This window comes from Nansenia antarctica, assembly GCF_963989245.1.
Source record: "Nansenia antarctica genome assembly, chromosome: 2".
Taxonomy (NCBI): Eukaryota; Metazoa; Chordata; class Actinopteri; order Argentiniformes; family Microstomatidae; genus Nansenia; species Nansenia antarctica.
In genome coordinates, this window is record NC_137675.1 from 82,079,646 (window position 1) to 82,151,734 (window position 72,089).

At 42.4% G+C, this 72,089-nt stretch overlaps 3 protein-coding genes and 2 pseudogenes across 5 annotated transcripts; 4 read left to right on the top strand and 1 right to left on the bottom strand.

Annotated features, from left to right (window-relative positions):
* Positions 1–2,159: 2,159 nt before the first annotated feature.
* Positions 2,160–2,780, top strand: LOC308150744 (protein BTG1-like; the record flags this gene model as incomplete). Its single annotated transcript, XM_080523544.1, is given in 3 exon segments — positions 2,160–2,564; positions 2,566–2,653; positions 2,656–2,780. Coding segments are annotated over 3 exon segments (618 nt in total).
* A 22,063-nt stretch (positions 2,781–24,843) lies between these two features.
* On the bottom strand, positions 24,844–33,549 carry LOC308150746 (beta-1,4 N-acetylgalactosaminyltransferase 2-like; annotated as a pseudogene). Its single transcript has 8 exons — positions 33,410–33,549; positions 33,098–33,176; positions 32,292–32,469; positions 31,306–31,392; positions 28,049–28,230; positions 27,127–27,270; positions 25,414–25,642; positions 24,844–25,031 (listed from the first exon to the last, which is right to left on the bottom strand). The product of its transcript is annotated as a beta-1,4 N-acetylgalactosaminyltransferase 2-like (transcript).
* A 19,041-nt stretch (positions 33,550–52,590) lies between these two features.
* LOC308150747 (protein BTG2-like) lies at positions 52,591–53,176 on the top strand (annotated as a pseudogene). The gene has a single exon. The product of its transcript is annotated as a protein BTG2-like (transcript).
* Positions 53,177–55,581: 2,405 nt separating this feature from the next.
* Positions 55,582–60,377, top strand: LOC308150748 (beta-1,4 N-acetylgalactosaminyltransferase 2-like; the record flags this gene model as incomplete). Its single annotated transcript, XM_080523546.1, has 5 exons — positions 55,582–55,591; positions 56,984–57,165; positions 57,944–58,087; positions 59,578–59,806; positions 60,193–60,377. The coding sequence occupies 5 exons, from the start codon at positions 55,582–55,584 to the stop codon at positions 60,375–60,377; spliced, it is 750 nt and encodes a 249-aa protein (XP_080379672.1).
* Positions 60,378–69,275: 8,898 nt separating this feature from the next.
* Positions 69,276–69,861, top strand: LOC308150749 (protein BTG1-like; the record flags this gene model as incomplete). Its single annotated transcript, XM_080523547.1, is given in 2 exon segments — positions 69,276–69,680; positions 69,682–69,861. Coding segments are annotated over 2 exon segments (585 nt in total).
* Positions 69,862–72,089: the final 2,228 nt, after the last annotated feature.

Genomic DNA, 72,089 nt, shown 5'->3' on the forward strand with positions numbered 1-72,089 from the left:
ATCTGTGATCTACGAGTTCTTTAACATCTTGACAGTGATGTTCACACAGTGATGTAGTAGATGTAGATGTAGTAGTGATGTAGTAGACTAGCAATCTAGAGTCTGTGGTGCCCTCAGATTGTCAGGGAGGGCATTCAAAAGGCGGGGGCAGCTGAGCAAAAGGCCCAGTCTCCCATAGAGTGGAGCTTCCTGGGGGTATGAAGAAGCAGGCTGTTTCCAGATCAAAGATTGCAGGAGGGGTTTAGTGGAGTGAGTGAGCAGTTCTCTAAGGTAGGGAGGTGCATTACCATGGGTGCAATAAAGTTAGGAAAAGGGTTTTGAATTCAGTCCTGTAGGAGACAGGGAGCCAGTGTAAAGATGCCAGGATAGGGGGGGTGATATGGGTATATTTCCGCACTCTCATCAGGACCCTGGCAGCACTGTTCTGGATGTACTATTAGAACAGAAACATATGAGAAATGACAACACACCCACAACTTCAGCTAGCAATAACACATCCCATACACCTGAATGCTTTGTATCCCAATAGCAACAACATACAGTGCTCCTTTAAAAGGAGCCCTTATCATGACCCCATACCCTCCTACAATGGAACTGGGTCACTGTGTATGTGCAGAGAGAGAGAAAAAAAAAGGGGGGGGGGGTTGCTTTATCAGGACTATGTTTGTGTCACTGTTACACCAGTGTTGTTTGTGCATGTGTACTAAGACACAGTCTATTAATAAGCCAAAGGATCTTTTAATAGACCATTGACCACGCTCTACAAGAGACAAGTGACAGAATACATTTGACTTTTTTTTGTTTTTATTTAGTTGAGGTAGATTGTAGAAGTGGGGTATGCAAGTTATTGTGTATGGGTGTGTATATTTGTGTGTGTCTGCATGTGTGCATGTGTTATAATGTGAGCATTATACCTAGGATGTATATTGAGATGCAATATCTATGTTTTCCCACCAGGGGGGAGTTATATTATTTCTAGGACTACAGAGATGAAGACAGGAGGTGTTTCCGTATCCGGTATTCAGATTAGCATAACAGGTGCGCAGTGTAAGACGCACAGACATGTATGTATGACTCCATGCTCCCGTTTCTATATAAAGTACAAACCGAAAGGACATCAAGCGTCATGTGGCTTTATTACGTTTAAAGGTTACCACAGCATGTGTGTGTGTGTGTGTGGTCAGACGATGGGGTGGATGATAGCAGAGAGGTGGAGATCAGAGGTCAGATGTGTATAGCGAGACAACATCTCCTCTAGCTGTTCCTCTTTCTCCTGGGTCTCATCCTGCACAGAGTAGATCCTAACCTTGGACACATCATCATCATCATCGTCATCATCATCATCATCGTCATCATCGTCATCATCATGATCGTCATCATCATGATCATCATCATCATCATCATCAACATCATCAACATCATGATCATCATCATCATCATCATCATCATCATCCTCATCATCATCCTCATCAGTATTTGTGTGTGTGTCTCACTCTGATGATATTGAGGTTGCTCCTCTTCTCCAGTCTATGAAGCAGTAGCTTCTCCACAGTGCTGATGTCCAGGAACGCCCACACCTTCAAGTACTGCAGACACACACACATTTGCACCAGAGTTTACATTCGTGAGAAAGTGGTGTGAGAAATATATCTATTGCACCAGGGGAATCTGACAGAATCCCAGAGTCGTTTTTTGTTTACACTTAAATACAGCCCAGGCTTTGAGGTTAGTGTGCAAGAATCACAGGACAGACACGCACTCCATACTTAAGAGTCCCAGCAGTGCAAAGAAAGCCTTAAGTTATGGGCTGGTAGTCAAACAATGTTAAAAAATGTTAACCCAACAGAAACAATGGTCTATAACAAATACCAGTGCTTTTTTGAACTCACTTAAATAAGTAATGGGAAGTTAATTTAATAGAAAAGAGGGGAATTGCTGAGGAAGAGAGAAAAAAAAAAAAGGAGAATCACTGTGGTGGTCGACGGACTTCACAGAACCAGGAAGACTTTGCAGAATTCCATTCGTAGCGCATAGCAACGTAGCGCATAGCAACGCTTCCTGGTAGACTTCCCATCGAATTCTCAAAGCAATCCTGTCGTAAAGAAACTAATTTAACGTTTCAGCGAGTGGGAGATAATAATAATATTATTTAGGACAATATGAACCAAGGATACTCAGCTAGAGCTGAAATGGCCCCAGAAGTAACGGCCGCGGCGACGTTAGTCTCCTGGCTTCTGAGAACCAGAGGCTTCCTCAGCGAACACCAACTCCAGGTGTTCAGAGATTGTTTGCAACAGTCACTCACAGAGCGCTACCAGGACCACTGGTTCCCCGACCGACCACAGAAGGGCTCCGGCTTCCGTTGCATCCGGATTAATCATGAAATGGACCCTCTCATCGGCAGAGCCGCTTGTCGTATCGGACTTACCAGCGAAGAGCTCTTCTGGCTGTTGCCCCCGGAGCTGACGCTGTGGGTAGACCCCTACGAGGTGTCCTACCGCATCGGGGAGGACGGTTCCATCTGCGTGTTGTACGAGGCCGAGGCCCCGGCGCCCCCCAGCTCCCCCCAGCTCCACCGTGTCGCCCACAGCCTCCCCCATCGAGCCTTCACTGAACTGCAAGAATGGTTTTCTGATCGGTGGTCGCACCAGCCCCAGAAGAACTACCTGATGACCATCCATGTCGAGCTAGTGCGGGAGACGAAGCTGACTCGACTCGGATGGGGCACTGCAGCGACTCACCATGCCTGGTTCTGTGAAGTCCGTCGATCACCACAGTGATTCTCCTTTTTTTCTTTTTTTCTTCCTCAGCAATTCCCCTCTTTTCTATTAAATTAACTTCCCATTACTTATTTAAGTGAGTTCAAAAAAGCACTGGTATTTGTTATAGACCATTGTTTCTGTTGGGTTAACATTTTTGAACATTGTTTGACTGTTTGTTTTGACTATCATAGTCGGAATTATAAAATAAAACAATTTATTAAACTGAACCAAACTAAGGTTGACTTTCTTAAAGCAGTACGTTATATGGATCGTTATCATACTTTATATCTCTTGAGCTCTGTACGATACACTGCCACCCGCTGTGCGATTCAAAACTTAATCAGATCCACCATTCCCTGGTGAACACACATAATGATCTCCTATATAAAGCCATCTACCAGGTGCCTCCTCACAGTAATTAGCTCAATATCAGGTAGGTGATCAATCCTTAAAGGTACATACATCCAACGTCAAAAAGGTAAACAAAACATTTCATAAAGATATTTCATAATTTTCAACACACAATAAACACAAAATATCTTATTAGTAGATTTTCTTAACTGAACTCAAAAGGCCCTAATATGGCTCCAACATACCGGCCCCTAATTGTTGACGCCATAGCAAAAACAATTACAACAAAATATTAAATGGAGCCAGAATAACTAATGTGAAACAAATCTATGAGATATATCAAATACGCTAAATCACATGTCATTGCATTACATCACATCATATTCATCAATATTTCAATATACATTTATCATCTCATATCAATATCATGAGTCCACATAAATCATAATAAGTCCATGCTGTATAAGTGTCCAATTTGTCACAGTTTGTCACCATCTATGGTTCCAGCTATTATTATTATTATTATTATTATTATTATTATTTTCATTCTTCTGCACTTTATTTGCCCTGTTGCACATGGCTGCCTCGTAACAGATCAGTCAGGGTACAATGTTAGATCACGTTTGATCACACGAGATTGGGGGATGAGACTATACTGATGCTTACAATACTACCTCTGCACGTACTGTATATTACATCGTTACCTATCACTACCTCTTGTTCTATTTATATCATGCCCTTATCACAATTTGCACTTCTGATTGGATGTTAAACTGCATTTCGTTGTATTGTACTTGTACTCTGTTCTGACAATAAAGTTGAATCTAATCTAATCTAATCTAACCAAGGTCTAACTCAGATCTAACTCAGGCCTAACCTAGGGCTATACCAGGACTAACCCAGGTCTATCCCAGGTCTATCCCAGTTCTAACCCAGGTCTAATCCAGTTCTAACCTAGGTCTTACCCAGGTCTCCAGTGTGTACGCGGTACACAGTGCTGGTGTAGGTGAGTTGTTCCAGGAGGTTGTTGAGGTCAGCGAGGCTGGGGGATTGGAGAGTGATCCGACCCTGACCCTGACCCTGACCCTCCACCTGGCCAGGCTCAGGGTACTCTACAGCCAGGACACCGCTGGACACACGAACACTCACCTGCAGGTACAGAACAGGGCTCACACCATAGGCTTATATTCCCTGGGTGAGACCCACCATAGATATCTTATACTTCCTGGATGAGACCCACCATAGACAGTAAAAGTGAAGCACTGTACTATAAGGGTCAATCATAATGAATGAGTTGCAGATCTTAACATGAATAAACAGGTTTGAAGAGTACTGCAGCCATCCTTATGGGACATTGATAGTGATTTTTGCTGCACATAGGCATAATTTCAGTAAAGGCATTGATCATTCATTGATCATTCATTGATCATTCATTCATTCAGTGTATTTTCAATATCCATGTTGAAAAACCTTTACTGAAACCAGGTTTGAAAACCATCACCAACTAACGTTTTGTTTTTACACCTGGTAGCGACGAAGACCCTTGAAGACCCTTGAGTTTCCAACCAACCTGGTAATTTGTTGTTGTTGTTTTTGTTGCATGCAGAGCTAAACCTGAAATGATGTTGAAAATAAAGTTACCTGAATAACAAGTTTGTTCATTTCCACAAATGCCATTGATAACTAGTTTAGGAAGTAACAATGACTAGTGGTGTGTGTGTGTGTGTGTGTGTGTGTGTGTGTGTGTGTGTGTGACCTGGTATGAGGCTCTTCTGGAGAGGGACCACAGTAAATCCCTGGATGGGGTACTGTAAAGGGGAGTTAGACGGAGCGAAGAGCAGCCTGTTCAGACTGGACTTGGTCCTACAAGAGACAGACATGTATATTTAGTAGATTTTAATTCAAATATTTGTACACACACACACTCATGTAAACACACACGTGTAAACACCCACACACACACGTACATGCACACACAATAATAAATGCCATCCTGCCCTCATAACAAGCCTACAGTTAGAGACAGGAATGTTCTGTGACACTCTAAATGCCATCTCTCCCACCTGAGGAGGTGTTTCCTGTACTCCTCTGCTCTCCGTTGGACGAGGTCCTCATACTGGCCTTTGGGAAGGTGATCTCTCAGTGTGAACGACCCTGCTGGACAGGAGCACGGGGACGGTGGTGTGGAGCTGGTGGATGGCATGGCGCTGGAAATACACAGGTATGAGCTAAACAGCATGACATAGATTTACCTTCACAGTATTCAGTAGCTAGTAAAGTAGTACTACGTTTTGCTCAAGAACTCCTCTATATGCAGTTCTACCTAGAACCAAAATGAGATGTACTGACATGCTTGGTTTTCCTATGTGACGTGGCTGTATACAAGGGCTTCTCACTCGCACTGTTTTTACTGGTCGACGAAAAGATCGCTTTGGACGTTTAGAACGGAATCTAATGAATCGTTTGCGACATTGATGAACATTATTGATAAAGGTAAGCTCTTTATATGTTATATTAAACATAGACCCGATTCTCGGGTAACCGGTGGGGCGGTGGATAAGAAGAGGTTTTAAGGATTATGTAAACACAGACACTCATATTGACATGATCCCTTAAGGATCCTTTAAGGCGCCTTAAGGAGTTGCATCTACGAAAGGCTGATCAAATGTTAACTCAGTGGACCCAGATGCAACCCCAACGGATATTTTAGGGACAGACAATTTACCCTTTAGTATGCCCCTATTAATTAATGTATTCTGTAAAGCCTCTACTACGTCCTGTTTATTTGCTCGGCCTTTCACCACCTCAAGCTTAACCTCATAATGTTCAACAACCTTCCACAGTTTTTCCTTTGTTAACTGTAACAACCCATCGACCGACGGAGCTGCCACAAACTCCTCAAAAACATCCATAACTCAATATAATCAAATAACCAATATCAATCAACCCTAACAAACGGGAATCTCCTCTCCCATCTGGAACGAAGAGAGAAGGTCGACAGGACAACAAATGTAATAGCGCCCACTATAGGTCCAAGTGTGGATCGTCACAGGGGGGGTGCATAAAACTCAGTTTTAGTTAGTTAATCCTCATTGTGACAATACACTGTGCTTCAATGGAACTACCTGGTGTCCATTAATCATGTAAGATGATAATGGATAGAAATCAGTCAAGTCATTGATGTTCAGACATTGTATCGTATTACTCTGTTTTTTCAGAGAATACAGATGGTATTCAGGAAGGAACTCTGCTATGTATACTCTCATCAAAAAATGAATGGCGACGTCATTTTTGATTAAAATGAGCAGCAGTTCACCAAACTCCATAGACTCCACATTCCTTGTGACAAGAAATTGGCCTTTCTTGTATGATGTTCCTTTATATTCTATCTCTACAGAGACCCTGGTATTTGTCTCAGTGAAGCCAGTCTGACTGCATTCTTAATTGCTTCACTGTAAAGCTCAGAGTAAAACAGAGAGCTATCTTTCACTTGTAAGAGTTGATACACTGGCCCGGCTAAGAGATAGGCCTGAAGCATTTGATGCCTTTCAGTGAAGGTAAAGCAGATGTTCTTAAAATTCTTTAAATGCCTAGCACATCTCTTGAAGTAACGGTGTTTACTTTCAAATCGCATAGTCCATACCCTGATCAGGGGGCCAAATTGTAAAATCAATGCTGGGTAATGGCGTAAATAATGATGCTTTGGTTTCAGGGTGTTCTCTGGAAATAAGGACTTTCTGGAATCTAAATATTCTTGAATGAGAACATCAAGATAAGCTACCTGAGATACAGAGATTTTCTGAGCACAAATAATGTCGACAATGTCTTTCAGTTGGAGAATTAATTGCCAAACATTATCTTCTGGATCTTGCACTTTGTCACCAATTATCAGAGGCAGCAACCTTAAAAAATTCCAGTTCTGGACAGCCTGGCCTGAAAGCTTAAATCCTTGAGAACTGACCTCGCATGGCTTTGTAAAAGCATCAGATGCACTGTATTTAAACTGCTTAATGCGCCGATTCAGAATTGAAAGGGTGAACCACTTCTTTTTTAATATAAGGTACACGAGGTAAAGTGCAACATCATAGGACAGAACACCCTCAAAAATGTCATGGCCTAAACAAGGCGGCAAACCAGGCTGGCAAACATGAAAGTACTTCAAAGAATTGAATACTGACTTGAACTTTATTCCTTCTACCTGTTGTGTATCTTCAGTCTGTAAACAATCAATAGCAGAATTATAGCATTCAATGGTGCGTTGTGGACCACATACATTTGGGTCACCTTGAAATTATTTTCTCGTAATTGTGCGGTACCTACAGAGATACTCAGAGCGACTGAAATTTTCTGTGAAGCCACCAATACAGTGTGATCCCAAGTTATCGCCAGCAATACAATAAAGGGCTCCTTTAACTATTTCATCTGACACAGTTATTCCATTTTCCTCCAACTCTTGCAAATCCACTAGTAATTCAGAGAAAACCTTAGCATGGCCAAAGTCTTTAAAGTCCTTCTCTTTACACAGCAAAACAAGTAACATGTGATCTGTATTTGACCACATATGAAGTGGTAAATTAGCCAGAGACAAATAGACAGCTAGGACTTTGTGCTTCTTTTTTGCAGAACCTAAAGGGTTTACAACTTCAAAAGCGTCTTGGTATAGAACTAACTTCAGACATGATGACCATCACTGATATCACAGAGAACATCTGAGTTATACTGATTTGGTTGCTGTGCCGACACACAGTTCTGCCATAGATCAGACTCTAACAAGGATTTCAAAGTCTCTCTCACAGGTACATAATAGGCAAACCTCTCAGACATGTTTTCATCTCTTCCTAAAAACACCTTTTTAGGCTCTACATATTGGAACATATTTTTAAATGTCTCATTTCTGGAATATGCTGTTCTCATTGGTCCCTGATGACAAGCAGAGAATAAGTCACATTCCTTGACAGTATCACAGATTTTGGCAATATCCTCATCTGTTAGTGACAAGTCATTTTTCAGAAGAAAACATAGTTTACCCAAAGTGTATGTATTCCCCAACTCATGTATATTTTCCATCTCTTCAACAATATTCTGTATAGTCGAAGATGGAAGCAGAAACTGTCCTTGCAATTTCAAGTAGAATAGGCATACATTTCTAAGAAACTGTGAACTTTTGAGAAATATCCATATTGCCTTCATCGGTTAATGCCTCATTAGAAACATCTAGGCCAGTCCCCGCAGGTTCATTTATGACAGAAGAGGAGGATTGAGGAGTTTGCTCCCTATACAAGTCATTGATCATATCCACTGGACAATCTCTATGGTTCCTGGACATGTGTGCGCTAAATGAAGATCTGACACTGAAAGCACGTTTGCATCCTCTCACGGGACAATTCACAGCTCGTCCTTCCGCTATATGCCCCTTCAAGTGATCTACGAGTTCTTTAACATCTTGACAGTGATGTTCACACAGTGATGTAGTAGATGTAGTAGTGATGTAGTAGACTAGCAATCTAGAGTCTGTGGTGCCCTCAGATTGTCAGGGAGGGCATTCAAAAGGCGGGGGCAGCTGAGCAAAAGGCCCAGTCTCCCATAGAGTGGAGCTTCCTGGGGGTATGAAGAAGCAGGCTGTTTCCAGATCAAAGATTGCAGGAGGGGTTTAGTGGAGTGAGTGAGCAGTTCTCTAAGGTAGGGAGGTGCATTACCATGGGTGCAATAAAGTTAGGAAAAGGGTTTTGAATTCAGTCCTGTAGGAGACAGGGAGCCAGTGTAAAGATGCCAGGATAGGGGGGGTGATATGGGTATATTTCCGCACTCTCATCAGGACCCTGGCAGCACTGTTCTGGATGTACTAGAGTAGAACAGAAACATATGAGAAATGACAACACACCCACAACTTCAGCTAGCAATAACACATTCCATACACCTGAATGCTTTGTATCCCAATAGCAACAACATACAGTGCTCCTTTAAAAGGAGCGTTTATCATGACCCCATACCCTCCTACAATGGAACTGGGTCACTGTGTATGTGCAGAGAGAGAGAAAAAAAGGGCGGGGGGTTGCTTTATCAGGACTATGTTTGTATCACTGTTACACCAGTGTTGTTTGTGCATGTACACATGCTTTTAGCATATATGCTCCTAGATTGTGGAACACCCTACCTGAGGGCCTGAGGTTGTCTAAAACTCAGGACATTTTTAAGCGTGACCTCAAAACCTACTTATTCAATGTCGCCTTTTGATACTAAGGGAGACATTGGACATTATAGAACTAGGATCACTAGGCCATTACACCATACTCGTGTTTTGAGATTTGTATTGACAGGAAAATCGACCCGGGTGCTGATGAGGCACTGTCAGCTCCAAATAGCACCTAGAGCAGTACTGGAACCGGTACAAGGGTGTACCAGGACCACCATCAGGTTGTATTGCTGTCATCTTTATTGTCTCTATTGTGTTGTTGCATCATAACTGTGCTTAAGATTCTCTTTTGGCAGGACCTGTGACCATACTGGATGCAGAACGATGCAAATATAACACTACATTTATGGACAGTGTGTACGCCGATAATATGCAAGGAATTTTTCCTGGATACATGGTGTACAGGTTTTTGCCCTTGCTTGCTTGGTGCCGGTGGTCCTTGGCCTCCCCTGGGGGACCGCTGGGTACTGGTAAGCAAACTGGCTAGTAGTCGCTCTATTGGTAGAGGGCTGCAAGGGAATTTTTCCTGGCTACATAGTATACAGGTTTTTTACTTTTGCCTGCTCGCGGCTCTGTCAGTATTGATTGATTGATTGATTGACTGATTGACTGAACATTTTCATTGTGTGAAGCGCATTGAGTTGCATCTTGTAAGAAATGCGCTATACAAATAAAATTTGATTTGATTTGATTTGATGTGTACTAAGACACAGTCTATTAATAAGCCAAAGGATCTTTTAATAGACCATTGACCACGCTCTACAAGAGACAAGTGACAGAATACATTTGACTTTTTTTTGTTTTTATTGAGGTAGATTGTAGAAGTGGGGTATGCAAGTTATTGTGTATGGGTGTGTATATTTGTGTGTGTCTGTATGTGTGCATGTGTGTGTGTGTGTGGTCAGACGATGGGGTGGATGATAGCAGAGAGGTGGAGATCAGAGGTCAGGTGTGTATAGCAAGACAACATCTCCTCTAGCTGTTCCTCTTTCTCCTGGGTCTCATCCTGCACAGAGTAGATCCTAACCTTGGACACATCATCATCATCATCATCGTCATCGTCATCATCGTCATCGTCATCATCGTCATCATCGTCATCATCATGATCGTCATCATCATGATCATCATCATCATCATCATCATCATCATCAACATCATGATCATCATCATCATCATTTTCGTCATCATCATCATCATCATCATCATCATCATCATCCTCATCCTCATCAGTATTTGTGTGTGTGTCTCACTCTGATGATATTGAGGTTGCTCCTCTTCTCCAGTCTATGAAGCAGTAGCTTCTCCACAGTGCTGATGTCCAGGAACGCCCACACCTTCAAGTACTGCAGACACACACACATTTGCACCAGAGTTTACATTCGTGAGAAAGTGGTGTGAGAAATATATCTATTGCACCAGGAGAATCTGACAGAATCCCAGAGTCGTTTTTTGTTTACACTTAAATACAGCCGAGGCTTTGAGGTTAGTGTGCAAGAATCACAGGACAGACACGCACTCCATACTTAAGAGTCCCAGCAGTGCAAAGAAAGCCTTAAGTTATGGGCTGGTAGTCAAACAATGTTCAAAAATGTTAACCCAACAGAAACAATGGTCTATAACAAATACCAGTGCTTTTTTGAACTCACTTAAATAAGTAATGGGAAGTTAATTTAATAGAAAAGAGGGGAATTGCTGAGGAAGAGAGAGAAAAAAAAAAAAGGAGAATCACTGTGGTGGTCGACGGACTTCACAGAACCAGGAAGACTTTGCAGAATTCCATTCGTAGCGCATAGCAACGTAGCGCATAGCAACGCTTCCTGGTAGACTTCCCATCGAATTCTCAAAGCAATCCTGTCGTAAAGAAACTAATTTAACGTTTCAGCGAGTGGGAGATAATAATAATATTATTTAGGACAATATGAACCAAGGATACTCAGCTAGAGCTGAAATGGCCCCAGAAGTAACGGCCGCGGCGACGTTAATCGCCAGGCTTCTGAGAACCAGAGGCTTCCTCAGCGAACACCAACTCCAGGTGTTCAGAGATTGTTTGCAACAGTCACTCACAGAGCGCTACCAGGACCACTGGTTCCCCGACCGACCACAGAAGGGCTCCGGCTTCCGTTGCATCCGGATTAATCATGAAATGGACCCTCTCATCGGCAGAGCCGCTTGTCGTATCGGACTTACCAGCGAAGAGCTCTTCTGGCTGTTGCCCCCGGAGCTGACGCTGTGGGTAGACCCCTACGAGGTGTCCTACCGCATCGGGGAGGACGGTTCCATCTGCGTGTTGTACGAGGCCGAGGCCCCGGCGCCCCCCAGCTCCCCCCAGCTCCACCGTGTCGCAAAAAAAAAAGCACTGGTATTTGTTATAGACCATTGTTTCTGTTGGGTTAACATTTTTGAACATTGTTTGACTGTTTGTTTTGACTATCATAGTCGGAATTATAAAATAAAACAATTTATTAAACTGAACCAAACTAAGGTTGACTTTCTTAAAGCAGTACGTTATATGGATCGTTATCATACTTTATATCTCTTGAGCTCTGTACGATACACTGCCACCCGCTGTGCGATTCAAAACTTAATCAGATCCACCATTCCCTGGTGAACACACATAATGATCTCCTATATAAAGCCATCTACCAGGTGCCTCCTCACAGTAATTAGCTCAATATCAGGTAGGTGATCAATCCTTAAAGGTACATACATCCAACGTCAAAAAGGTAAACAAAACATTTCAAAAAGATATTTCATAATTTTCAACACACAATAAACACAAAATATCTTATTAGTAGATTTTCTTAACTGAACTCAAAAGGCCCTAATATGGCTCCAACATACCGGCCCCTAATTGTTGACGCCATAGCAAAAACAATTACAACAAAATATTAAATGGAGCCAGAATAACTAATGTGAAACAAATCTATGAGATATATCAAATACGCTAAATCACATGTCATTGCATTACATCACATCATATTCATCAATATTTCAATATACATTTATCATCTCATATCAATATCATGAGTCCACATAAATCATAATAAGTCCATGCTGTATAAGTGTCCAATTTGTCACAGTTTGTCACCATCTATGGTTCCAGCTATTATTATTATTATTATTATTATTATTTTCATTCTTCTGCACTTTATTTGCCCTGTTGCACATGGCTGCCTCGTAACAGATCAGTCAGGGTACAATGTTAGATCACGTTTGATCACACGAGATTGGGGGATGAGACTATACTGATGCTTACAATACTACCTCTGCACGTACTGTATATTACATCGTTACCTATCACTACCTCTTGTTCTATTTATATCATGCCCTTATCACAATTTGCACTTCTGATTGGATGTTAAACTGCATTTCGTTGTATTGTACTTGTACTCTGTTCTGACAATAAAGTTGAATCTAATCTAATCTAATCTAACCAAGGTCTAACTCAGATCTAACTCAGGCCTAACCTAGGGCTATACCAGGACTAACCCAGGTCTATCCCAGGTCTATCCCAGTTCTAACCCAGGTCTAACCCAGTTCTAACCTAGGTCTTACCCAGGTCTCCAGTGTGTACGCGGTACACAGTGCTGGTGTAGGTGAGTCGTTCCAGGAGGTTGTTGAGGTCAGCGAGGCTGGGGGATTGGAGAGTGATCCGACCCTGACCCTGACCCTGACCCTCCACCTGGCCAGGCTCAGGGTACTCTACAGCCAGGACACCGCTGGACACACGAACACTCACCTGCAGGTACAGAACAGGGCTCACACCATAGGCTTATATTCCCTGGGTGAGACCCACCATAGATGTCTTATACTTCCTGGATGAGACCCACCATAGACAGTAAAAGTGAAGCACTGTACTATAAGGGTCAATCATAATGAATGAGTTGCAGATCTTAACATGAATAAACAGGTTTGAAGAGTACTGCAGCCATCCTTATGGGACATTGATAGTGATTTTTGCTGCACATAGGCATAATTTCAGTAAAGGCATTGATCATTCATTGATCATTCATTCATTCAGTGTATTTTCAATATCCATGTTGAACAACCTTTACTGAAACCAGGTTTGAAAACCATCACCAACTAACGTTTTGTTTTTACACCTGGTAGCGACGAAGACCCTTGAAGACCCTTGAGTTTCCAACCAACCTGGTAATTTGTTGTTGTTGTTTTTGTTGCATGCAGAGCTAAACCTGAAATGATGTTGAAAATAAAGTTACCTGAATAACAAGTTTGTTCATTTCCACAAATGCCATTGATAACTAGTTTAGGAAGTAACAATGACTAGTGGTGTGTGTGTGTGTGTGTGTGTGTGTGTGTGTGTGTGTGTGTGTGTGTGTGTGTGTGACCTGGTATGAGGCTCTTCTGGAGAGGGACCACAGTGAATCCCTGGATGGGGTACTGTAAAGGGGAGTTAGACGGAGCGAAGAGCAGCCTGTTCAGACTGGACTTGGTCCTACAAGAGACAGACATGTATATTTAGTAGATTTTAATTCAAATATTTGTACACACACACACTCATGTAAACACACACGTGTAAACACCCACACACACACGTACATGCACACACAATAATAAATGCCATCCTGCCCTCATAACAAGCGTAAAATTAGAGGCAGGAATGTTCTGTGACACTATAAACGCCATCTCTCCCACCTGAGGAGGTGTTTCCTGTACTCCTCTGCTCTCCGTTGGACGAGGTCCTCATACTGGCCTTTGGGAAGGTGATCTCTCAGTGTGAACGACCCTGCTGGACAGGAGCACGGGGACGGTGGTGTGGAGCTGGTGGATGGCATGGCGCTGGAAATACACAGGTATGAGCTAAACAGCATGACATAGATTTACCTTCACAGTATTCAGTAGCTAGTAAAGTAGTACTACGTTTTGCTCAAGAACTCCTCTATATGCAGTTCTACCTAGAACCAAAATGAGATGTACTGACATGCTTGGTTTTCCTATGTGACGTGGCTGTATACAAGGGCTTCTCACTCGCACAGTTTTTACCGGTCGACGAAAAGATCGCTTTGGACGTTTAGAATGGAATCTAATGAATCGTTTGCGACATTGATGAACATTATTGATAAAGGTAAGCTCTTTATATGTTATATTAAACATAGACCCGATTCTCGGGTAACCGGTGGGGCGGTGGATAAGAAGAGGTTTTAAGGATTATGTAAACACAGACACTCATATTGACATGATCCCTTAAGGATCCTTTAAGGCGCTTTGAGTTGCATCTACGAAAGGCGCTATATAAATAGTTTCACTTCACTTCACTTCACTTCACTTATGTAAACACACTCATATTGACATGCTCCCTTAAGGATTATGTAAACACACTCATATTGACATTATCCACCTGAGACGATGAGTAACTGATGTGTCCTCCTCTGTCTTCCTTTGGGGGAACACCTGACTTGTGTAATACATCCAGTAGTACATCATCCCCAGTGGTGAGAGAAGACACAGGAGAAGGACCACCAGCCTGCTGCGTCGATCCATCTGTCAGGAACGAAGAGGTTTGAGATAACTCCGCTCTCCACTGGCAAGACGGCTGTCTGTAGCTGCAAGCACATATGCATGTATGTCGTTAATTATCCAGGAAATACAATGAACCGCCTATACTCATAAAAACAGATTATTTTCTAAGTTGTTGGAATTAATTTCAGTTCCCCAATACAGTGTTAAACTAAACACAAAATGCCATTCTGGTTAACCTTTTTGTGTTTCTAATTCGACCATAGCCTAGTCTTGACTCATTTGAATATATTAAGCCTGAAAATGCGCCTCTCTCTCCCGTTGCGCGCGTGACCTTGTCTTGGTGTATTAAATTCATTGCATGAAAACGTTGCTTCTCGGTCTGTCAGTCTCGATAGGAGAACCGGATCAAGTTCATTCAAGGCTGGTTATCTCACCCATTTCCATACGGTCACTGAGGTGTGTCGCCCCCCCCCCCCCCCCCCGCCCCCCAATTGTTTCCAGCGGAGAAAAACTTTAGACGGGATACTGCCATTTGCCTACCTTATTATTACCAGGCAGTGACAGTCTATGGCTGCAAAAGGCACGGTCGCCCATTGTGTGAATGATACTGGCTACACTTACAACACCTTGCCCTCCAAAGCAGTTTCATGTTGACTAATTACAATTGGTGTTGAATTGACAAATTGCGATAACATCAATTAGCCCTTGAAAACAATGAAGGAAGCTTGGAATGCAATTATAATGTTTTGCTTTAGCTCCCTCTTAACACCAAAAGCTTTGTTTGCTATACAAAGGGCTTAGTTGCATTAAGGGAACATTCATTAGCACGTTGTTGGGCAGTGAATGAATGTGTTAGGATTCTGGCGTATTTTTAAGTCCGTTATCCGAAAAAACCGTTACGCACATAGACCTTGCTTACTGACCTCCGATGCATTTTATTAGAGTCCGATGCATTTTTTGTTATATTGACTTTGCGAAATTTCGTAATATGCAGAATGGAGTCATCAAGCTGTGAGGATGATTTTGTGCTCCTGTCACTACTTGAGAATAGAAAAAGAAACACATGACAGTCCCCATTATTTAAATGTGCAGTAGCTAAATGGAGCAGCTTTAGCCTACATGGTTAATTTCCAGCTGTAGCCCCGGAAAATTGTCAGCCGGCACCCTAAAATGCATTACTTAAAAGTAGAAGAAAAATACATTACATTTATAATTACAGCAATCTTAAGCAAATTGGAGGAAGACATATCGCACACAGTTGGAGCAAGCAGAAACAAGCAGGCACAGATAAACATCAATGTATTTCATGCAATAAAAACAATACAAAGGGGACAAGGGAAAATAAGTAGTATTTCTAGTATTTGTGACACACCTCGCTGTAACCAGATGACCTGTACACGTTTCCTCCCGCTAATGAAGTTCCTGGAAGAGCAATAGCTACAACAATGTATGATTGTTTAAGGTAAGATTCACATCAATATCACGCTGTTACCAATATATTTCGTCAATCAAATGTATTTATAGGCCTTTTACAAATAGTTTATATACAAAAACAGTTTTGTCACAAAGTAGCCTACTTCAAAATAAATCGGCACGAATCAAAGAAGCAAAATAGCTTTTAGCTTTTTTTACACTGCAAGGTTTGTTGCAGGTAAATGAAAAATACATAAATACGTAAATCCAATCGAATAAAAAAAAGCACGAATGAATCAATTCATTTCTATATAGCTATACGGCAACCAGGCTTTTTCCCAAGAGCGCGCGTGTCACGTTGCACTGTCAGATGGAAAACGATATTTAGAGGCTCATATCAGTTTACAAAACATGACTAAACATGACTGATAGCTTTCAGACTATTGGAGGGTTATACCCTAACCCTGCGTTATACCTGCTTTCCCTAGTTGTGACAATGTCCATTTAATTAAGACGTAATAGGCAACTGTAGATTCTTACTACGATACGAGTCTTTATGAGAGACAGGATGGACGGGACAAGAGGAAAACATGCTTAATGGTAGCCAGGGCATCAGAAACAGATGGGCTATTTGATGGGCTATTTTGAAAAAGCAAAAGCAAAATAATAATAATTTGTATTATAGGCTATAGGCCTACACACACAGTATATCCTATTGTAAAAATGGAGATTGAAAGCGATTTCAGTTTTGGTCCGGATGATGACCAATGTATGTCATCAAATTTGAGAAATATGTTATAACACTGGTTTCGTCATTTCCATGCATTTTAGATCGCCTGTTTGAATATAAAGAATAACATGTGATTCATTTGGATTTTGTTACTTTGACGAATTGTGATAAGTAGACATGTAATGTTCAGAATTAAATAGAATATTCGTGTTAGTGAATGTTAGTATTATTATTCTTACGTGAATATTCTTAAAAATGCGACGTCAGTAAGCCACAATAACGTTTTGCTTTAGAATACCTCTTATCACCAAATGCTTACGGGTTGATTTTCATAAATGTCAAATGTAATATTTAACGCCTCTATTATAAATAACAATCGTTGTATTTCTTATTCACAGTTGCTGAAAATCTCCTCGGATGAAAATCCAATTGGTGGCTACTCCGGCTACCGCTACCCTAAAGTAAAAATACACGTACAAAATGATTTTCTTTAACCAAAGAAAAAGCAGGGTCCTCGTGCTTCTACTTTGCACAAGCACTATCATTATTTTTTGTTCTTTGATTGGTCAGAAGTCTTCTAACCAATTTTGGGATATTTTTAAATATGCCCACCAACTGCTGGACAAGATGTCTGCCCAGTTCACTCCTTCTTGTGCCGGTCACAAATGTATGACAGGGCCAGGGGATGATCCCTGGTTTGTGCAACGTTTCAGACAATCTCTTAATCCATTTCTCACAAGAGCAAACAAGGAACTTCCTGAGGGTACCATCAGGTGGTGGAAGGTAAATACTTTGTGTTTTATTGAAGATTAGTTTTTGTGATTGTGATTGAGAATGTTTATTTTGGTCCCTTATACAATTCATAATACAGATATAAAAAATGTACACAGTCACAATGCGTAACACCAGGACCAAAAAGGTGTGGGCTGAAGCCATGGCTTATTGTAAACAAAATTTCACTTACGCATCTTAACAGAAAACTCAAAAGTACCAAACAAAAAAACTATATTAATGCGCCTACCCTTTTTACATTAGTGGTTTTCCCCTTATGAGTGCATAATCAAGACATAGAAACATTTATAAACAACATTTTACTTACGCATGTTAACAAAAAGTTCAAAAATACCAAACAAAAACTATATTTATACCTCTGTTTTATACTTGTTCCCTACACACAATCCAACTGTCAACACTGTCACTGCACTTAACTTTAACTGTCAACACTGTCACTGCACTTAACTTTTTAACTTTACTTACTTCTGCTCATGAGGGTTTGTCATCATCAGGCATTGCAGGGTGATAGAGGAAACTTCGGCAAAGTGGCGGAGGAGCTATTTCAGGTCATCCCTGACAAGGAGCTGTACATAGATGCAGGACCTGACCGCTGTAGGACCTGTGCTGTGGTGGGGAACTCTGGGAATCTCAAGCGGTCCCACTACGGAGCCCTCATTGACCTTAATGACGTCATCATAAGGTACTGATGCGTGTTGTGCATCAGTCTGTTTTCAGAGAGGTTTATTGAGTACACAAAGACATTTGCTTATGAAGAGTAAACATCTCTCTATTCCACGTGTCACCCAGAATTAACAAGGCACCTACCAAAGGCTATGAAGGGCATGTGGGGACCAGAACCACTCACCACATCATGTACCCAGAGAGTGCTGTGGACCTGGACAACACCACTCATCTGGTTTTGTTCCCTTTCAAGACTCTGGACCTCAAGTGGCTCCTCGGTGCCATAACCACTGGTGAAACAGTCAAGCGGTGAGTGTTCTTCCAGGTTTTCTTTTGACTAGTTTGGAAGTAGTGTATCTACTAACAGCCTGTTAATAACATGTTTTATGTCGTGTTTTGAGTGCTCTTTTAGAACATCACCGTTCTTCGTCACGTTTTTTGACACCAAAAGCCATAATCACACAAAATGATCAACTGGTGTGTTTTTTATTTATTTATTCATCAGCACATATGTACGAGTTAAAGAAAGGATCAAAGCCAACAAAGACTTGGTGAGTCAATAAGAAACATGAGCTACTGTCGTAACATATGTAGCGTTTCTCTACTCGGGTTGAAGATGTTGATGCTGTGCACATAACCACATAACCGCCTTTCAGGATATACAGTATATACTGCTCTGGAAAAAATTAAGAGACTACTGCAAAATTATCCGATTTTTGTCTGCTGCTTGACCTTGTTCTGGAAGGATGGAAGCAACCTGACGCTCACTGTATCCCTCCGCCAGACAGAATTGAACCCTTCATTTGAGAACTCCCCTTTATTACCTGGGTGGCTGAAGCTGGAAACCTCCTCTTCTAGCCCTGCGTCACTGACAGCTCTTGCACATGCACCTTTAAACTTCTCCTCTACTCTATACGCAAAAAATACTATTGTTAAATCAACACTCAGGATCTGGAATCAGTTTAGGAGACATTTTGGTTTAAAATAATTTTCTTTATTAGCCCCAATTGCGGCTAATCCTGTCTTTCCCCCCTCCTTGATGGATAGAGGTTTTCTATCCTGGTCCACTCTTGGTATTACAACATTCAGGGATTTATATATAGAAAACACATTTGCATCATTTGAACAACTGTTTGAGAAATATTCACTCCAGAGACTACATTTCTTTAGATACTTGCAAATACGTAGCTTTATCCATAATATCAATCCCCAATTTCCCAATCTCCCAGTTGCCACCCCCATTGACCCCTTTTTGAAACCTGTACCTAATACAAAGGGCATTATATCTGTTATTTACAACTTTATTTTTACATTGCGCCCTTCCTCATTGCAAGATATTAAAAGGAGATGGGAGGAGGACCTAGGTGGAGAAATTACAGAAGACCTGTGGGAGAAAATTCTACGTAGGGTCCACTCTTCATCAATCTGCGCTAGGCATGGGCTGATTCAGTGCAAAGTTGTCCATCGCACACATTTTACTAAGGTTAGACCAGCTAAGATGTATGATGATGTCGAGCCCACCTGTGACAGATGCCATCAGGCCCCTGCCACACACGGTCACATGTTTTGGTCCTGCCCCTCCCTACATAATTTTTGGTCTGACATTTTCCAAACCATTTCAAAATGTATTGAAACTCCGATCTGGCCCACGGCCCTAACAGCTTGTTTTGGTGTGCTCCCTGCCAATCTCTCACTACCATCATATAAAGCTGGCCTGGTCGCCTTTACAACGCTTCTGGACAGACGTCTGATTTTACTGCAGTGGAAATCCACCAATCCTCCATCTCACTGTGTGTGGCTTAGGGACATTTTATACTTTATTAAAATGGAGAAAATAAGATGTGTCAGGGGGGGGATCAACACTTAGATTTGATAAAACATGGGGTTCTTTCCTTAACTATATTAGGGCCCTACACCTGCCAGATGCTCCATAAGGAGTAGGCCATCTGGTAGACCTACCCAAAATTACTCAATTGGGACAGCTGGGTTAGGTTGAATGTGTGTGATTAACTAGTGGAACCATACGGACCCCATATATTTCTGACTCTTGACCACTATACATTAGGCTACTGCTTATTTGTTTTAGGGTATACAGACAATGTATTTGAATATCTGGACCTCCAAGCTATGTGTGTTTGTTATGTGTGGTTTCTCTTTTTCTCTTTTACTTTATTTTATTTTATTTCATTTATTTTTTACGTCCTTTTTGTTGTTGTTGTTGTTGTTGTTGTTGTTGTATGCGTCTGTGGGTATATATGGATGTTGTATCATTTGATTACCTCTCTGGCTGCTCATGTATTTGTATGACCCACTACTTTATGTTATGGAAAATCATCAATAAACAAATATTAAAATAAAATTAAAAAATAATTGAACCCTTCACTCAAAACCTTTCTTTTCAACTCTTTTGGCAAGGTCAATAGTATAAAAAATGTATTCCCATTACTTTTGAGGTACTACTAGCACTGTTTTTTCCCTCCAGCCTATTGCAAGAGGATAGTGATTTTATACTTTTCCTTGCTAAATAAGATTCGGTTCAGGTGATCACCTAATCAGTACCTCACTCAGTAGATTGAGGTGTGCCTGTGTTAGAATTCAAAACACACTGGAATGGAATGGCTACCATTCATGTAGAGATGCTGATTTAAGAAATATTTGAAGTGGTCTCTTAATTTTTTCCAGAGATGTAGCTTATGTGACATAACTACACTGATTAAGAGAGCTATGTAATTCATAATTCATGCAGGTAATGGTCCTGCATCCTACTTTCATGACATATGTTTATGAGATTTGGCTTGATAAACATGGTCGATATCCATCCACGGGAATAATGGCTCTGATATATGCCATACACATGTGATGAGGTAAGCCTTCCTTTCTATAACAGTAACAATGTTCTGCCAATATATATAGGGGAAATAAGTATTGAACACATCAACATTTTGTCCAGTAAATGTATTTCCAATGAGCCTTTTCAAGTGAAATTTGCACCAGACTTCTTTGGAATTAACTCAAACAATCCAGACAAAAAAATCTAAACATCAAAGTCCATATGTAAATAAAGTTATGTGGAATGAAGTGGAATGAAACAGGAAAAAAGTATTGAACACACTAAGAAAAAGCAGTACACCACAGCAAGGAAAGGCAAGGAACCAGCTGAAAACCATACCTAATTAGGAGGCAACTCTACCTCCAATCTGTGCTATTTAATGTCAGCTGGGTTAGAATATATTGATATTGATGGGCTATAAAAGTTTTTTTGGGTTAACACAGTGCCACACAACAAACATCTAATGATGGGTAAAAGCAAAGAGCCGTCTCAAGACCTTCACAACCAGATCGTTATAAAACATGAAAATGGAATTGGCTACAGACGTATTTCACAACTTGTGAATCTTCCAGTAAGCACCATTGGGGCATTATCCGTAAGTGGAAGCAACATCACTCCACCATCAACCGGCCACGCACAGGAGCTCCTCGCAAGATTTCTGATCAGGGAGTCAGAAGGATACTTAGAAGAGTAGCCAAAGAGCCAAGGACCACTAGGAAAGAGCTCCAGAAAGACTTGGAGGCAGCAGCATATGGACTTTAATGTTTAGATTTTTTGTTTGAGTTAATACCAAAGTCTGGTGCAAATTCCACTTGAATAGGCTCATTGGAAATACATTAACTGGACAAAATGTTGATGTGTTCAATAATGATTTCCCCCACTGTATGTACAGCTCAGCTCACTAAGGTAACTTGTATACAACCTGCACTGGGAATAGAGCAATGTCTAATTGTGACTGACTAATGATATGCATCATCCATAGAGAAATATTAGGCCTACTTGAGACGGTACTGGCTATCTTTCCAATTTACTACCACATGAAGGGTGCCTAGTAGTCAACTAGGGTGGGACTTCCTATGAGCTGGGAAGGCATCAGCCAATTGGATCAACACATGGTCTTCTTATTCAATAGGTTTATTTACAGATTGTAAATTGACTTCAGGCGTATGATAAATGACTGGCCTGAGACACTCTCCCGAGCCTGAGCACCAGCCAACAGCAGTTTTGGGACCCGCAGGTTTAGGACCGCAAGTCTAGCACCCTCGTTCTAGGGTCCTAGACCTTAGGGTTAGGGTTTTCAGGACCCTGCTACTTGAGACACTGGAGCTGAGTTGAGAGAACACACCAGCCTTTGGAAGTGAATCACCAACATTTGACACTCACACCACAGATTAAGTTGACTACACGATCACAGTTAATTTAGGGGAGTGCGCCATCTATTGCTTATATCTCTACGACATCATGACACAGTACTAGCATGTTGGTGAAAAGAAATAGAGATCTACTGTATATGAAGCTCTCCTTTTTGCTTTTCAGGTGAATGTTTATGGATTTGGGGCAGACAGATTTGGAAACTGGAACCACTACTGGGATCCACTGCCGCAGCGTACTTTAGATCACTATACAGTGCATAGTAGAACTCATGAGTCTAATGTCATTATGCTGCTCTCTGAAAGACACAAAATCAGGATATACAACGGATTGTGACTACTCTGCTTTGCATACATGCAAAATGCTTGTTGCCCATCTTGCTATGTCAAACAATGGATTCCAATATATATGTTACGGTACATGTGGGAATGCGGTACATGTGGGAAAACTAGGGTTAGGGTTAGGTGCTACGGTGCTAGGGTTAAGGTTAGGGTTAGGGTTAGGGGTAGGGGTAGGGTTAGGGTTAGGATTATGGTTTGGGTTAGACATGCCAGCATGTACCAAGTCGACGTAGCACCTAACCCTAACCCTAGTTTTCCCACATGTACCGTATTCCCACATGTACCGTAACATATATACTAGGGCTGTCAGTTGATGAAAAACTATTTTTATTATTATAAATCTTTTCATATCGTAGTTCATTAATCTACTGATTAATCTAATGTGGAAATATAATTGTTCCACAATCATACATTTTCCAAACATTCTTGGACAAGAAACTCAAAGTGGTACTTAAACAATGAGTGAGAGAGTAATAAGGTACTTTAAAAGTTAGCAATGAAATAATTACAATAGTTGAGAGCCATATAAGGGTTACATTCAAGAAGGGTGTTGATCGTCGCAGATAGACGTGTCACGAGTAGAGCTGACATCATTCATATGTCAGAGAGGTATATCTGTTCTACGTCATGTATTTCTTGTATCTGATAGTTCCACAAAATGGCCAGTTCAAAGAAAGTTAAACATCTTAAAGGGCTGAGGTTATGTCCCATCCCAAATCGACCCCTAGCCTCTAGGCACTTGTGGAGATCTGAGAGGCTTGAATTGTGTAGACATCATAGTAAAGCCTGTTCATCCAACTTGGTGTCTGATAGGTGGAAGTTTTGCCATCCAATCCTCTCACATCTCCTCTAGTGCATCCCCTCATAAGGGCTTGGTTTGGGATAGAGCGAGGCATAACAACATATCTCTGGGTCTACTACAATTATTCATCTGTGGCCTAACCCTAACCCTGATGACAGCTTAAACTTAACTGTATTGATGCACTGCATTGCTATACTTTCCTTGGATAAGATGGCTACCCTTGATGTTTGTCTTGTTTGGAATGATGTTATGTTGAATGTGCACAAATTATTTTAAATTTACTCTATGAAGAATGTATTCTAATAAACATAGCTGAATATGTCTCTCCTACAATCAACTGCACAAGGCTGACATCTAGAGTCTATATGGATATATGATCATGTGTGCTGTCCAGTGCTGAACTTATTGCCTTTGTAGGTGATGATGATTGACGAAAGACAGACATTAAGTCTCTGTTGTTCAAAGTGATGTGAAGTAAAGTCAGGATCCAATTTAAGGTTTGGACTTTTCTTTCGGAAAAAATTAATAAATGTCTGCGTTGATGAAAATCAATGACACATCGCTAGTCAACTAACACAGCTTGTTTTGTGAATCTGCTAACAATGTAAAGTAGTGTTAATTAACTAGGTAGCAGTAGGGATTACTCACCGAATCCATTGCATTGCAGTATTTTGGCTTGACTAGCGAGTTTGTGTTGTGATTTTCAACAACATTTAAATGTATTTCCGTGTTTCAAAATACAAATTTGATTGGTTACCAATTTGCAGCCCAAATGACCAGACCTATGTACCCTGTAGCCTACAGCATTTTGCACTAGACCTATTGATTCTACTGCAGTACGACTGGTTCCGCTGTAGTACGACTACCATCACTTTATTAATTTATTCTAGTTTATTAGGCCTATTACTTACTTTATTTACTTTATTCTATTATTGTGATTGTGTATCCTGCTGCAATGCCAATATTGAAGGACCTAAGCCAAAACATTTTACTCTTGATTCTGATTCTGCTGACGTGGACAGAAGTATATCATGTTTGGAGAGTAAAAAAAACATAACCAGAGAAATTCCTCATACGACATATGAATATATTTCCTGGGACACTAGACTTATATCTATCCATAACGAATGCATTTCAGATGGTTCTTGAAGAAGTGAAGGCCCAGTTTGAATTCACCATCATCCTTCTTCTGGTGACGGAAGGTAGAGTACAGCTTGTTTCCTGCCTTCTTGGGCTGATGTGCGATGTTGACATGACTACAGGTGGCCACCAGGAGGCTGCCCAGGCCGTCCATGAAGAACTCTGAAACAGAGGGAGGGAGGGATGAGGAGAAAGAAGAAGGATGGATGAGTATACTGTAGCGATAATTCCCAACAACTGAATAATACCTGAAGCATTCGTAATGGGGTTAAAACAACAACTTGTTCACGGTCAACCAAAAAATATATATATTTAAAAGGGACAATCTGGGATTGCTATATCCATATATTAAAATGTTTAATTGATACTGCTCTTTGATTCCCAGATTGCCCCTTTCATAAAACCTTGGTGACTTTAAATAAACCGTTGGGAAGAGAGTGCAACTAAACTAGATGATTGTGTGGACCCCAGGAAGAGCAGCCCAGCTGTTGCTTAATAGATAATGAGGATAAACAAATAAAAATAATATATAGTAATATTTCACCCGAGTGTGCCACTCTCTTCAGCAGGGGGTCGAAGCCAACTCTCCTTATAGCGTCTGTGCGACCCAGGAGGAAGTTGACCACCCCGTCGGTGAAAGAACATTGTGGGAAACCAGGAAGGCTTTGGTATTTGATCTTTGACTTCCTATTCAGACAGCCGCCATCTTCCCCGTCGCCTTCCTCGTAGACCAGGGAGAAGTGGAAGGTGTTGCCGGCCACAGACGCGCCCACCTGCTCACACACAGAGAGAGGTAACAGATTGAGTTGGTGAAAAGGTCAATGCTTGCAAGACAGACTGGGTTTGAATCCAGGTTTATTTTTGTCATGGTATTGTATGTTATGTTATGTTATGTTAATTTTATTTATAATGCGCCCCCCATCCAACTTTTACATCGGCCCGGGGCGCAGCCCGGGTAAAGGAACAGACAAAGACAAGGAACACAGAAAGCAATCAGACACAGGCGACTTAAACGTAAAACTCATACAACCCACAACAAATAGGGAGTAGATTTAGGGAATGTCATTTTGGAAGAGGTGGGTTTTTAACTTGGCTCTAAAGGAGTCCAGAGTGGGGGCAAACTTGATGGCAGAAGGGAGCGCGTTCCACAGGGTCGGTGCTATCACCGCAAAGGCACGGTCACCCTTCCTCTTGAGGTTGGTACGTGGGACCCTCAGGCTGAGTTGGGCGTCGGACCTGAGCCTGGGTCTGGGCCTTGAGGAGGTAGACTGGTCCAGGAGGTCCTTGATGTATGGTGGGGCGAGACTGTTGAGAGCTTTAAAAACACAGGTGCAGATTTTGAACTTCACTCTCTTCTTCACTGGGAGCCAGTGAAGGGAGATGAGGACAGGGGAGATGTGGTCCCTCATTTTGGTGCCTGACACCAGCCTGGCAGCGGCATTTTGGACTAGCTGCAGGCGGTAGATGGTCTTATCAGGAAGTCCCGCATATAGTGAGTTGCAGTAGTCGAGCCTAGATGATATTAGCATGAGGACGACCCTCCTCAGGTCGCTGGGGGTGAGGAAGGACTTGATCTTGGCTATGATGCGTAGTTGGTATAGACATGCCTTCACGACGGAGCTCACTTGTCGGTCAAGGTTAAGCTCGGAGTCAAAGATGACACCGAGGTTCTTGACATGTGGTCTGACAAGGGTGGACAGGCTTCCCATGTTGGTGCTGAGCTGAGTGATGGCGGTGGTGTTGCCGATGAGGAGGATTTCCCCCTTGCTCTCATTCAGCTGTAGGAAGCTCTGGGCCATCCACTCCTTCACATCGCGGAGGCAGTCCATCAGGCGCTTCAGATCGGCGGGGTCGTCAGTGTTGATTGACAGGTAGAGCTGGGTGTCAATCAACACTGACACTGACACTGACAACATTGTAGTAGAAACCATTGTTGACACTGTGTCTCATGTTTGTTAGTACAGACTAGTAAAGACCAGTAAAGACCGATTAAGACCAGTAGAGTCCAGTGAAGACCAGTAACACCAATCAAGACCAGTAGAGACCAATAAGGACAGATAAAGACCGGTAGAAACCAGTAAAGACCAGTAAAGGCTGTTAAAGACCTGTAGAGTCCAGTAGAGACCAGTAGAGTCCTGTAAAGACCAGGAGAGTCCAGTAAAGACCAGTAGAGTCCAGTAAAGACTAGTAGAGTCCAGTAAAGACCAGTAACACCAGTAAAGACCAGTAGAGTCCAGTAAAGACCAGTTCTTCTCACCACGTCCAGTTCAGGCATCGCCTCCATCACCTCCACCAGACTCTCGATCTTGGTCTGCGCTGTAAACAGGAAGTCATCATCCACCCACAGCAGGTACTTTGTGGTTACCTGGGAGATGCCCAGGGTCCTGCCAGCAAACCAGCCCTGAAGACAACAGCCAACCAGGAAACAGTTAATATAAATAGTTATTATTATAATGCTAATACTAATACTAATTTGTATTATTAGGGGACTAATACTACCTAATATTGGCCGAATGGGGGTGCGAAAGCAAGGGTTGAAATTGCCAACTTTGAAACGTTCCTAGTCCTGTGTCAATGCCATGTAATACCATGTAAGCATAGATCATATTACTAGTGAATTTTGGGTTAATATGAATGTGGATTCTGCCTATTTTTAATAGTAAATTAATAAGTGGAATTGACCTCAACCGTCATAGAGGTAGGCTGCAGGATTTGACTATGAGTCATCATTTCAACAGCTTCTATTCTATCCAGGTAAAGATACTGGCCTGTAAGGAAACTTTGCAGATGTTTCCAGCATGTATGAAATATGACACGTTTCATAAACACGGAAATGGATCATACAAAACTGGTCTGATGGGTGATAGTTCTGCACCGTTAGACAATGAGGACAGTGTTTTGAGTGCTGATGGAGTTGTTTGATTTGACGTGCAGTAACCACATGTTCACCAAATGTTCCAGCTTGGAATAAATCAAATGACATGCAAACATTTTATTTTGAGAAGACATGACATTATTTTGAATGCAGTGTTTGCTTTTGCAATAGATTTGTGGACTTTAGGGTTTTGTGTGTACGTTTTTGGATTTGTGTTAACAGTTAAGAGAAAATGCTTTGAGAAAATGTGTTTAAGCGATAGAGAAAAACTGTAAACAACAAACTACATTACTGTGGTTTGTACCTGTGCCGGGGGCATGATGTACTGCTCTATATTGGATCTGTTGACTTCCTGAGGCTTCAGGCTGTCGTCAGCGATGATGATCTTCATGACTGGGTAGAAGGTCCTGATGCTGCTGATGAGGCGTTGGAGCTCGCTGTACCGCAGGAACGTCTTGGTCACGATGGTCACCTGGGAGTTGACGTCTACAGGGACAGATTATCACTCTGGTTAGATGCTGTAGTGATGTCTACAGGGACAGATTATCACTCTGGTTAGATGCTGTAGTGATGTCTACAGGGACAGATTATCACACTGGTTAGATGCTGTAGTGATGTCTACAGGGACAGATTATCACTCTGGTTATATGCTGTAGTGATGTCTACAGGGACAGATTATCACTCTGGTTAGACGCTGTAGTGACGTCTACAGGGACAGATTATCACTCTGGTTAGACGCTGTAGTGACATCTACAGGCAGGGGCGCCGCTAGAGATTATGGGCCCCATGACAGAATATCATTTTGGGCCCCCCCCCCACCTAAACCACCCATCAACCTAGACAACCCAGTTGAAGTTGATGAACGAAATCCAATGATGGACATCTTTTGTAAATGTAATTTAAAATTAGTTAATACAGGAATCAACAATTCAGCAAAGAAATCTCAACATTCTTTAACTTATTAAATTAAGACTTGAACAACAGAAGGACAAAAGTATAATTAAATGAAGATTTGAACCCAATTATAAAAGTATAAATCACACAAAAAGTCAAAATATAATTTTAATGGGGTGGTATTGTGTCTAAACATATAGATCTTTTAAAGATCAGTTGGCCATAATACTGTCAGGATTAGATCAATGAAGAATTACAGCAGAGATATTTACTGACACACAAAGACAAAAGTGTATTATACAAGAGGGAGCAACACAGACATGGTGCCAGCGAAATTGAATAGTGAAATGGGAAATCATTTTTACACACTGCGGCAGTACTGTGGAATAGTATACCTGGAGAGCTAAAAACTATATCTAGCCTAATGCACAACGATTCAAGATAGGAGTAAAGAGACTAAATCAAAGCTAAACACTGGGCCTTCTTAGTAGCAACATCTTTAATAAGATCCTTGAAATCTAGCGATGAAGCCAACTTGCTGTGCTGCTGTCATTGTCCTTTGTTACTTCTTGTTCTTCTTCTTCTGCCTCTTGGCCTCTGCTCTCCTCTCTGGCTGCCTGGCTTGAAGTGGGCCCTGGCATGGAGTATCCATAGGTACATAATTCATCATATGTCCTATAATAGTATTAACATAGTAATACATACATTACACCAGATTAGCTAACTTAAATGTTATCTAGCTAGCTAACAATATTACTAAGATGCCAGTGGTCAATGTTATTGCAATTACTGGAAGAACTATTAACTAAATATGAATATTAGCTAAAGTTGTATTCAATGCTTGCATGGTAATGCAGCATACATAAAAATATTCAAAATCTGTTTGTTAACCCCAAACTCCTACTGCTCACCTCCTTCTCCTTCAACTGGGAGGTGGGTTGAGGGAAGGAGTCCTGATCCTGAAGCTGCATCTGTGCATGACGTGATTAGCATGTAACATTATACTAGTTAGCTAGCTATAGCAAGAGTGCATAGCTGCTGAATTCACTGAGCTCTAATAACCTATATTTGGACCAAAATTGCCCTCATCTCATACATTTAACTGAAATGATACTGACAGTGCACTGTAAATTAGCTTTACTTGAAGTTAATGTTAATTAGCTATAGCGAGCTAACTAGATCATCCACACAGTGATTAGCTAGAGCTAAACCACACAATGTTGTCTAGGTAGCCTACATGTTATGGGCCCCAAAAGAAGGTCTGTGAATGAATACCTTTCTTCTTTTCTTTGTCACTCTCCTCATTCTTTACTTGTACTTTTCTCTTTTGAGACCCTGACTTTGGCTTCGCCTTTCAGACATCGTCTCTCTCCTTGTCAGAATATTTGCGGTAACGTTCCTCTAGTCTAGCAGCTCGCGCGCGGTGGACTGAACCATGCAATGAATAAATAGAGGGGTAAATAATAAGGCTTAATTTTGTCAAACATAGAGAAACAAAACTCCAGTTTGTTTCTTTTGTAACTTTTTTTAATACATAGAATTATAATTTGAAGTCGGCTACATTAACTTCCTTATGATAATAATAATAATAATAATAATAATATTATAAATATAATATATTTTTAAAAAGATTCTCTTGGGCCCCTGTCAGTGCTGGGCCCTTAGAATCGTCCTAACTTACCCCCCCCTAGCGGCGCCCCTGTCTACAGGGACAGATTATCACTCTGGTTAGATGCTGTAGTGATGTCTACAGGGACAGATTATCACTCTGGTTAGACGCTGTAGTGACGTCTACAGGGACAGATTATCACTCTGGTTAGATGCTGTAGTGACGTCTATAGGGACAGATTATCACACTGGTTAGACGCTGTAGTGATGTCTACAGGGACAGATTATCACTCTGGTTAGATGCTGTAGTGATGTCTACAGGGACAGATTATCACTCTGGTTAGATGCTGTAGTGATGTCTACAGGGACAGATTATCACTCTGGTTAGATGCTGTAGTGATGTCTACAGGGACAGATTATCACTCTGGTTAGACGCTGTAGTGATGTCTACAGGGACAGATCACGTTGCAGTGGATTTAAAGGGTGTAAATGTGGTAACAGGTTACAATAAGGATACAGGTCTGTTGAAAGCAGTAAACTCCATTAATGGCAAATCTAGTACCTCACTTCCTTCCCATATTAAATTAAATGACACTGTATGTACAATTTCTGATAAAACATTTTTTTTGCCTTAAATGAACATTGTGGCCTTTTGAGAGAGGTTATTCTGACGCTCCAAATTCATGTATGAATATGGTAGATTGACTGGCACGCAATGAATGAGGATAAACTGGATAAACTGGATTCCTTCTTGACACTAACAACTAACCCATACATCTCTGTCTTGCCTCTGGTAGTTTTCCTAGGGCCTGGAAGACTGCCCATGTGACTCCCCTACATAAATCTCCAAGTTTTCATATTTGGCAAACATTTGAGAAACCTTAGCGAACACTCAACTTAAGTCATACCTTTCAAGTTATCCAATTCTTAGTCCTCTTCAATCAGATTTTAGAGCAAAGTATAATACGATCACTGCTGTCACGTTGGTTACAAATGACATTACAGTCAGGTGCAACAATTTGGGCACCACACTACACATCCACTACTAAAATGATCTACCTTTTCCCATGTCATATAAAACAGGAACCGATGGTCGCTGGATGACTATGGGGAAGACTGCCTCGTGCTGTTCATATGTGAAGTGAGCTGGGGAGAGAAGAGGAGAGAAAAGAGAAGTCTAATCATGTACAGAAGGATATATTTTAAGTACATTCAAACAGGCCCCTTGTTTCTTTTTACATTTACATTAATTTAGCAGACGCTCTTACCCAGAGTGACTAAAACAACAAAGTGCATTTGGCTAGAGGAAGTGTACCAACTCCACCAGCACATGTCCAACCATGAGCTCTTTGAGATCCTTCAGTCCGGCTTCAGAACACGTCACAGCACAGAGACCGCCCTCATCAAGGTCACCAACGACCTCCTCATTGCTGCCGACGCCCGCAGCATCAGCCTATTCATCCTCCTTGACCTTTCAGCACCCTTCGACACCATCTCCCACTCAAACCTCCTCAACCGCCTATCTGACTATTTAGGCCTCACCGGTACGGTCCTTTCCTGGTTTCAGTCATATCTCACCAACCAGAAACAGTTTGTCACCATCTATGGTTCCAGCTATTATTATTATTATTATTATTATTATTATTATTATTATTATTTTCATTCTTCTGCACTTTATTTGCCCTGTTGCACATGGCTGCCTCGTAACAGATCAGTCAGGGTACAATGTTAGATCACGTTTGATCACACGAGATTGGGGGATGAGACTATACTCATGCTTACAATACTACCTCTGCACGTACTGTATATTACATCGTTACCTATCACTACCTCTTGTTCTATTTATATCATGCCCTTATATCACTATTTGCACTTCTGATTGGATGTTAAACTGCATTTCGTTGTATTGTACTTGTACTCTGTTCTGACAATAAAGTTGAATCTAATCTAATCTAACCAAGGTCTAACTCAGATCTAACTCAGGTCTAACCTAGGGCAATACCAGGACTAACCCAGGTCTAACCCAGTTCTAACCCAGGTCTTACCCAGGTCTCCAGTGTGTATGTGCTACACAGTGCTGGTGTAGGTGAGTCGTTCCAGGAGGTTGTTGAGGTCAGCGAGGCTGGGGGATTGGAGAGTGATCCGACCCTGACCCTGACCCTCCACCTGGCCAGGCTCAGGGTACTCTACAGCCAGGACACCGCTGGACACACGAACACTCACCTGCAGGTACAGAACAGGGCTCACACCATAGGCTTATATTCCCTGGGTGAGACCCACCATAGATATCTTATACTTCCTGGATGAGACCCACCATAGACAGTAAAAGTGAAGCACTGTACTATAAGGGTCAATCATAATGAATGAGTTGCAGATCTTAACATGAATAAACAGGTTTGAAGAGTACTGCAGCCATCCTTATGGGACATTGATAGTGATTTTTGCTGCACATAGGCATAATTTCAGTAAAGGCATGTATTGATCATTCATTCATTCAGTGTATTTTCAATATCCATGTTGAAAAACCATTACTGAAACCAGGTTTGAAAACCATCACCAACTAACGTTTTGTTTTTACACCCGGTAGCGACGAAGACCCTTGAAGGCCCTTGAGTTTCCAACCAACCTGGTAATTTGTTTTTGTTGTATGCAGAGCTAAACCTGAAATGATGTTGAAAATAAAGTTACCTGAATAACAAGTTTGTTCATTTCCACAAATGCCATTGATAACTAGTTTAGGAAGTAACAATGACTAGTGGTGTGTGTGTGTGTGTGTGTGCGTGTGTGTGTGTGTGTGTGTGTGTGTGTGTGTGTGTGTGTGACCTGGTATGAGGCTCTTCTGGAGAGGGACCACAGTGAATCCCTGGATGGGGTACTGTAAAGGGGAGTTAGACGGAGCGAAGAGCAGCCTGTTCAGACTGGACTTGGTCCTACAAGAGACAGATGTTATATTTGGTAGATTTTAATTCAAATATGTGTACACACACACACACACACACACACACTCACGTGAACACACACGTGTAAACACCCACACCCACACGCACACGTACATGCACACACACACACACACACACCATAATAAATGCCATCCTGCCCTCATAACAAGCCTACAGTTAGGGACAGGAATGTTCTGTGACACTCTAAATGCCATCTCTCCCACCTGAGGAGATGTTTCCTGTACTCCTCTGCTCTCCGTTGGACGAGGTCCTCATACTGACCTTTGGGAAGGTGATCTCTCAGTATGTACGAGCCTGCTGGACAGGAGCACGGTGACGGTGGTGTGGAGCTGGTGGATGGCATGGCGCTGGAAATACACAGGAATGAGCTAAACAGCATGACATAGGTTTACCTTCACAGTATTCAGTAGCTATTAAAGTAGTACTAGGTTTTGCTCAAGAACTCCTCTATATGCAGTTCTACCTAGAACCAAAATGAGATGTACTGACAGGGTTCTTCCACAGGGAAGGCCGATCCCTTATGTAAACACACTCATATTGACACCATCCACCTGAGACGATATTGATTTTTTAAAATGTCACCATAACTCTGTCCTATCTGACTTGTAGAATAGTTTGGGGACTTTAAAACCTTTTCTTATCGGCCATATTTTTCAGGTTTTCTGCTAGAAATGACATGCCCAAAGTGAATATAGAATATCTCCACAATCACAAGGGCATTCATAATGATCTTGGTATCAAATGAAAGCGAACACTCAGTCAGAATCAAAATATATGTTACTGTGTCAGAGTAAATAGAGCTAGAACATTGTGGAAAATCTAAAATTCACTCTCCGCCTAAAAAAACTACAGCTTTTAGAGTGAAGATCAGCTTGGAAACCTGACTGAATAAGCCCAAATCATCTAGGAATCAGTACTCCAGGGTCTGATGAGTACTTGTGCCAAATTAGATGCTAGTAATGTGAGCCAATGCAACTTTGTACCTGTTTTAGTACCGGTATGTTTAGGCGGACAACCAAATTGTGCCATTTGGAGACATTTTGTCACCATCAGTGTATCAGACTTTCTCATGTATCAAGACTGTAAAATTGATTATATTTCATTGACATATCACTATAGGTATAAATTGCATCCAAATCCAACTGTTTAGACTGTGTTTCCAACCAGCAGGGCCCTCCTGCGCGCTTGTCTGTGCGCCCCTATGGCGCACCCGCCTTTTTTTCACACCAGGTCAGATTACGCAGTCAAATTTCTTCCGAACCCATTGGTCAAAATGTCATGATTGACCCCTCATTTGAAGCGTCAGAGCCAATAGAATCTAGCAGAGGCGGAAAAAATGACTTTCGAGGACCAATGATATGGAAATTCGGGGGTTGAAACCAAGCATGCTTGGTTTTCCTATGTGACGTGGCTGTATACAAGGGCTTCTCACTCGCACTGTTTATACCGGTTGATGAAAAGATCGCTTTGGACGTTTAGAATGGAATCTAATGAATCGTTTGCGACATTGACGAACATTATTGATAAAGGTAAGCTCTTTATATCTGTTATAGTGTTGTTCCGATACCATTTTTTGATCCCGATACCGATACCGATACCTGACCATGCAGTACTTGCCGATACCGAGTACCGATCCGATACCACGGCGTTTGAAAAAACAAAACAAAAAAACATGTTTTTTGAGCCGCATACTCACCTCGATGTAAAATTATTGCTAACACTTAGTCTGGCACTGCTCAAAACCTTTGTAAAACAGGAAAAAATACCAACAGAGAGTGAATACTATAGAACTTTTTTTTATTGTCTACCTGGTATGGTGACAAGAAAATCAACCCCTTATAAAACCTGAAATGTGGCTCTCACAGATGCCAATCAGTGCAATATCCATTTAAGATATAAAACAGCCGTAGTAGTAGTGCAACAGCAAGTGAACATTTACAAACAAAATAACTTTAGTACTTAAAAAAAAAAAAAAAAAAAAAAACGGATTTTTTGTTTTGTTAGTACTCGCCGATACCGATACCAGCATTTTTGTGCGTATCGGTGGCCATGCCGGGAACAACACTAATCTGTTATATTAAACATAGACCCGATTCTCGGGTCACATGGGGCGGTGGATAAGAAGAGGTTTTAAGGATTATGTAAACACAGACACTCATATTGACATGATCCCTTAAGGATCCCTTAAGGCGCTTTGAGTTGCACCTACGAAAGGCGCTATATAAATAAAGTTTCACTTCACTTCACTTCACTTATGTAAACACACTCATATTGACATTCTCCACCTGAGACGATGAGTAACTGATGTGTCCTCCTCTGTCTTGCTCTGGGGGAACACCTGACTTGGGTAAGACATCCAGTAGTACATCATCCCCAGTAGTGAGAGAAGACACAGGAGAAGGACCACCAGCCTGCTGCGTCGATCCATCTGTTAGGAACGAACCAATCATTAGGCTACTGTAATGCTGTAGACTTTAGTCTGATACACTCGCAATTTCTTTGCTCAACCCTTTATGTATTTAGCATTCTTCATTCATTCCTCATTAACCAGGCCTCGTCAACGTCTACAAACCTCCACCCTCGCAAATCACACCAGTGAGTCTACCAGTGTTCCCCCACCCCTGTATCTATGCTGGTGACTTCAATTGCCAGCATGAAGACTGGGGCTACCGTACCAACTCACCCGACGGAGAGAACCTGGCTGTCTGGGCAGCTAATAACAGCCTGGCCCTGTTGTACGACCCCAAGGGCGCAGTCAGCTTCCGCTCCGGTCGCTGGAACACTGGGACGAACCCTGACCTGGCATTCGCGAGTGCCAGCGCTGACAACCGGCTCCCTGATAGACGTGTGCTAGGAATGTTCCCGAGGTCTCAACATCGACCCTCACTGATAACAACGGCCAAACTCGTGAACCTTGTTCCGAGTGAGCCAGTGAAACGGTGGAACTTCCGAAAGGCCGACTGGAAACGCTTCCGCCTCCTTACCAACAAATCCACAAGGCACCTCCCATCGCCTAACTCTAACAACGTGGATGAGGCGTACCGGGACTTCTGCGGCATGTTGGTGAAAGCGGCAAAAAAATCCATCCCACGCGGACGTCGCATTAGCTACAAACCGTGTTGGGATGAGGAGTGTGAGAAGCTCCACTGTGCCTTCCTCCAGGCCCCTGCAGGAGCTGAGTCGGACAGGCTCGCAACAGCCTTGCTGTCAAGACTCAACCGTAAAAGACAGGAGCGCTGGGAGGAGGCTATTGACTCCATCGACTTCTCGCACTCCAGCCGTAAGGCATGGAGTATCATGAACAATCTCACTGGTAGGTCCAGACTCTCCCCTCGTCACTGCCTCATCTCTGCAAATAAAATCGCATCACAATTTGTGAAAAGTGGGTCATACGAGGGCAAAGACCGCGAGTCGTCTCGACTTGTGGCAAAAGAAGTGTCAGATCTCTGGAGGGCCCCAACACCTAGCAGTGACTTCATCTCCGGTGAACTCACCCCGGAGGAGTTCGCTGCTGCCCTCCAGCATCTAAAGCCAGGGAAAGCTCCGAGGCCTGATTCCATCTGCCCGCAGCTTATTCTCCATGCCGCACCCGCCTTGAAGTCCTGGCTGAGAGCGTTCCTCACTTCCTGTTTGCGCCAACTCAAGATCCCCAAAATCTGGCGAAGAGCCCTAGTTGTTGCGATCCCAAAACCAAATAAGCCTGAAGGGGACCCTAAGAGTTACCGTCCCATCTCTCTGCTATGCATCCCCTACAAGATCCTCGAGCGTCTCATCTACGCCCGCATCGAACCAATTGTCGACCCGCTGCTCCCACGTGAGCAGGCCGGGTTCCGACGCGGGAGGTCGACCGTAGATCAAGTCACCCTTATGACTCAAGACATCGAGCAAGATGGCGGCGCGTTCGCACGCGAGGCTGGGAGTGCTCCCGACGTTGGTGCTTTTTAGCGTTTTTAAGTACATTTGTATGTACATTTTTATTTTAGTACTTATAGGGAACTGTTGTGTAAATAGTACCTACAGCAGACTAGACTTACTAGAAGTTGGTGCGCAAAACGAGAAGACAGTAACAGCGGAGTTCCTGAAACAACAAAGGATCCCACACGAAATCTCTCGCTTACCGGGAGAACAATGGTACACAGTCCCGCCCCTGAGGCGCAAACGTCGGCGTAGGGACCGCAAGCAACGACGGGGCTGCAGGGGAGGCCTGCTAGCTAGGCTGAGGAGAAGCCCGGATAAACCAGCTTTGCCGAGTATATTCCTCTCCAACGTAAGATCCCTAGCTAACAAGATGGACGAACTGAGACTGCAGGTTGCTTCCAACAACACCGTGGGGGATAGCTGTGTGATTATTCTCACAGAAACCTGGCTCAACGGTTCCATCATCGACTCTGCGGTCGCGCTAGAAGGCCGCACTTTACACCGAGCCGACCGGACATTGCTTAGTGAGAAGACGCGCGGGGGCGGCCTGATCATATCGACGAAGGACAGCTGGTGCTTAAACACAAAAACTGTAAGTAGCCACTGCTCCCCAGACCTGGAATACTTGACTGTTAAATGCCGACCCACATACCTCCAGAGGGAATTCAACGCAGTGTACGTAACAGCTGTATACATTGCACCAAGCGCAGATGCTAGCTTAGCATTAGCGCGGCTACATGACGTCATCAGTGGTGGACAGAGCGCGGATCCTCAAGCAGTACACATCATCGTGGGGGATTTCAATCATGCTGACCTGAAGGTAGTACTACCCAAGTTCTATCAGCATGTTAAATGTGCAACAAGAGGAGATAACACACTGGACAAGGTATACACACATCAAGCTTGCTTACAAGGCTAGACCGCTAGCTCATCTAGGCATGTCTGACCACGTGTCCATCCTCCTGATCCCAGCCTACACTCCCATGAGGAAAAGTGCTCCCATCACCACTAAGACTGTCAGAACCTGGCCAGCAGGGTCCGCCCCACTGCAGATCTGCCTGAATGACACCTCATGGCAGGAATATGAGCATGAGGACCTGGAACAGTTCACGTCGTCGGTTCTGAACCACATAGTGAACTGCACCAACTCAGCCACCGTGGACAAACGTGTCCGGGTCTACCCCAACACGAAGCCATGGATGACTGAGAAGGTCCGAAAACTGCTCAAGGAGAGGGACAATGCCTTCTCAGCGAAGGACACACTGCTGTACAGCACCAACAGGGCTAACCTAAACCGTGGCATCCTGGAGGCCAAGGCAGACCACAGAGAGAAGATTGAGGAATGCTTCCTGAGCAACAACTCCAGGCGGGTGTGGCAGGGGGTTCAGCACATGACAAACTTCAGAGCCAACAGGCTCACAGCCGCGGAGGACGACCCCCTGCTGGCGGAAAAGCTGAACTCCTTCTACGCCCGGTTCGACGAGGGGCGAACGGAGGTAACCACAACACAAACACCACTCTCTCCAGCTCTCAGCAGCCTCACCCTTACAGAGCATGAAGTGAGACGCGTGCTGAAGGCGGTGGACCCCAGAAAAGCCTCAGGGCCGGATGGCGTCCTGGGACGGGTGCTGAGGGACTGCGCCGACCAGCTGGCCAGGGTTTTCACCAACATCTTCAAGCAGTCCCTGTCCCAGGCCACCATCCCACCCTGCCTGAAAACCTCAACAATCATCCCAGTCCCGAAGAAAAGCACGGTGAGCTGCCTAAACGACTACCGCCCGGTGGCACTCACACCAATCATCATGAAGTGCTTCAAGAAACTGGTCCGGGCCCACATAGTCACACGCCTCCCGCCCAACCTGGATCCATACCAGTTCGCCTACAGAGCCCACAGGTCCACAGAGGACGCCATCGCGAAGACTCTCCACTCCACTCTATCCCACCTGGAGAGGGGGAACAGCTACGCAAGACTGCTCTTTGTGGACTTCAGCTCTGCCTTCAACACCATCCTTCCAGACAGGCTAGTGACCAAACTACTAGACCTGGGACTATCACACTCCATCTGCGCATGGATCAAGGACTTCCTGTCTGACCGCCCCCAGAGGGTGCGGGTGGGCTCCCACACCTCCACAGACCTCAGACTCAGCACTGGGTCCCCCCAGGGCTGCGTGCTAAGCCCCATCCTCTACAACCTCTACACCTACGACTTCACCCCCGTCCACCCCAGCAACTCCATCATAAAGTTTGCAGACGACACCACCGTGGTGGGCTGCATCTCGGGGGGGGACGAGGCGGCGTACAGGGATGAGGTGGAGCAGCTGGGCAAGCTGTGCAAGGTTAACAACCTGCTGCTGAACCAGTTAAAGACCCAGGAAATCATCGTGGACTTCAGGAGGAAAAAATCTGAGGGCCAGCCCCTGCTCGTCGATGGAGGGAGCGTGGAGAGAGTCTCAACTCTCTGATTCCTGGGGGTGCACATACAGGAGGACCTGTCCTAGAGGACCAACACAGCAGCCATCATCAAGAAGGCACAACAGCGGCTCTACTTCCTGAGAGTCCTCAGGAAATACCACCTCAGACAGGAGCTGCTTGTGACCTTCTACCGCTGCACAGTGGAGAGCATCCTCACCTACTGCATTTGCGTGTGGTTCTCCAGCTGCACAGCCGCAGAGAGGAAAGCGCTACAGAGAGCCGTGAGATCGGCCCAGAAGATCATCGGCGCCCCCCTCCCCTCTCTGGAAGAGCTGTACACACGCTGCCTCAGGAAGGCCTCCAAGATCTCCAGGGACCCATCCCACCCTGGGAACGAACACCTTGTTCGGCTGCGCTCAGGCAGGCGGTTCAGGACCATGTTCGCACGGACAAATAGACTGAAGCTCAGCTTCTACCCTAGGGCCATTCAGGCCCTGAACACAGCAAAGACCTAGGTTCTAGGCCCTGGACAATCTAGACAACTTGATGGCAGCTACTAGATTGTAAACACAAGTGCAATATTGAAATACAACTGTGAACATTTCAAACCTGCTAACTGCGACACTTTAAATGAATGTGCAACAATACTATGTGCAATATGACCCTTGTGTACATAAGGTTCAGATATAGGAAAAGTTAGGATATTTATAGCATAGCATAGAGTACAGCACAGTGTTTTATTGTATAGTATAGTAGTATAGTATAGTAGATAGTGTACATAGCCTTTATTTATGTAAACCAGCTCTTTTCCCTTTTTTATTTTACCCTTGGCCCTCTTGTTTTTAGTCTTTTTCCAAGCACCAGGGGAGCCCCCCCTCCTAAATTTCGTTGTATGGTACCTGTACTGTATTAATGACAATAAAGACCATTCATTCATTCATTACTTTCGCAGGGCACTGGATTTAGTCCAGAAGGTATTCTGTCAGGGAGAAGGTAGTGGAGAACTGTTCCCAATCCTGGGTTAAAGTATTGTCAATCATATCTATTTGCAAAATAAACTTTCAACCTCAACCTATAAACCATCTTGGGCATTTACCACCTCCATAAATTAAGAGGAGAAATACTGTATAAACCATCATTTGTTTGACATAAATTCCATGCTTATGTTTCTTATTGACTCACCAGGTCCTTGTTGGCTTTGATCCTTGATTTGCTTTGTACATCTGAACTGTTGAATACAACAAAAACGGCCGTAGCTTAGTTGTCTATGGAGGGTGAAGCGTACCAGAATGAAATACAATAGACACATCGAAATGCAATACATATGTAGCAATAAATACAATGCAAAAATACAGAATATTTGTGCCAAAATGAAACACAGCCGTATTGTATTTCGAGATGTGTACATTGTATTTTAGTGTCAGAATACCTGGGATAAAGTTCTAAAATATGAATAAAACATATTGTTTACTGTAAACTATCAAAATATGAACTTCCAAACTAGCCAAAGAATGAATGGACTTTATTGTCATTGCTACAGTACAGGTACCAAACAACGAAATTTAGGAGGGGTGGCTCCCCTGGTGTTAGGAAAGGGAAGAAAAAAAAAAGCCTACGTTACAAGACGTCACTCACGGGGTGAAGATACTACGGAGCCAGCGGAGATCCCAAGTCTTGAAAGGGAACAAAACCAGATGAGTGGTGTTGTCCAGGTCCACAGCACTCACTGGGTACATGATGTGGTGAGTGGTTCTGGTCCCCACATCCTCTTCATAGCCTTTGGTAGATCCATTGTTAATTCTGTGTGACACATTGAATAGGGCGAATTGTGTGCAAATATTGTGACTGGAGGTCAAAACATTAAATCGAAAGATTGTAGTTGTAAACTTGCCACAAGGTTTTTTGGTCTTTCAGCATTATTACAGGTTCTTAAAACCAGTTGTCATCAAACCCTATCCCATCTAATCATCATGTTACTGTACATTGCAATTACTCTAATACTGTAACAGCATATGCTTATTTCTGTCAATAAGTCAATAAGCAAATGTCTTATGCATCACTATGTTAAAAATTATATGATTGTCGGATATTTCCTTGCCTCCATAATAATAATAATAACAATAATAATAATAACAACAACAACAACAACAATAATAATAATAATTACTAAGCAATTACTCTAGTAAGAGCATATGTTTCAATAAACAAATGTCTTATGTTTCACAATGTTAAACGATTAATAATTAAATAATAGTTTAAATTATTTTCTGATTTGTCTTTCAGCATCAGTGGCGGCTGGCCAATAGAGGGCGCTGGGGCGCCGCCCCCACCTTCACTTCCTAGTTGCGACTTGTAAAAAGGTTTTTTAAAATAAACATTGTTTATTCACAAAATGCGGCTGATATTCTGTCGGCGCCTATCAGCATTCATTAAAAATCCTCCAATACACTAAACATTTTATCTGTGTGTGTGTAAAATTCACTGTTAAAATGCATAGGGGAGGAGTCGGGGCGCAGGCCGAATGCAAGTCTATGGCAGGCCAAATACTTTTGGCTTACACGTGAGCTGTAGCAGCGCTCCAATTGGCTGTCTCCTATTTCCCGGCCGGGGCGCAAAAAATGCGCCCCGGAGAGCAAATATAGATGCTAGATTACATCATATCCGGATGGAGGGGGAGGGATCTCCGCCATAGCCAATTGATCGTCCAGATGGAGGAGGGGGAGGCAACTCCCCATAGCCAATTGTAGACCTCATTACTGTTACGTGACTTTGGCGCCTCACTTTGAGAGTGAAACAATGGAGTCTGCTGCATGTTCTACTGGGAGAAGTGCTTCTGAACTAAAAGACAATTCGGTTGTCTCGCTTAAAGAAAACCCGTTTTCAAGGCGTTCAATTCAAGAACAGAAACGGATTAAAGAGCTTGGACCGGAACGACCCGATTTGCAAATTAATCAGCAAACAAGAGAAATTCTCTCCATGCCATGGTTGAGCAAAGCAGCGCTGTGTCTCAGCCAACAAAGAGACGTCGGGCACTCAGTCTAGAGGACCATGAAAGGATTGCAGCAGAGGTGAGTTGATGTTGTAGAATCAGTCACAGTCCATGTTACACCGGAGGCCTTCGTTTAAATAAAATGAAGGCACACCATTTTGAGAAATGTGACTAAAAATAATTTTGATCCTGAGGCATCATTTACAGTAAGGAGCTATTAAAAACAGAAAAGTACTATATTTGACATTTTGGAGAGGGAACTGTGCTCAGTATAGTTTTAACATTAAAGGTCCCATATATTATTTTATATATTAATTCACTTCCTGGTCATTGCTATGTTGCAAATACCCTGCGTTATTAAAATATGGAGAAATATGAATTAGGAAATTATGGAAATACTGTAATAGGTACAGATTTCTGATTTCACAGTGTTGGCATAAGCCCTCTGAGTACAAAAACAATAAACTGTTTTCAAAGGATATGGGACCTTTAACCTTTCAACGCTAGAATGCTAGAACTCCCAAAACACTAGCATGAAAAAAGAACAGGGTACATATTATTATTTATTATTTTTTAATTCTTCTTCTCTCTGTAGGTCTGTGATACCATACTTGGACCCGCCAAGGAGCGCTTCTCCTTCACAAACCACCTGGTCATTGCCACCTTGCTGCAGGGGGACAGGTTTGAAGAGTACAAGGGGGCCTTTCCGGAGGATGCACTGAACAGCACCTTGAAGGCCTACCCAATGCTCAGTGGAAGCCAGCTGAAGACCGAGCTCAATCTCCTCTACAGCAAGGAGGAGTTCAGAGCCTGTCGTGGTGCTGTGGACCTCTTCCAGCTTTTTATGGAGAACAATCTTGGAGAAGTGTTTTCAGAGACTGTCACTCTCCTAAAGATCCTCATAACCACACCCATCACCACGGCGGAGGCAGAGAGGTGCTTCTCGACCTTGAAAAGGATCAAAACCTTTCTCCGGAACACCATGACAGAGGACAGGCTGAATGCATTGGCCATGATGTCAATGGAGAAGACACTGGTGATTGAAATGACAGACTTTAACCAGAAAGTCATTGAGAGATTTGCAGGCCTGAAGGAACGAAGGGCAAAATTCATGTTCAAGTAGTGTAACTGGGGAGGGACACAGGGTTTGAAAGTAACAAAGAACACATTTATTATCACAATTGCATTGTGTTCCATGTCTTTCTCCATTGAATAAATAATGCCTAGTTGAATGGCTAAACAAGACAACTGTCTGGACAGTACAATCCATTTGAGCTGCTAGAATTATTCACCTTACCGCTGCACAGATAGACAAAGGGTTTAAGTCCATTCTGTTAACATTAGGTCTACTCTGCTAACAAAGACTATTCCAGTTGATTTGTCAGTTGTTGTACATTATATTTTTGTTGTGTTTGCAGTTTGCCCTTTAATACAAGTTATATATATATTCTCATGTTAAAATCCAGATTTTAAAGTTGATATTCTTCCCCGTGGCATGCCCCCATAACCTGTGCCCCACCCAAACATTTTATCACCAGCCGCCACTGCTGAACATTAGGCTAATTGATGTTATCGCAATTTGTCAATTCAACACCAATTGTAATTAGTCAACATGAAACTGCTTTGGAGGGCAAGGTGTTGTAAGTGTAGCCAGTATCATTCACACAATGGGCGACCGTGCCTTTTGCAGCCATAGACTGTCACTGCCTGGTAATAATAAGGTAGGCAAATGGCAGTATCCCGTCTAAAGTTTTTCTCCGCTGGAAATAATTGTGGGGCGGGGGGGGGGGGGGGGGGGGGGGCGACACACCTCAGTGACCGTATGGAAATGGGTGAGATAACCAGCCTTGAATGAACTTGATCCGGTTCTCCTATTGTTAGGGATTTGTATTAAAATAACTAGAAGTGATAAATCAAGTACTGTGTGTTCATTTAAATAATATGTGACTGAGGTCAGTTGAAGTCTCACAGAACCATAAAAGAGAGGTTCTGCTTTTGAGCGACATGGGGGGAAGGGGCTCCTGACTGGGAGAAAGTGTTGTGGTTCAAACCGCCTGTAGATTGCTTATTTTTACCTATGTACAAACAACCATTTTGTATCTGCTGTTATGATATTCTATTTTCCTATACTCATTTTATACTATCATAACTAATGATTAATGATAAGTCTATTCTTCTATACTGTATTTTAACTTGTTAATCGAATCCCAAGTCATGGGAGTCTGTGGGCCTGGCAACAGTGATGTTTACACAAGCGATCCTGATAAGGACATAGGACCTACAGACCTGGTCAGGAGGGAATGTGTTTGAAGATTAAATAACTGGCCAATTAGTGCTTTAGAACGCACGTAGAATACACCCAAAATAACTATCAAAATATCTGTGCATCCTAAAAACATAACTGTGTGCATAATGCTTACTGGTTCCTTAAAAAACATTAGAATGTGTGTGTATCTAACGTCGCGCAAGACTAGGCTGCTCAGGATACCGTTGCCGACAGAGTGTCCGAACACTCTTACCATGACAAACGACCGGGGGGTCAGAAGAAGAAGATAACACACTCGCACGGACACCGAAAGAAGTCGAAAGCCACATACCGATATAAAACAGACGCTTACCATAAAACCTACCACAGGTTCCTAAATGTTAAGGAAAATGTATAAAGACTATGCACCAAGGCGAAACGGGGCTCTTGTCCGGTGAAGCTTCTGCAGTTAACCAGCTGATCCTGGCCTGCGGAGGTGAAGCTAGATAAGACCCCTTTCCATGGAATGAAATGCTATTGTTTGCTGATGCTATTGTTTGCTGATGTGCTCGAATAAATATTCTCTTAACCTTTGGGTTGTGTTCATGTTTGCCCCCCCATCCTTGGTGTTCCCGGTCTAATTAGACCGGTCTGATTAACTGCTTCATATCTCCAAAACTACATGGTCAAATTTGCTAAATTTGGTACCTGGTGAAAGCTGAGACCTGTGAGATGTTAAAATGAATGAATGAATGAACATAGATATGACCAAATTACTGTAATGTGACTAAATACACAGTAGAAATGTAATATTCCATTTCCGTTTTTGAGAATTTCAAATAAGAAGGCCAGTTACACCCTGAAACTCTATATATCTCTGCCAAACAACACATTGGATCAGTTCTTCAACATCTCAACATATACTATGCAAAATTTGATGAGAGTATCTCTCTCCCTCTGGTTGACACCAGCGCAGGGGGAAGTTCAGGCTTGTTCTTCCTCACTGTCCCCACCATGGTGAGCTTGCGTTTCAACAGCTCCTGACCAAGCGCATATGAGGTGAAAAAGTTATCACATGTGATATTATGCCCCTTGAGACCCGCTGTCATGTCCAGCACAACACGCATGCTCTGTTTTTTTTCTGGCCTTCCATCAACAGGTTTTCCCGTGTAGACCTGCATATTCCAGGCATAGCTGCTCCTGGCATCACATGCTGCCCAGATCTTGATTCCATACTTGCCTGGTTTGCTTGGGATGTACTGCTTGAAGGGACAGCGACCTCTGAAACGGACCAGGCGCTCGTCAACTGTCACCTCAGGGCCTGGATTGTACATCAGTGGTAGGCGCTCCACCCACCTGTCCCAAACGTTCCTGATGGCAGCCAGTTTGTCATTTCGCCAGCGGGCAGGTCTTGTATCTCTGTTATCAAATCGGATAACTCTCGACAGGACATGAAACTGCTGTATTGACATAGTGGACCGGAATATAGGCCTCCCGCACTCCGCATCCCACAGACTCTTTGTAGCCTCATTGTTTGACCGATATACTCCTGCTAGAATCAACAGACCTATGTAGGCTTGAAGGTCTACCTGGTCCAGTGCTCTCCATGTGTCCCCAAACACACGCCTCCCCTCCAGGTTTGTCATGTCCAGTACAATTTCCTCAATGGACTCTGGTAAAAACAGTTGGAAGCTGGACTTGATGTCATCCAGACGAGATGTAGCATACCGCGTTGGTCCTGGTGTCATCCTTATGATGTTTTCCACTCTCGCTCTGCTTGCTCTATCCTGGGAGGATGAATACCAGAGCAAGTTGCCACCCTTGGACTGGAATGTCACCTCAGGTGCCTGTTCTTCAGGTGCCTCTTCCTCAGGGGCCTCTTCCTCAGGGGCCTCTTCCTCAGGGGCCTCTTCCTCGCCGTCTGTCTCATAACATTCTGGATCGAAGTCAGGATCGGTGTTGTCTTCCAATTCTGAGACATCCTCCTCTATCTCTGGTTCAACTTCAATCTCCTCTTCATCTGGTTCAAAAATTCGGTCGAGAGCCTCTCTGACAGATAATCGCTTAGACAGCCGCTTACTCATTGTGTTCACAGAGTGAATTCAGAGCAAAGCACAAATAAAGCTTTATATAGGGGGTCTGTGAGAGTTTAGTCTGGAAGGTGTGGTTCACGTGGGGGGATGGGCATATAAGCACCGGAAAGAGAAGGGTTCCCATAACAAACACATGTTTCATTTGATACATTTCATAAGCACGGGAAAGAGAAGGGTTCCCATAACAAACACCTGTTTCGTTTGATACATTTCAGTGTTTGTTATGGGAACCCTTCTCTTTCCCGTGCTTATGTGTCCATCAGAACCATACCTTCCAGAGTTATGGGAACCCTTCTCTTTCACCCCAGGTGAACCACACCTTCCAGACTAAACAATGTTTAGTCTGGAAGGTCTGGTTCGGATGGGCAAATAAGCACGAGAAAGAGAAGGGTTCCCATAACAAACACCTAATTGTTTAGTTTGAAATGTGTCAAACTTTATATATGAGGTATTTGAACAGGTCTGATACATCCTGGAATGTTGTAGCTTGTTACAACTTGTGTTATCCATTAATTTCCTATGGCGGTCATTTTTGACCGGGAACACCACCGATGTTACAAAGTTGACTAAAACCACAAAATTCAATGCCAGTGGTTAGTCAGCAATTGTATATGTTCAAATGCCTAGTGTGGAGGATATCATAAGGCCTTGAGGCAATCAAATGTAAAACACAATATTTATGATTGATGAAAGTTGCTCTCGGTCAGATTTGACCGGGAACAAGAACAGTTCAGTAGTGGTGCCGAATATTTGATTGGATCATTTTATCTTCGAAGTTATATCAAGGACGTCTCGTTGAGATTAAACGAACTCGCTTGTAAGTGACGACTCAATTAAATCAATTCTGGAGAAGTTGATCGCCTTACACTATCGAGACTGACAGACCGAGAAGCAACGTTTTCATGCAATGAATTTAATACACCAAGACAAGGTCATGCGCGCAACGCGAGACAGAGACGCATTTTCAGGCTTAATATATTCAAATGAGTCAAGACTAGGCTATGGTCGAATTAGAAACACAAAAAGGTTAACCAGAATGGCATTTTGTGTTTAGTTTAACACTGTATTGGGGAACTGAAATTAATTCCAACAACTTAGAAAATAATCTGTTTTTATGAGTATAGGCGGTTCATTGTATTTCCTAGATAATTAACGACATACATGCATATGTGCTTGCAGAGACAGCCGTCTTGCCAGTGGAGAGCGGAGTTAACTAAAACCTGTTCGTTCCTGACAGATGGATCGACGCAGCAGGCTGGTGGTCCTTCTCCTGTGTCTTCTCTCACTACTGGATGATGTACTACTGGATGTATTACCCAAGTCAGGTGTTCCCCCAAAGGAAGACAGAGGAGGACACATCAGTTACTCATCGTCCCAGGTGGATGATGTCAATATGAGTGTGTTTACATAATCCTTAAGGGATCATGTCAATATGAGTGTGTTTACATAAGTGAAGTGAAGTGAAGTGAAGTGAAACTTTATTTATATAGCGCCTTTCGTAGATGCAACTCAAAGCGCCTTAAAGGATCCTTAAGGGATTTGATTGATTGATTGATTGAGAATGTTTATTTTGGTCCCCTATACAATTCACAATACAGATATTTAAAAAATGTACACAGTCACAATTCATAACACCAGGACCAAAAAGGTGTAGGCTGAAGCCGTGTCAATATGAGTGTGTTTACATAATCCTTAAAACCTCTTCTTATCCACCGCCCCACCGGTTACCCGAGAATCGGGTCTATGTTTAATATAACAGATATAAAGAGCTTACCTTTATCAATAATGTTCATCAATGTCGCAAACGATTCATTAGATTCCATTCTAAACGTCCAAAGCGATCTTTTCGTCGACCGGTAAAAACAGTGCGAGTGAGAAGCCCTTGTATACAGCCACGTCACATAGGAAAACCAAGCATGTCAGTACATCTCATTTTGGTTCTAGGTAGAACTGCATATAGAGGAGTTCTTGAGCAAAACGTAGTACTACTTTACTAGCTACTGAATACTGTGAAGGTAAATCTATGTCATGCTGTTTAGCTCATACCTGTGTATTTCCAGCGCCATGCCATCCACCAGCTCCACACCACCGTCCCAGTGCTCCTGTCCAGCAGGGTCGTTCACACTGAGAGATCACCTTCCCAAAGGCCAGTATGAGGACCTCGTCCAACGGAGAGCAGAGGAGTACAGGAAACACCTCCTCAGGTGGGAGAGATGGCATTTATAGTGTCACAGAACATTCCTGCCTCTAATGTTAGGCTTGTTATGAGGGCAGGATGGCATTTATTATTGTGTGTGTGCATGTACGTGTGCGTGTGGGTGTTTACACGTGTGTGTTTACGTGAGTGTGTGTGTGTACAAATATTTGAATTCAAATCGACCAAATATACCATCTCTTGTAGGACCAAGTCCAGTCTGAACAGGCTGCTCTTCGCTCCGTCTAACTCCCCTTTACAGTACTCCATCCAGGGATTCACTGTGGTCCCTCTCCAGAAGAGCCTCATACCAGGTCACACACACACACACACACACACACACACACACACACACACACACCACTAGTCATTGTTACTTCCTAAACTAGTTATCAATGGCATTTGTGGAAATGAACAAACTTGTTATTCAGGTAACTTTATTTTCAACATCATTTCAGGTTTAGCTCTGCATGCAACAAAAACAACAACAACAAATTACCAGGTTGGTTGGAAACTCAAGGGCCTTCAAGGGTCTTCGTCGCTACCAGGTGTAAAAACAAAACGTTAGTTGGTGATGGTTTTCAAACCTGGTTTCAGTAAAGGTTTTTCAACATGGATATTGAAAATACACTGAATGAATGAATGATCAATACAATCAATGCCTTTACTGAAATTATGCCTATGTGCAGCAAAAATCACTATCAATGTCCCATAAGGATGGCTGCAGTACTCTTCAAACCTGTTTATTCATGTTAAGATCTGCAACTCATTCATTATGATTGACCCTTATAGTACAGTGCTTCACTTTTACTGTCTATGGTGGGTCTCATCCAGGAAGTATAAGATATCTATGGTGGGTCTCACCCAGGGAATATAAGCCTATGGTGTGAGCCCTGTTCTGTACCTGCAGGTGAGTGTTCGTGTGTCCAGCGGTGTCCTGGCTGTAGAGTACCCTGAGCCTGGCCAGGTGGAGGGTCAGGGTCAGGGTCGGATCACTCTCCAATCCCCCAGCCTCGCTGACCTCAACAACCTCCTGGAACGACTCACCTACACCAGCACTGTGTACCGCGTACACACTGGAGACCTGGGTTAGACCTGGGTTAGTCCTGGTATAGCCCTAGGTTAGACCTGAGTTAGATCTGAGTTAGACCTTGGTTAGATTAGATTAGATTAGATTCAACTTTATTGTCAGAACAGAGTACAAGTACAATACAACGAAATGCAGTTTAACATCCAATCAGAAGTGCAAATTGTGATATAAGGGCATGATATAAATAGAACAAGAGGTAGTGATAGGTAACGATGTAATATACAGTACGTGCAGAGGTAGTATTGTAAGCATCAGTATAGTCTCATCCCCCAATCTCGTGTGATCAAACGTGATCTAACATTGTACCCTGACTGATCTGTTACGAGGCAGCCATGTGCAACAGGGCAAATAAAGTGCAGAAGAATGAAAATAATAATAATAATAACAATAATAATAATAATATCTGGAACCATAGATGGTGACAAACTGTGACAAATTGGACACTTATACAGCATGGACTTATTATGATTTATGTGGACTCATGATATTGATATGAGATGATAAATGTATATTGAAATATTGATGAATATGATGTGATGTAATGCAATGACATGTGATTTAGCGTATTTGGTATATCTCATAGATTTGTTTCACATTAGTTATTCTGGCTCCATTTAATATTTTGTTGTAATTGTTTTTGCTATGGCGTCAACAATTAGGGGCCGGTATGTTGGAGCCATATTAGGGCCTTTTGAGTTCAGTTAAGAAAATCTACTAATAAGATATTTTGTGTTTATTGTGTGTTGAAAATTATGAAATATCTTTATGAAATGTTTTGTTTACCTTTTTGACGTTGGATGTATGTACCTTTAAGGATTGATCACCTACCTGATATTGAGCTAATTACGGTGAGGAGGCACCTGGTAGATGGCTTTATATAGGAGATCATTATGTGTGTTCACCAGGGAATGGTGGATCTGATTAAGTTTTGAATCGCACAGCGGGTGGCAGTGTATCGTACAGAGCTCAAGAGATATAAAGTATGATAACGATCCATATAGCCCATCTACTAGTTTTATCCTCAATTAGATGTTTAAATGCATGGATGAAAGATTGATAGAATAGAGGATCCCCATCAAACACTGGCACCTCTCTCTTGGGTAGTAGGGATAAGTGCTGCTGCATGATGATGAGATCGGCAATTTGACTTTGTACCATATTACTGGGGTTTTCATGAGACGCTTGTCTGTTTCTTGAGGGATGTTGCTGTGGTGGACTAGATGCACCTGCCTCATCCTGAGGGCTACTCTGGAAGTGCCTCTGGAGTGGGGTCTTAGGTACAGCAGCCATCTGCATGAATTCTATGGGAGAGTCAACAGTAGGTTCCAGGTTTTATAGGCTTACTGGCCGACAGGCTTCCTCATAGTAGGTGTTCATATCATCCCCTGGTGGCTGCTTAGCCTCATCACTGCTTAGGAGGACCTTAATTTTAGCATCCGCTGCGGCTATTTCTGCCTCCATTTCCAATTTCTCCATTTTAGATTTGATAATGGTCTCCTCCAGCAGTAAGGCATGCTTGTCCTTTAAAGCAACACGTCGAGCCTCCAGAGCTGCCTTTTCAGCAGATCCTATTTTGCTGCATAAGATGCTCTAGATGCGGTAGAAGAGGTTCTAGATCCTTTTGACACATTGGAGATGCTGTCCTGTGGTGTCACTCCTGATTGCGTCCTTTCCTTTTGCCATGCATCGACCTCCTTGATGAAGTAGCTAAAATTCATCATCCTGGGCTGATACCACTCCACATAGTGGATAGTGTACATAGCCTTTTTTTATGTAAACCAGCTCTTTTCCCTTCTTTTTTTTTCTTTTTTTTTTTTCCTAGCACCAGGGGAGCCCCCCCTCCCAAATTTCGTTGTTTGGTACCTGTACTATATCAATGACAATAAAGACCATTCATTCATTCATTCATTCATTCATTCACATGGTCATACTCTTTCTCTCCCTCTGAGAGGAGTTCTTGCACAGAATGATGTACCTGGTTGAATTCACCAAGAGCTTGATTGAACATGTCCATACAATTATTTATATCAGAAATATTTCCACCTTCCACCAGCAAAGCTTTAGTCTCATTGAGCTTCCTTGTACATACTCCCAGTTTACCTTTGCGAGTTGCAATACGTTTTTTATAAAGCTCTTCAGCCTCAGCGGCTGTCCCAGGTTGATTGGACATGTTGAATTATGTACAAGTTGTATTTAACTGGTTAATTTCCTTTAGGATAGGTAAGAAGCTCCACTATATTGCGTTGCACTATGTACACACACAAAGACGGTAGATGCGCGTGGCAGCGCTTCTGTTAATAATGAATTTTGCATAGCAACGCTAGCCCATAGCAACGCTTCCTGGTAGACGCTTCCCATCGAATTCTCAAAGCAATCCTGTCGTAAAGAAACTAATTTAACGTTTCAGCGAGTGGGAGATAATAATAATATTCTTCAGGACAATATGAACCAAGGATACTCAGCTAGAGCTGAAATGGCCCCAGAAGTAACGGCCGCGGCGACGTTAATCGCCAGGCTTCTGAGAACCAGAGGCTTCCTCAGCGAACACCAACTCCAGGTGTTCAGAGATTGTTTGCAACAGTCACTCACAGAGCGCTACCAGGACCACTGGTTCCCCGACCGACCACAGAAGGGCTCCGGCTTCCGTTGCATCCGGATTAATCATGAAATGGACCCTCTCATCGGCAGAGCCGCTTGTCGTATCGGACTTACCAGCGAAGAGCTCTTCTGGCTGTTGCCCCCGGAGCTGACGCTGTGGGTAGACCCCTACGAGGTGTCCTACCGCATCGGGGAGGACGGTTCCATCTGCGTGTTGTACGAGGCCGAGGCCCCGGCGCCCCCCAGCTCCCCCCAGCTCCACCGTGTCGCCCACAACCTCCCCCTTCGAGCCTTCACTGAACTGCAAGAATGGTTTTCTGATCGGTGGTCGCACCAGCCCCCCGAAGAACTACCTGATGACCATCCATGGAGACGAAGCTGACTCGACTCGGATGGGGCACTGCAGCGACTCGCCATGCCTGGTTCTGTGAAGTCCGTCGACCACCACAGTGATTCTCCTTTTTTTTTTTTTTTTTCTTCCTCAGCAATTCCCCTCTTTTCTATTAAATTAACTTCCCATTACTTATTTAAGTGAGTTCAAAAAAGCACTGGTATTTGTTATAGACCATTGTTTCTGTTGGGTTAACATTTTTGAACATTGTTTGACTGTTTGTTTTGACTATCATAGTCGGAATTATAAAATAAAACAATTTATTAAACTGAACCAAACTAAGGTTGACTTTCTTAAAGCAGTACGTTATATGGATCGTTATCATACTTTATATCTCTTGAGCTCTGTACGATACACTGCCACCCGCTGTGCGATTCAAAACTTAATCAGATCCACCATTCCCTGGTGAACACACATAATGATCTCCTATATAAAGCCATCTACCAGGTGCCTCCTCACAATAATTAGCTCAATATCAGGTAGGTGATCAATCGTTAAAGGTACATACATCCAACGTCAAAAAGGTAAACAAAACATTTCATAAAGATATTTCATAATTTTCAACACACAATAAACACAAAATATCTTATTAGTAGATTCTCTTAACTGAACTCAAAAGGCCCTAATATGGCTCCAACATACCGGCCCCTAATTGTTGACGCCATAGCAAAAACAATTACAACAAAATATTAAATGGAGCCAAAATAACTAATATGAAACAAATCTATGAGATATACCAAATACGCTAAATCACATGTCATTGCATTACATCACATCATATTCATCAATATTTCAATATACATTTATCATCTCATATCAATATCATGAGTCCACATAAATCATAATAAGTCCATGCTGTATAAGTGTCCATGGTGGCATAACTATAATATACAGTCTCCAGGGATATTCCAAAGAGTAGATGAGGTGAGATGCTGCAAAGTCCATGTGTATGAACATGTGTGAAAGGGTAGGTGTGTGCAGGGGCATGAGTCTCAGGGGAATGTGTGTTTGAATGTGTGCATAGGGGGTCAGGGGGTTGGGAATCGGACATCATCAAACTGTTTTAAGCTCAATTCTCGGCTTCTAGTAGTAAACAGAGCTTATCAATGGGTCTTTGTAGAATGTTAGTCTTTGTCTGAACTAAAACACTCCGAACAAGACCCTTGGGCCCCGGCAGTGGTATGAGTGAAAGATATTCCTTAGTCCACCTCCGCCAGAACAGGTCCGCAAGGTATTGCACCTGTTTCCCTTGTTACTCTTCCCACACTGGGAACAGTGATATGGCTTGTGTCCTGTGTGTGTTCTCTGATGCTTCTTTAGGTAATCTGTCCTGTTGAAAGTCTTCCCACACTGGGAGCAGTGATATGGCTTCTCACCTGTGTGTATCATCTGATGGTTCTTTAGGTCTCCTGCCTGGGTGAAATTCTTCCCACACTGGGAGCAGTGATATGGCCTCTCTCCTCCGGCCCATTCTTTCACAATTTTCTCCACAACTTCATATTCTCTTCCCTCTTCTTTCACCATCACATCTTTCTTCTCTTCGTATTCCTTTTCAGGGAAGTCTTGGTTGTATTGCCCAATTAGCAGATCCCTCAGATTATCCATGGAAATGCGATTAACTGTCACTGATATAGTTCCAGCATCCTCAGCAGCAGAGCAAGAGTTGAGTGGGCCGTTGACCACCCATCCTAACCCTGTCTTGACTGCGTATGGTCCATTCCCTTGACAGTTAATTATGTGCCTGGGTTCTATTGCCTTAGGAACATTCATTCCTATTAGAATTTCAATATCTGCGTCGATCCTTTGCAATTCGATTCCACTGAGATGAGGCCATCTTTTCAGGTCTGATTGGGTAAGTAGGTTTTCCTTTGAAACAGGAATCTTGATTTGGGTGTACACTTCAGGCAATTCAATATATCCACTGCCATCTAAATTGCCCACTTCTAGTCCTTTAAGCTCATAGCTCTTGACAGGTCTTTCTTGTCCCATAGTTCTCAGCATGAGTTCTGTCTTGCGTCCTTTGGCATTCAGTTGGTTCATGAGGTTCTCAGTGCAGAATGTGGCCGAGCTGCCTGGATCAAGAAAGGCGTAGTTTAAGACAGACTTGCTACCTTGAGCGGCTTTAACCTGAACCAGAACAATGGCTACGGCACATTTCTTACCGGCCCCTGTAACTTGATTTGCTGAAACCAGTGCACTGTTGACAGATGATTCCTTAGGTTCTGAGGGAATCAGGTGTTCTTGAGTAACCTCTTTAGAATTTCTGTCATCAATGTGTAGCAGTGTGGGATGCTTGCGTTTACATATTTGGCAGTCCAGTTTATTAGTGCAGTCTCTGTTCATGTGACCCTTCTTTAGGCATCCAAAGCAGTAACCATTCCTTTTTAAACATTCAAACCTTTTATCATGTGGTTCCTTCTTGAATTGCAAGCACTCTGATATAACATGGGAAAAGGTAGATCATTTTAGTAGTGGATGTGTAGTGGTGCCCAAATTGTTGCACCTGACTGTAATGTCATTTGTAACCAACGTGACAGCAGTGATCGTATTATACTTTGCTCTAAAATCTGATTGAAGAGGACTAAGAATTGGATAACTTGAAAGGTATGACTTAAGTTGAGTGTTCGCTAAGGTTTCTAAAATGTTTGCCAAATATGAAAACTTGGAGATTTATGTAGGGGAGTCACATGGGCAGTCTTCCAGGCCCTAGGAAAACTACCAGAGGCAAGACAGATATTTATGGGTTAGTTGTTAGTGTCAAGAAGGAATCCAGTTTATCCTCCCCAATCAGACTGGCATTCATGGCGTGCCAGTCATGGACACGCCATCCAGGATGTCAACAGGTGAAACGGGTCGGAATACGGAAGAGGAAGTACAATCTACCATATTCATACATGAATTTGGAGCGTCAGAATAACCTCTCTGAAAAGGCCACAATGTTCATTAAAGGCTAAAAAAATGTTTTATCAGAAATTGGACATACAGTGTCATTTAATTTAATATGGGAAGGAAGTGAGGTACTAGATTTGCCATTAATGGAGTTTACTGCTTTCAACAGACCTGTATCCTCATTGTAACCTGTTACCACATTTACACCCTTTAAATCCACTGCAACGTGATGTGTTTGACATCTGTCCCTGTAGACATCACTACAGCGTCTAATCAGAGTGATAATATGTCCCTGTAGACATCACTACATCATCTAACCAGAGTGATAATCTGTCCCTGTAGACATCACTACAGCATCTAACCAGAGTGATAATCTGTCCCTGTAGACATCACTACAGCATCTAACCAGAGTGATAATCTGTCCCTGTAGACATCACTACAGCATCTAACCAGAGTGATAATCTGTCCCTGTAGACATCACTACAGCATCTAACCAGAGTGATAATCTGTCCCTGTAGACATCACTACAGCATCTAACCAGAGTGATAATCTGTCCCTGTAGACATCACTACAGCGTCTAACCAGAGTGATAATCTGTCCCTGTAGACATCACTACAGCGTCTAACCAGTGTGATAATCTGTCCCTGTAGACGTCACTACAGCGTCTAACCAGAGTGATAATCTGTCCCTGTAGACATCACTACAGCGTCTAACCAGAGTGATAATCTGTCCCTGTAGACGTCACTACAGCATCTAACCAGAGTGATAATCTGTCCCTGTAGACATCACTACAGCATCTAACCAGTGTGATAATCTGTCCCTGTAGACATCACTACAGCATCTAACCAGAGTGATAATCTGTCCCTGTAGACATCACTACAGCGTCTAACCAGAGTGATAATCTGTCCCTGTAGACATCACTACAGCATCTAACCAGAGTGATAATCTGTCCCGGTAGACGTCAACTCCCAGGTGACCATCGTGACCAAGACGTTCCTGCGGTACAGCGAGCTCCAACGCCTCATCAGCAGCATCAGGACCTTCTACCCAGTCATGAAGATCATCATCGCTGACGACAGCCTGAAGCCTCAGAAAGTCAACAGATCCAATATAGAGCAGTACATCATGCCCCCGGCACAGGTACAAACCACAGTAATGTAGTTTGTTGTTTACAGTTTTTCTCTATCGCTTAAACACATTTTCTCAAAGCATTTTCTCTTAACTGTTAACACAAATCCAAAAACGTACACACAAAACCCTAAAGTCCACAAATCTATTGCAAAAGCAAACACTGCATTCAAAATAATGTCATGTCTTCTCAAAATAAAATGTTTGCATGTCATTTGATTTATTCCAAGCTGGAACATTTGGTGAACATGTGGTTACTGCACGTCAAATCAAACAACTCCATCAGCACTCAAAACACTGTCCTCATTGTCTAACGGTGCAGAACTATCACCCATCAGACCAGTTTTGTATGATCCATTTCCGTGTTTATGAAACGTGTCATATTTCATACATGCTGGAAACATCTGCAAAGTTTCCTTACAGGCCAGTATCTTTACCTGGATAGAATAGAAGCTGTTGAAATGATGACTCATAGTCAAATCCTGCAGCCTACCTCTATGACGGTTGAGGTCAATTCCACTTATTAATTTACTATTAAAAATAGGCAGAATCCACATTCATATTAACCCAAAATTCACTAGTAATATGATCTATGCTTACATGGTATTACATGGCATTGACACAGGACTAGGAACGTTTCAAAGTTGGCAATTTCAACCCTTGCTTTCGCACCCCCATTCGGCCAATATTAGGTAGTATTAGTCCCCTAATAATACAAATTAGTATTAGTATTAGCATTATAATAATAACTATTTATATTAACTGTTTCCTGGTTGGCTGTTGTCTTCAGGGCTGGTTTGCTGGCAGGACCCTGGGCATCTCCCAGGTAACCACAAAGTACCTGCTGTGGGTGGATGATGACTTCCTGTTTACAGCGCAGACCAAGATCGAGAGTCTGGTGGAGGTGATGGAGGCGATGCCTGAACTGGACGTGGTGAGAAGAACTGGTCTTTACTGGACTCTACTGGTCTTTACTGGTGTTACTGGTCTTTACTGGACTCTACTAGTCTTTACTGGACTCTACTGGTCTTTACTGGACTCTCCTGGTCTTTACAGGACTCTACTGGTCTCTACTGGACTCTACAGGTCTTTAACAGCCTTTACTGGTCTTTACTGGTTTCTACCGGTCTTTATCTGTCCTTATTGGTCTCTACTGGTCTTGATTGGTGTTACTGGTCTTCACTGGACTCTACTGGTCTTAATCGGTCTTTACTGGTCTTTACTAGTCTGTACTAACAAACATGAGACACAGTGTCAACAATGGTTTCTACTACAATGTTGTCAGTGTCAGTGTCAGTGTTGATTGACACCCAGCTCTACCTGTCAATCAACACTGACGACCCCGCCGATCTGAAGCGCCTGATGGACTGCCTCCGCGATGTGAAGGAGTGGATGGCCCAGAGCTTCCTACAGCTGAATGAGAGCAAGGGGGAAATCCTCCTCATCGGCAACACCACCGCCATCACTCAGCTCAGCACCAACATGGGAAGCCTGTCCACCCTTGTCAGACCACATGTCAAGAACCTCGGTGTCATCTTTGACTCCGAGCTTAACCTTGACCGACAAGTGAGCTCCGTCGTGAAGGCATGTCTATACCAACTACGCATCATAGCCAAGATCAAGTCCTTCCTCACCCCCAGTGACCTGAGGAGGGTCGTCCTCATGCTAATATCATCTAGGCTCGACTACTGCAACTCACTATATGCGGGACTTCCTGATAAGACCATCTACCGCCTGCAGCTAGTCCAAAATGCCGCTGCCAGGCTGGTGTCAGGCACCAAAATGAGGGACCACATCTCCCCTGTCCTCATCTCCCTTCACTGGCTCCCAGTGAAGAAGAGAGTGAAGTTCAAAATCTGCACCTGTGTTTTTAAAGCTCTCAACAGTCTCGCCCCACCATACATCAAGGACCTCCTGGACCAGTCTACCTCCTCAAGGCCCAGACCCAGGCTCAGGTCCGACGCCCAACTCAGCCTGAGGGTCCCACGTACCAACCTCAAGAGGAAGGGTGACCGTGCCTTTGCGGTGATAGCACCGACCCTGTGGAACGCGCTCCCTTCTGCCATCAAGTTTGCCCCCACTCTGGACTCCTTTAGAGCCAAGTTAAAAACCCACCTCTTCCAAAATGACATTCCCTAAATCTACTCCCTATTTGTTGTGAATGGTATGAGTTTTACGTTTAAGTCGTCTGTGTCTGATTGCTTTCTGTGTTCCTTGTCTTTGTCTTTATCTGTTCCTTTACCCGGGCTGCGCCCCGGGCCGATGTAAAAGTTGGATGGGGGGCGCATTATAAATGAAATTAACATAACATAACATAACATACAATACCATGACAAAAATAAACCTGGATTCAAACCCAGTCTGTCTTGCAAGCATTGACCTTTTCACCAACTCAATCTGTTACCTCTCTCTGTGTGTGAGCAGGTGGGCGCGTCTGTGGCCGGCAACACCTTCCACTTCTCCCTGGTCTACGAGGAAGGCGGCGGGGAAGATGGCGGCTGTCTGAATAGGAAGTCAAAGATCAAATACCAAAGCCTTCCTGGTTTCCCACAATGTTCTTTCACCGACGGGGTGGTCAACTTCCTCCTGGGTCGCACAGACGCTATAAGGAGAGTTGGCTTCGACCCCCTGCTGAAGAGAGTGGCACACTCGGGTGAAATATTACTATATATTATTTTTATTTGTTTATCCTCATTATCTATTACATAAGCAACAGCTGGGCTGCTCTTCCTGGGGTCCACACAATCATCTAGTTTAGTTGCACTCTCTTCCCAACGGTTTATTTAAAGTCACCAAGGTTTTATGAAAGGTGCAATCTGGGAATCAAAGAGCAGTATCAATTAAACATTTTAATATATGGATATAGCAATCCCAGATTGTCCCTTTTAAATATATATATTTTTTGGTTGACCGTGAACAAGTTGTTGTTTTAACCCCATTACGAATGCTTCAGGTATTATTCAGTTGTTGGGAATTATCGCTACAGTATACTCATCCATCCTTCTTCTTTCTCCTCATCCCTCCCTCCCTCTGTTTCAGAGTTCTTCATGGACGGCCTGGGCAGCCTCCTGGTGGCCACCTGTAGTCATGTCAACATCGCACATCAGCCCAAGAAGGCAGGAAACAAGCTGTACTCTAACTTCCGTTACCTGAAGGATGATCGTGAATTCAAACTGGGCCATCACTTCTTCAAGAACCATCTGAAATGTATTCGTTATGGATAGATATAAGTCTAGTGTCCCAGGAAATATATTCATATGTCGTATGAGGAATTTCTCTGGTTATGTTTTTTTTACTCTCCAAACATGATATACTTCTGTCCACGTCAGCAGAATCAGAATCAGAATAGCTTTTATTACATCCAATGTACAGGTAAACAAGAGTAAAATGTTTTGGCTTAGGTCCTTCAATATTGGCATTGCAGCAGGATACACAATCACAATAATAGAATAAAGTAAATAAAGTAAGTAATAGGCCTAATAAACTAGAATAATTTAATAAAGTGATGGTAGTCGTACTACAGCGGAACCAGTCATACTGCAGTAGAATCAATAGGCCTAGTGCAAAATGCTGTAGGCTACAGGGTACATAGGTCTGGTCATTTGGGCTGCAAACTTTTATTTTTATTTTTTTATTTTTTTTACCTTTATTTTACCAGGCGAGACAATTAAGAACAAAATTCTTATTTACAATGCTTATTTACAATTAAGAACAACATTATTATTTTACAATGCCGGCCTGTTTACAATGCCGGCCTGCAAATTGGTAACAATCAAAATTGTATTTTATTTTGAAACACGGAAATACATTTAAATGTTGTTGAAAATCACAACACAAACTCGCTAGTCAAGCCAAAATACTGCAATGCAATGGATTCGGTGTGTAATCCCTACTGCTACCTAGTTAACTAACACTACACTACTTATATGGCTCTCAACTATTGTAATCATTTCATTGCTAACTTTTAAACTACCTTATTACTCTCTCACTCATTGTTTATGCACCACTTTGAGTTTCTTGTCCAAGAATGTTTGGAAAATGTATGATTGTGGAACAATTATATTTCCACATTAGATTAATCAGTAGATTAATGATTGATTTTATTTTATTAATTCATGCTTGCAGTGGAGCCAAGGCCCCACTGAAAAACTGCAGAACTTACATAGATATGACACACAATATTAGCAGCACAACAATTACACAACAATTTTAAAGTTTAAAAATATTTCAAGGCGGCAAAGCAAGGGCAGGTAGCAGTCATGGTAGCCATGCTGTATTATGTGTGAGTCTAGATATTGTCATTGTACAGTCTAACTGCAGTATGCAGGGTTGAGTTTTTCAGCCTGCTGGTTTTGGCCTTTGGTTCAGCCAGCTTGTGCTGGTTCCTCAGTGTCCTGGCAGTGCAGCTGCCTCGTGTTGGAGGTAGCAGGTCATGCAGTGGGTGTTGCTCGTCATGCATGTTCCTGACCAGCTTCACTGCGGCCTCCTCCCTCCTTGTCTGGAGTGATGGTAGGGGTGAAACTAATGAAACTAATGAACTACGATATGAAAAGATTTATAATAATAAAAATTGTTTTTCATCAACTGACAGCCCTAGTATATATGTTACGGTACATGTGGGAATACGGTACATGTGGGAAAACTAGGGTTAGGGTTAGGTGCTACGTCGACTTGGTACATGCTGGCATGTCTAACCCTAACCCTAACCGTAATCCTAACCCTAACCCTACCCCTACCCCTAACCCTAACCCTAACCTTAACCCTAGCACCGTAGCACCTAACCCTAACCCTAGTTTTCCCACATGTACCGCATTCCCACATGTACCGTAACATATATATTTGAATCCATTGTTTGACATAGCAAGATGGGCAACAAGCATTTTGCATGTATGCAAAGCAGAGTAGTCACAATCCGTTGTATATCCTGATTTTGTGTCTTTCAGAGAGCTGCATAATGACATTAGACTCATGAGTTCTACTATGCACTGTATAGTGATCTAAAGTACGCTGCGGCAGTGGATCCCAGTAGTGGTTCCAGTTTCCAAATCTGTCTGCCCCAAATCCATAAACATTCACCTGAAAAGAAAAAAGGAGAGCTTCATATACAGTAGATCTCTATTTCTTTTCACCAACACCAACATGCTAGTACTGTGTCATGATGTCGTAGAGATATAAGCAATAGATGGCGCACTCCCCTAAATTAACTGTGATCGTGTAGTCAACTTAATCTGTGGTGTGAGTGTCAAATGTTGGTGATTCACTGCCAAAGGCTGGTGTGTTCTCTCAACTCAGCTCCAGTGTCTCAAGTAGCAGGGTCCTGAAAACCCTAACCCTAAGGTCTAGGACCCTAGAACTAGGGTGCTAGACTTGCGGTCCTAAACCTGCGGGTCCCGAAACTGCTGCTGGCTGGTGCTCAGGCTCGGGAGTGTGTCTCAGGCCAGTCATTTATCGTACGCCTGAAGTCAATTTACAATCTGTAAATAAACCTATTGAATAAGAAGACCATGTGTTGATCCAATTGGCTGATGCCTTCCCAGCTCATAGGAAGTCCCACCCTAGTTGACTACATGGCACCCTTCATGTGGTAGTAAATTGGAAAGATAGCCAGTACCGTCTCAAGTAGACCTAATATTTCTCTATGGATGATGCATATCATTAGTCAGTCACAATTAGACATTGTTCTATTCCCAGTGCAGGTTGTATACAAGTTATCTTAGTGAGCTCAGCTGTACATACAGTGGGGGAAATCATTATTGAACACATCAACATTTTGTCCAGTAAATGTATTTCCAATGAGCCTATTCAAGTGAAATTTGCACCAGACTTTGGTATTAACTCAAACAAAAAATCTAAACATTGAAGTCCATATGCTGCTGCCTCCAAGTCTTTCTGGAGCTCTTTCCTAGTGGTCCTTGGCTCTTTGGCTACTCTTCTAAGTATCCTTCTGACTCCCTGATCAGAAATCTTGCGAGGAGCTCCTGTGCGTGGCCGGTTGATGGTGGAGTGATGTTGCTTCCACTTACGGATAATGCCCCAATGGTGCTTACTGGAAGATTCACAAGTTGTGAAATACGTCTGTAGCCAATTCCATTTTCATGTTTTATAACGATCTGGTTGTGAAGGTCTTGAGACGGCTCTTTGCTTTTACCCATCATTAGATGTTTGTTGTGTGGCACTGTGTTAACCCAAAAAAACATTTTATAGCCCATCAATATCAATATATTCTATCCCAGCTGACATTAAATAGCACAGATTGGAGGTAGTGTTGCCTCCTAATTAGGTATGGTTTTCAGCTGGTTCCTTGCCTTTCCTTGCTGTGGTGTACTGCTTTTTCTTAGTGTGTTCAATACTTTTTTCCTGTTTCATTCCACTTCATTCCACATAACTTTATTTACATATGGACTTTAATGTTTAATGTTTTTGTCTGGATTGTTTGAGTTAATTCCAAAGAAGTCTGGTGCAAATTTCACTTGAAAAGGCTCATTGGAAATACATTTACTGGACAAAATGTTGATGTGTTCAATACTTATTTCCCCTATATATATTGGCAGAACATTGTTACTGTTATAGAAAGGAAGGCTTACCTCATCACATATGTGTATGGCATATATCAGAGCCATTATTCCCGTGGATGGATATCGACCATGTTTATCAAGCCAAATCTCATAAACGTATTTCATGAAAGTAGGATGCAGGACCATTACCTGCATGAATTATGAATTACATAGCTCTCTTAATCAGTGTAGTTATGTCACATAAGCTACATGTCTGGAAAAAATTAAGAGACCACACCAAATATTTCTTAAATCAGCATCTCTACATGAATGGTAGCCATTCCATTCCAGTGTCTTTTGAATTCTAACACAGGCACACCTCAATCTACTGAGTGAGGTACTGATTAGGTGATCACCTGAACCGAATCTTATTTAACAAGGAAAAGTATAAAATCACTATCCTCTTGCAATAGGCTGGAGGGAAAAAACAGTGCTAGTAGTACCTCAAAAGTAATGGGAATACTTTTTTTTATTATACTATTGACCTTGCCAAAAGAGTTGAAAAGAAAGGTTTTGAGTAAAGGGTTCAATTCTGTCTGGCGGAGGGATACAGTGAGCGTTAGGTTGCTTCCATCCTTCCAGAACAAGGTCAAGCAGCAGACAAAAATCGGATAATTTTGCAGTAGTCTCTTAATTTTTTCCAGAGCTGTATATATATCCTGAAAGGTGGTTATGTGGTTATGTGCACAGCATAAACATCTTCAACCCGAGTAGAGAAACGCTACATATGTTACGACAGTAGCTCATGTTTCTTATTGACTCACCAAGTCTTTGTTGGCTTTGATCCTTTCTTTAACTCGTACATATGTGCTGATGAATAAATAAATAAAAAACACACCAGTTGATCATTTGGTGTGATTATGGCTTTTGACGTCAAAAAACGTGACGAAGAACGGTGATGTTCTAAAAGAGCACTCAAAACACGACATAAAACATGTTATTAACAGGCTGTTAGTAGATAGACTACTTCCAAACTAGTCAAAAGAAAACTTGGAAGAACACTCACCGCTTGACTGTTTCACCAGTGGTTATGGCACCGAGGAGCCACTTGAGGTCCAGAGTCTTGAAAGGGAACAAAACCAGATGAGTGGTGTTGTCCAGGTCCACAGCACTCTCTGGATACATGATGTGGTGAGTGGTTCTGGTCCCCACATGCCCTTCATAGCCTTTGGTAGGTGCCTTGTTAATTCTGGGTGACACGTGGAATAGAGAGATGTTTACTCTTCATAAGCAAATGTCTTTGTGTACTCAATAAACCTCTCTGAAAACAGACTGATGCACAACACGCATCAGTACCTTATGATGACATCATTAAGGTCAATGAGGGCTCCGTAGTGGGACCGCTTGAGATTCCCAGAGTTCCCCACCACAGCACAGGTCCTACAGCGGTCAGGTCCTGCATCCATGTACAGCTCCTTGTCAGGGATGACCTGAAATAGCTCCTCCGCCACTTTGCCGAAGTTTCCTCTATCACCCTGCAATGCCTGATGATGACAAACCCTCATGAGCAGAAGTAAGTAAAGTTAAAAAGTTAAGTGCAGTGACAGTGTTGACAGTTAAAGTTAAGTGCAGTGACAGTGTTGACAGTTGGATTGTGTGTAGGGAACAAGTATAAAACAGAGGTATAAATATAGTTTTGGTATAAATATAGTTTGGTATTTTTGAACTTTTTGTTAACATGCGTAAGTAAAATGTTGTTTATAAATGTTTCTATGTCTTGATTATGCACTCATAAGGGGAAAACCACTAATGTAAAAAGGGTAGGCGCATTAATATAGTTTTTTTGTTTGGTACTTTTGAGTTTTCTGTTAAGATGCGTAAGTGAAATTTTGCTTATAAAAGTTTCAATGTTTTGATTATGCACTCATGGGGAAAAACAATACATGTAACAAGGGTAGGCGCAATAAGCCATGGCTTCAGCCCACACCTTTTTGGTCCTGGTGTTACGCATTGTGACTGTGTACATTTTTTATATCTGTATTATGAATTGTATAAGGGACCAAAATAAACATTCTCAATCACAATCACAAAAACTAATCTTCAATAAAACACAAAGTATTTACCTTCCACCACCTGATGGTACCCTCAGGAAGTTCCTTGTTTGCTCTTGTGAGAAATGGATTAAGAGATTGTCTGAAACGTTGCACAAACCAGGGGTCATCCCCTGGCCCTGTCATACATTTGTGACAGGCACAAGAAGGAGTGAACTGGGCAGACATCTTGTCCAGCAGTTGGTGGGCATATTTTAAAAATCCCAAAATTGGTTAGAAGACTTCTGACGAATCAAAGAACTAAAAATAATGATAGTGCTTGTGCAAAGTAGAAGCACGAGGACGCTGCTTTTTCTTTGGTTAAAGAAAATCATTTTGTACGTGTATTTTTACTTTAGGGTAGCCGGAGTAGCCACCAATTGGATTTTCATCCGAGGAGATTTTCAGCAACTGTGAATAAGAAATACAACGATTGTTATTTATAATAGAGGCGTTTGTTAAATTTTACATTTGACATTTATGAAAATCAACCCGTAAGCATTGATACGAGGTATTCTAAAGCAAAACGTTATTTATGGTGGCTTACTGACGTCGCATTTTTAAGAATATTCACGTAAGAATAATAATACTAATATTCACTAACACGAATATTCTATTTAATTCTGAACATTACACTTTAAATAATATCCGTGAATAATACGGTGGAAAACTGTTAAATCGCAACAGTAAAACACCGTAAAATGAAAAACAGTATATCACAGTTACAATTACAGGGAATTACTGTAATGATAGATAAGAGGATGAATATTATTTTTTACAGCAAAACAATCTAAAAAGGACATTCTTTTGTTGTTAAAAATATCAATTTGTGGTATAAATAACAGTTAAAGACCATTATATGGCAAACAACAATTTACCATAAAAATTGCATTACCAAGCTGTTTAAAGTATGTTTTTGCTGATGTCAAGGATATAATTAACGGTAAAACACAGTTGAACGGTAAACCAATATATACCTTCATTTTTACGGCAACAAGCAGTTTGAAAAACATTACCAAGCTGTTTAAAATATTATTTTTGCTGATGTCAAGGATATAATTAACGGTAAATTACAGTTGAATGGTAAACCAAAATATACCTTCATTTTTACAGGAACAAGCAGTTAAATATATATATTTGGCAATAAAATGCTTTTTTAATATCATCAAATATATATTTCCCCTTATTTTTAATGCAACAATTTGTAAAACGTACATTATTTTGTTGTTAATGATATACACTTGCCGTATAAATAATGGTTAAAGACCATTATAAGGCAAACCACAATTTACCATACAAATGACATTACCAAGCTGTTTAAAATATTGTTTTTGCTGATGTCAAGTGTAGAATTAACGGTAAAACACAGTTCAACGGTAAACTAAAATATACCTTAATTTTTACAGGAACAAACAGTTAGAAAAGCATTACCAAGCTTTTTAAAATATTGTTTTTGCTGATATCAAGTGTAGAATTAACGGTAAAACAGTAGAATGGTAAACCAAAATATACCTTAATTTTTACAGCAACAATCTGTGATCTACGAGTTCTTTAACATCTTGACAGTGATGTTCACACAGTGATGTAGTAGATGTAGATGTAGTAGTGATGTAGTAGACTAGCAATCTAGAGTCTGTGGTGCCCTCAGATTGTCAGGGAGGGCATTCAAAAGGCGGGGGCAGCTGAGCAAAAGGCCCAGTCTCCCATAGAGTGGAGCTTCCTGGGGGTATGAAGAAGCAGGCTGTTTCCAGATCAAAGATTGCAGGAGGGGTTTAGTGGAGTGAGTGAGCAGTTCTCTAAGGTAGGGAGGTGCATTACCATGGGTGCAATAAAGTTAGGAAAAGGGTTTTGAATTCAGTCCTGTAGGAGACAGGGAGCCAGTGTAAAGATGCCAGGATAGGGGGGGTGATATGGGTATATTTCCGCACTCTCATCAGGACCCTGGCAGCACTGTTCTGGATGTACTATTAGAACAGAAACATATGAGAAATGACAACACACCCACAACTTCAGCTAGCAATAACACATTCCATACACCTGATTGCTTTGTATCCCAATAGCAACAACATACAGTGCTCCTTTAAAAGGAGCCCTTATCATGACCCCATACCCTCCTACAATGGAACTGGGTCACTGTGTATGTGCAGAGAGAGAGAAAAAAAGGGGGGGGGGGGTTGCTTTATCAGGACTATGTTTGTGTCACTGTTACACCAGTGTTGTTTGTGCATGTGTACTAAGACACAGTCTATTAATAAGCCAAAGGATCTTTTAATAGACCATTGACCACGCTCTACAAGAGACAAGTGACAGAATACATTTGACTTTTTTTGGTTTTTATTTAGTTGAGGTAGATTGTAGAAGTGGGGTATGCAAGTTATTGTGTATGGGTGTGTATATTTGTGTGTGTCTGCAACTCTGCATGTGTGCATGTGTGTGTGTGTGTGGTCAGACGATGGGGTGGATGATAGCAGAGAGGTGGAGATCAGAGGTCAGGTGTGTATAGCGAGACAGCATCTCCTCTAGCTGTTCCTCTTTCTCCTGGGTCTCATCCTGCACAGAGTAGATCCTAACCTTGGACACGTCATGATCGTCATCATCATGATCATCGTCATCATCATCATCATGATCATCATCATCGTCATCGTCATGATCATCATCATCATCATCATCAACATCAACATCATGATCATCAACATCATGATCATCATCATCGTCATCATCATCATCATCATCATCCTCATCATCCTCATCATCATCATCATCATCAACATCAACATCATGATCATCAACATCATGATCATCATCATCATCATCATCATCATCATCATCATCATCCTCATCAGTATTTGTGTGTGTGTCTCACTCTGATGATATTGAGGTTGCTCCTCTTCTCCAGTCTATGAAGCAGTAGCTTCTCCACAGTGCTGATGTCCAGGAACGCCCACACCTTCAAGTACTGCAGACACACACACACACATTTGCACCAGAGTTTACATTCGTGAGAAAGTGGTGTGAGAAATATATCTATTGCACCAGGAGAATCTGACAGAATCCCAGAGTCGGTTTTTGTTTACACTTAAATACAGCCCAGGCTTTGAGGTTAGTGTGCAAGAATCACAGGACAGACACGCACTCCATACTTAAGAGTCCCAGCAGTGCAAAGAAAGCCTTAAGTTATGGACTGGTAGTCAAACAATGTTAAAAAATGTTAACCCAACAGAAACAATGGTCTATAACAAATACCAGTGCTTTTTTGAACTCACTTAAATAAGTAATGGGAAGTTAATTTAATAGAAAAGAGGGGAATTGCTGAGGAAGAGAGAAAAAGAAAAGAAAAAAGGAGAATCACTGTGGTGGTCGACGGACTTCACAGAACCAGGAAGACTTTGCAGAATTCCATTCGTAGCGCATAGCAACGTAGCGCATAGCAACGCTTCCTGGTAGACTTCCCATCGAATTCTCAAAGCAATCCTGTCGTAAAGAAACTAATTTAACGTTTCAGCGAGTGGGAGATAATAATAATATTATTTAGGACAATATGAACCAAGGATACTCAGCTAGAGCTGAAATGGCCCCAGAAGTAACGGCCGCGGCGACGTTAATCGCCAGGCTTCTGAGAACCAGAGGCTTCCTCAGCGAACACCAACTCCAGGTGTTCAGAGATTGTTTGCAACAGTCACTCACAGAGCGCTACCAGGACCACTGGTTCCCCGACCGACCACAGAAGGGCTCCGGCTTCCGTTGCATCCGGATTAATCATGAAATGGACCCTCTCATCGGCAGAGCCGCTTGTCGTATCGGACTTACCAGCGAAGAGCTCTTCTGGCTGTTGCCCCCGGAGCTGACGCTGTGGGTAGACCCCTACGAGGTGTCCTACCGCATCGGGGAGGACGGTTCCATCTGCGTGTTGTACGAGGCCGAGGCCCCGGCGCCCCCCAGCTCCCCCCAGCTCCACCGTGTCGCCCACAGCCTCCCCCATCGAGCCTTCACTGAACTGCAAGAATGGTTTTCTGATCGGTGGTCGCACCAGCCCCCAGAAGAACTACCTGATGACCATCCATGGAGACGAAGCTGACTCGACTAGGATGGGGCACTGCAGCGACTCGCCATGCCTGGTTCTGTGAAGTCCGTCGATCACCACAGTGATTCTCCTTTTTTTCTTTTTTTCTTCCTCAGCAATTCCCCTCTTTTCTATTAAATTAACTTCCCATTACTTATTTAAGTGAGTTCAAAAAAGCACTGGTATTTGTTATAGACCATTGTTTCTGTTGGGTTAACATTTTTGAACATTGTTTGACTGTTTGTTTTGACTATCATAGTCGGAATTATAAAATAAAACAATTTATTAAACTGAACCAAACTAAGGTTGACTTTCTAAAGCAGTACGTTATATGGATCGTTATCATACTTTATATCTCTTGAGCTCTGTACGATACACTGCCACCCGCTGTGCGATTCAAAACTTAATCAGATCCACCATTCCCTGGTGAACACACATAATGATCTCCTATATAAAGCCATCTACCAGGTGCCTCCTCACAGTAATTAGCTCAATATCAGGTAGGTGATCAATCCTTAAAGGTACATACATCCAACGTCAAAAAGGTAAACAAAACATTTCATAAAGATATTTCATAATTTTCAACACACAATAAACACAAAATATCTTATTAGTAGATTTTCTTAACTGAACTCAAAAGGCCCTAATATGGCTCCAACATACCGGCCCCTAATTGTTGACGCCATAGCAAAAACAATTACAACAAAATATTAAATGGAGCCAGAATAACTAATGTGAAACAAATCTATGAGATATATCGAATACGCTAAATCACATGTCATTGCATTACATCACATCATATTCATCAATATTTCAATATACATTTATCATCTCATATCAATATCATGAGTCCACATTAGTCATAATAAGTCCATGCTGTATAAGTGTCCAATTTGTCACAGTTTGTCACCATCTATGGTTCCAGCTATTATTATTATTATTATTATTATTATTATTATTATTATTATTTTCATTCTTCTGCACTTTATTTGCCCTGTTGCACATGGCTGCCTCGTAACAGATCAGTCAGGGTACAATGTTAGATCACGTTTGATCACACGAGATTGGGGGATGAGACTATACTGATGCTTACAATACTACCTCTGCACGTACTGTATATTACATCGTTACCTATCACTACCTCTTGTTCTATTTATATCATGCCCTTATCACAATTTGCACTTCTGATTGGATGTTAAACTGCATTTCGTTGTATTGTACTTGTACTCTGTTCTGACAATAAAGTTGAATCTAATCTAATCTAATCTAACCAAGGTCTAACTCAGATCTAACTCAGGCCTAACCTAGGGCTATACCAGTACTAACCCAGGTCTATCCCAGGTCTATCCCAGTTCTAACCCAGGTCTAACCCAGTTCTAACCTAGGTCTTACCCAGGTCTCCAGTGTGTACGCGGTACACAGTGCTGGTGTAGGTGAGTCGTTCCAGGAGGTTGTTGAGGTCAGCGAGGCTGGGGGATTGGAGAGTGATCCGACCCTGACCCTGACCCTGACCCTCCACCTGGCCAGGCTCAGGGTACTCTACAGCCAGGACACCGCTGGACACACGAACACTCACCTGCAGGTACAGAACAGGGCTCACACCATAGGCTTATATTCCCTGGGTGAGACCCACCATAGATATCTTATACTTCCTGGATGAGACCCACCATAGACAGTAAAAGTGAAGCACTGTACTATAAGGGTCAATCATAATGAATGAGTTGCAGATCTTAACATGAATAAACAGGTTTGAAGAGTACTGCAGCCATCCTTATGGGACATTGATAGTGATTTTTGCTGCACATAGGCATAATTTCAGTAAAGGCATTGATCATTCATTGATCATTCCTTGATCATTCATTCATTCAGTGTATTTTCAATATCCATGTTGAAAAACCTTTACTGAAACCAGGTTTGAAAACCATCAACAACTAACGTTTTGTTTTTACACCTGGTAGCGACGAAGACCCTTGAGTTTCCAACCAACCTGGTAATTTGTTGTTGTTGTTTTTGTTGCATGCAGAGCTAAACCTGAAATGATGTTGAAAATAAAGTTACCTGAATAACAAGTTTGTTCATTTCCACAAATGCCATTGATAACTAGTTTAGGAAGTAACATTGACTAGTGGTGTGTGTGTGTGTGTGTGTGTGTGTGTGTGTGTGTGTGTGTGTGTGTGTGTGTGTGTGCGTGTGTGTGTGTGTGTGTGTGTGTGTGTGTGTGTGTGTGTGTGTGACCTGGTATGAGGCTCTTCTGGAGAGGGACCACAGTGAATCCCTGGATGGGGTACTGTA